The 72,089-nt window shown below is 48.7% G+C and overlaps 1 long non-coding RNA gene across 1 annotated transcript; it reads left to right on the forward strand.

Annotated features, from left to right (window-relative positions):
* Nucleotides 1-12,518: 12,518 nt before the first annotated feature.
* Nucleotides 12,519-48,647, forward strand: LOC144488469 (uncharacterized). Its single transcript, XR_013496581.1, has 3 exons — nucleotides 12,519-12,639; nucleotides 35,249-35,323; nucleotides 47,840-48,647. It is a non-coding gene; the product is annotated as an uncharacterized LOC144488469 (long non-coding RNA).
* The last annotated feature ends 23,442 nt before the right edge of the window (nucleotides 48,648-72,089 follow it).

The raw sequence follows: 72,089 nt of genomic DNA on the forward strand, positions 1-72,089 counted from the left end.
CTTCTGTCTAGAATCTGTCTTCTTTTGGAACCTTTTCTATTCAGATGAGGCTTTGAGCTCAGTTGGCAGAGAGCAGTTAGCTCTCAGCTCCAGAGAGAGAGAGACAGAGACAGTGTCTCTTATACTCCTGATGACACCCAACATCCCCATAAGCGGATTGGTTCTCAGGTTACCAAAACATCAAATTTAAATCTAATAGGCTGCTGTTATCCAAGTGCTTAGTTTAAATTGATTGGGCAAAATTCAAAAACAAATCTGTTGTCGTGGCAACACTACTGCCTGGCCCTTTGATAGAGTGTTTCGGTCTGTGTACTGTATATGCACCCGCATCTTTTAAAAAAATTTTGGTAGAAAAAATACCCCCTTTTTAACAGACAATTTTACAAACACCAACTTCACAACACTTCTCCACTATTTACTCTATGAACAGTATGTTTTGCCTGTATAGTGCGCAAGAAACAATACTTTTCACGGTGTCCCAATACGTGACAATAATAAATGAAATCATGTTTCCTTCTCCCCTATATATTCTATGAACGGTATGCTTTGTCTGTATAGCGTGCAAGAAACAATACTTTTCACTGTGTACTAATACATGTGACAAATCAAATCAAAACATGTCCTCCTCTGGAAGGGGATAACTGGAGGTCACTGGGTGTTTGTTCTCTCTTTCCCTGTCGGATTGCGGAGTACACGCACACGCACCCCACCAGAAACGCAGTGGATCCCCTCGCCCTCTGTTGCTGTTCCTAAGCCAGCTGCCGCTGAGAACGGGAGATGGGAGCTCGAGGAGGCTACTCTGAACCTGTGGCCGGCTCCCACCGCTCAGTACGATCATGTCTGAACAAAGAAAGTTACAGCACAGGAACAGGCCCTTCGGCCCACCAAGCCTGCCACCGACCATGCTGCCCAATCTGAACTAAGACCCCCTACCCTTCCGGGGACCACATCCCTCCATTCTCAGCCTATTCATGTATTTGCCAAGACGCCCCTTAAAAGTCACCATCATATCTCCTTCCACTACCTCCCCCGGCAACGAGTTCCAGGCACCCACCACCCTCTTTAAAAAAAAACTTGCCTCCTACATCTCCTTTAAACCTTGCGCCTCGCACCTTAAACCTGTGCCCCCTAGTAACTGACTCTTCCACCCTGGGAAAAAGCTTCTGACTCTCCACTCTGTCCATGCCTCAATCTTGTAGACTTCCTTTCAGCTTTTCCAAGGTTTTGACAGTAAATGAGGAAAAACTCATTCTGCTGGTGGGGGGACTGGGGTGGAGGTGTCCGTCGCCATGGTAATCGTTGGCACAGGAACCATAGGGGAGGTGAGGATTATTTTTGCATGGCGAGTTGTGGCCTGGGAACGTGCTGTCCGAAAGGGCAGTGGAGGCAGATTCAGTATCTTTCAAACAGACTTGGGCAAATCTTGAAAATCATAGAAACCCTACAGTGCAGAAGGAGGCCATTCGGCCCATCGACACCAACAACAATCCCACCCAGGCCCAATCCCTACAACCCCAAATATTTACCCTGCTAATCCCTCTAACCTACACATCCCAGGACACTAAGGGGCAATTTAGCATGGCCAACACACCTAACCCTCACATCTTTCGAACTGTGGGAGGAAACTGAACTTAAGTTTAGTTTACAGAGCTACAATTTTGCAATCATTGGCCTGGATTTTGCAGTCCACCTGGAACTATCCCTGTATATCATTTACCATGGCTAATCTACCTAAACTAAACATTTTTGGACAATAAGTGGTAATTTACAATGGCCAATCCACCTAACCCGCACACATATGGACACTAAGGGGCAATTTAGCATGGCCAATCCCCTTACCTACACATCTTTGGACTGTAGGAGAACACCAGAGCACCCAGAGGAAGCCCACGCAGACACGGGGAGAACATGCAGACTCCGCACAAACAGTGACCCGAGCCGGGAATCGAACCTGGGTCCCCGACGTTGTGAGGCAGCAGTGCTAACCACTGTGCCGGAGATTTGCGGGACTATGGGGAAGCAGCAATGGGAGTGGGACTAACTGGATCGCACTTTCAAAGAGCCAGGGCAGTAGGTGCAATGGGCCGAAGGGCCTCCTTCTGCGCTGTGCAATTTTGATTATAAAGTCAGCAGTTGAACAGAGGAGATGGTTGACCCGCGTGGATCTTGCCTAGCCTGTAACTCCGGGGAACCTACCCGTGTGGCTGGACCTAGTCCATTTTTCCCTTAGCTGGCATTTCCCTTCCTACAGACACTGACTAAGATTGGAGGAGAATGTGTCGGAGCCTTGCCCTTTCTGAAGGAATGTTAACGGGGACCATTCACTTAGGAAGATGAGAGTGGGAGATTGTATTGGAAAAAGGAGCACTTAGTAATCCCCTTAACAAGCTTATCACACCGATCCTGTCAGTGGTCGCAGAAGCCAAGTGGAAAATGTCAGCTAACACCTTGATGCGCTTTAAAGTCACGTCCCTTTTGTCCGTTAGCTTTAGCAGTCAGTAACATGAACCACGCATCCAATAAACTCTGAGCGGCGTGACTTTATGACGCGTACTTCAGGTTTCTCAGGCCAGACTCAAGGGCACCTCAGCTGCGAAAGTGAATTTTCCACAAGTTGTCCATGCTCAATGTTCACACGCAACGTGGCCAAGACCCTGGGGCAGAATCTCAAAGAAAGTTACAGCACAGGAACAGGCCCTTCGGCCCCTCCAGAACTGCACCGACCATGCTGCCCGACTGAACTAAAACCCCCTACCCTTCCGGGGACTGTATCCCTCTATTCCCATCCTATTCATGTATTGTCCAAACACCCCTTAAAAGTCACTATCGTATCTGCTCCCACTACGTCCCCCAGCAGCAAGTTCCAGGCACCCGCCACCCTCTTAAAAAAAAATCTCTCGTACCTCTCCTTTAAACTTTGCCCCTCACAGCTTAAACCTGTGCCCCCGAGTAATTGACTCTTCCACCCTGGGAAAAAGCTTCTGACTATCCACTCTGTCTATGTAGACTTCTATCAGGTCATCCCTCAACCTCTGCAGTTCCAGTAAGAACAAACCACAGCATGGTGGCACAGTGGTTAGCACTGCTGCCTCACAATGCCAGGGACCCGGGTTCAATTGGCCAATCAACCTAACCCGCACATCTTTGGACTAGGGGAGGAAACCAGAGCACCAGAAGAAACTCACACAGACATGGGGAGAATGCGCAAGCTCATTACAGACAGTGACCCAGTGATTCCAGCTTTGGGTCACTGTCTGTAATGAGCTTGCGCATTCTCCCCATGTCTGTGTGAGTTTCTTCTGGTGCTCTGGTTTCCTCCCCTAGTCCAAAGATGTGCGGGTTAGGTTGATTGGCCATGCTAAATTAACCCTAGTGTCAGATTAACAGGGTAAATATGAGGGGTTACGGGAATAGGGCCTAGGTGGGATTGTGGTTGGTGCAGACTCGATGGGCCGAATGGCCTCCTTCTGCAATGTAGGGATTCGATGACTCTTCTCCAACCTCTTCTCATAGCTAATGCCCTCCATACCAGGCAACATCCTGGTAAATCTTTTCTGTACTCTCTCCAAAGCCTCCACATCCTTCTGGTAGTGTGGCGACCAGAATTGAACACTATATTCCAAGTGCGGCCTAACTCAGGTTCTATAAAGCTGCAACACGACATTGCAGGAGACTAAAGAGAGAACCTCAGCTCTCGGATGCGATTTACAGAGCAGCATTTGAGTGAGAACTGAGACCCTCATTGTCAACAGTCAGAAGGGATGTTGTGGGGCAGGGATAGGGGGAGAAAAAAGGTACTTTTAAAATGACAAGTGCACTTCCAGTTATCGAGCAGGGGGAGCAGTCATTCTTCAACTACATGGAACTTCTGTCTGGACAACATGTGAAGGAACTGGGTCAGCCACTGGATCAGTGGTCCAAGTCCACCATGTCAACCTGTGGCATTGGCCAATGACCAAGGTGAAAGGGGATCAGTGTGGCACCTATAAAAAAGGGGAAAATGTAAGCTTTCAGGCTATCCCTCTAAACCTCTCTTGTCAACGTTTTCTTTTAATTAGTTCTCATGTCACGGGTAATTGCCCATCTCTAGTTGCCCTTGAGAAGGTGGTGGGAGGGCTGCCTTCTAAAGAGAACAGGCCCAGCTTCTTCTCTGATTGCCCCACTGAGGTCCTTCAGCCCTGAAGCCATGTAGTGAAGGTAGTTGCGCAATGCCACCGTTAGGTTGAGAATTCCGAGATGTCGGCCCAGCGACGATGTCAGAGTTGGGATGGTGTGTGCGTGACGTGGAGGCAGGGGGGGTGTTCCCAATGTATCTGCCTCCCCTTGCCCTTCTAGGTGGTCAAACCCATGGGTTTGGATGGTGCCAAACAGTAGCACTGCCCTCACAACAGGACAATGTACTCATTATTACCCAGTGTTGGATTGAAACTACTTCCAGGCAGCTCGTTTCAGATCAATACAGTTTGCAAACTCCTAATCTTCCCCCTCGGGATCTTTTGCCAAAGAGATTAAATCTAGGTAACTGACCCCTCACCCCCACTCCCTCTGTCATTAGATATTCCCTCCTTCATTGGGAAAAAATACAAAAGTCTGAGGTCACGTACCAACCGACACAAGAACAGCTTCTTCCCTGCTGCCATCAGACTTTTGAATGGACCTACCTTGCATTAAGTTGATCTTTCTCTACACCCTAGCTGTGACTGTAACACTACATTCTGCACCCTCTCCTTTCCTTCTGTGAAAGGTATGCTCTGTCTGTATAGCGCGCAAGAAACAATACTTTTCACCGTATACTAATACGTGACAAATCAAATCAAAGACCCAACTTCTGCTCATTTGCTCTCAGAACGCATTCATTAAATCCAACCTGAGCTTCTCCGATTGAATGCGGAAAGATCACCTATTGAGTTGATGGCTGTCTTCATAGAATTCCTACAGTGCAGAAGGAGGCCATTCAGCCCACCAAGCCTGTACCGACAACAATCCCACCTAGGTCCGATCCCCGTAACCCCAAGTATTTACCCTGCTAATCCCCCTGACGCTAAGGGGGCTATTTACCATGGCCAATCCACCTAACCTGCACATCTTTGCACATGTTTGAATTATGAATAGGCACTTATTGGTTAAAAAGCAACAAATCAAAATCCAAAACAGAAGCAGAGAATGCTGGGACCCTCAGCAGGTCGGGCAGCACCTGTGGAGATGAGTTGATGTATCAAGTGTAGCCAATAGTTGGAGGATAAGGGGTATGCCTTTTAGAACTGAGGTGAGGAGAAATTTCTTCACCCAGAGGGTGGTGAATGTGTGGAATTCACTACCACTAAGTATTTGAGGCCAAAACGTTGTCTGATTTCAAGAAGAAATTAGATACAGCTCTTGGGGTTAAAGTGATCAAGGGATATTGGAGGGGGGGGGGGGGGGGGGGGGGGGAGAGGGGGGGAAAATCAGGATATTGAATTTGATGATCATCCATGATCAAGATGAATGGCGGCGGAACAGGACCAAAGGCCTACTCCTGCTTCTAGTTTCTATGCTAAGTCACCATTCTATTTATTAATACTGTGTTGTCACGAAAAGGCAGACACTTGCCACCACCTGGAAGAAAACTCTGTCAGCAAGATAGGTTAAATTGGAATCAGGTGTTTGATCGTTTTTATGGACTCCCACTAGATGGTCCACTTGTCTGGTGGGACTTGCTCTGTGACACTGTGTTGCAAAGCCTCTATGTCACAGTAGCTGGCTTTGCCAGTAAAGGGTGGGGGTGGCACAGCGGCAAGCACTGCAGCCTCACAGCACCAGGAACCCAGGTTCAATTCTGGCCTCGAGTGACTGTGAGGAAGGACAAGATCTGTTGGCCACTGAGTTGCCTACAGGCTGGGAAATTGCTACCAGCTTGCCACTCGGTTGGCCTTAATTCCCCAGGGTTGGGGAGGGGGCAGAGAGAAGGTGCGGCAGTGAGAGGGACATAAATTTCCCCTTAGTGTCAGGACGATTAGCAGTGGGGTTGTGGGTGGGATTGTTATCAGTGCAGTCTCGATGGGCCAAGTGGCCTCCTTCTGCACTGTAGGGATTCTATGGATCGGCATCAGACAAGCAGTAAAACAGGATTAGTTGCGCTGTTCCTTCTAGTCAGTCTCCTGGCATTCATTGTATAGATCTCCAGATCCATGTGTGTAGAGTAACTGTCCATCTATTATTTGGGGGCATAATCCAGCATGGATCAAGATCTGAAGTCAGCTGTAAGGGAGAAGAATAATTGATACACTTACCAGGAACAGGTTTGGAAATCTCTTCTCTAGGAAAGGGAAGGCAGAGGGTGACATAAGTCAGGTTTTTAAAACTAGGAAGGGGTTTGTAGGAGAGATGTAGAGAATATGTTTCCACTTGTAGTGACCATGAATATAAATTATCCCAAAGGTGTTTAGGTAGTGGATCTGACTACCTCAGAGTGGTTATGGCAAATCACATCAATGTGTGTTTCTTTATTCATTTGTGGGACACGGGCGTCGCTGGCTGGGCCCAGCATTTATTGCCCATCCCTAGTTGCCCGAGGGCAGTTGAGAGTCAACCACATTGCTGTGACTCTGGAGTCACATGTAGGCCAGACCGGGTAAGGACGGCAGATTTCCTTCCCTAAAGGGACATCAGTGAACCAGATGGGTTTTTCCGACAATCGACAATGGTTTCAAGGTCATTCTTAATTCCAGATTTTTATTGAGTTCAAATTCCACCATCTGCCGGGGCAGGACTCATACCTGGGTCCCCAGAACATTAGCTGAGTTTCTGGATTAATGCTGGATAAAAGCAAATTATTGCGGATGCTGAAATCTGAAACCAAAAAAGAGAAAACGCTGGAAAATCTCAGCGGGTCTGGCAGCATCTGTAAGGAGAGAAAAGAGCTGACGTTTCGAGTCCAGGTGATCCTTTGTCAAAGTGGGAGGAAAGGTAAGGGAAGGGGGATGAAGTAGGGGGAAAGAAAAATGAACAGACAATTAAAGAAATAAAAGTTAGAGAACAGCAAAAAATTAAGTAAAATTAAAAAGGGGTTGAGACCCCTTGTAATGTGTCGAGCCGGAAGATGAGATGCTGCTCCTCCAGTTTGCGTTGAGCTTCACTGGAACATTGCAGCAGGCCAAGGACAAACATGTGGGCATGGGAGCAGGATCGTGTGTCAAAATGACAAGCAACCGGAAGGTCAGGGTCCTGATTGCGCACAGACCGAAGGTGCTCAGCAAAGCGATCACCCAGTCTATGTTTGGTTTCTCCAATACAGGGGAGACCACATTGGGAGCAGCGAATGCAATAGACCAGATTGAAAGAGGGGCAAGTGAAACGCTGTTCAACCTGGCTTTGACAAAGGGTCATCTGGACTCGAAACGTCAGCGCTTTTCTCTCCTTACAGATGCCTGCCAGACCCGCTGAGATTTTCCAGCATTTTCTCTTTGGGTTTCTGGATTAATAGTCTGGTGATAACACCACTCGGCCATCACTTTCCCAGTGGAGGGAAGTTTAAGGTGAAGCTGGATAAACACATGAGGGAGAAAGGACTTAGGAGGCTGTGTTGATTGGGTTGGATGAAGAGAGGCAGGAGGGGGCTCGAATGGAGCATTAATGTCAGTGTTGACAGCAGTCTGTGCTGTCATTGCTCTGTAATTCTATGTAATTATGTTTGGAGTTCTCTGTGAAATTTGTATCAGTACATTTACAATGGAACTTAGCGTGTTGTTAGCATTGGCAACAGGTGATTGACGTATGTTGCAGTCAAGAACTCATTGTCGACTGGTTCCCTACGAGCTTTGCCTGTCACAAACTATCCCCTGTTAAATCCCTGCTTTGTTAAGACGTTCCAGCCTTATGAACAGGATCACCGCAGCTTCTGTACAAATTCTGGCTGGAAGCAGCCATGGATTTAGAGGTCTATAAATAAAGCTTGTTGCAATAAACTTGTCAAAGCCTCACTCAAAGCACAAAGCAAGTTGACTCACAACCTGAGCTGTTTGTCAAAGAGCAGACCCAATTTAATTTTGTTTGATGTGTTGCTTCTCCTCATTATCTCCTGTCTGTAGCTTCTGGGAATATGTGATTCCACCTTCAGGACCACAATTACTGCTGCGAAACCCGGCCTTCTGGCAAAGGTGCGACACAACTCTGTGGCGTCCACCACTTTCAGCCCTGTCAGTTCAGGTTGCAAGGCTAGGAGGGGCGATGGGCAAAGCTGCTGATATCTGAACAATAAGCAGGAGAGCAGAACCAGCTGGGTGGCCCATCAAGAAGCCAGCACACACTCAATGGGCTGAGTGGCTTCCTTCACCGCTGTGTCATTTTATGATTCTATACTCTTAAAATTTATTTATTCGTCACAAGTCAGCTTACATTAACACCGCAATGAAGTTATTGTAACATAGAAACCCTACAGTACAGAAAGAGGCCATTCGGCCCATCGAGTCTGCACCGACCACAATCCCACCCAGGCCCTACCCCCATATCCCTACATATTCTACCCGCTAATCCACGCATCCCAGGACACTAAGGGGCAATTTTAGCATGGCCAATGGCACCTAACCGGCACGTCGTTTGGACTGTGGGAGGAAACCAGAGCACCCAGAGGAAACCAGTGTAGACATGGGGAGAACGTGCAGACTCCACACAGACAGTGACCCAAGCCGGGAATCGAACCCGGGTCTCTGGCACCATGAGGCCGCAGTGCTAATCACTGTGCCACCGTGCCGTCTACTATTTCTTACCTGTCCCTTTACCCAATTCCCTCCACCATAAGACCCCATCCACAGATACCCTTGAATGACAGCAGTGTTGAACAGAATAGGGCCTATGTTCTCCGGAGTTTACAAGAGTGAGAGTTGACGTTAAAGAACAAACAAACGAACAAAAAACAGAACAGCACAGGAACAGGCCCTTTGGCCCTCCAAGCTTGCACCAATCACATTGTCCTATTTAGACCAACCGCCTGTATCCCTCTATTCCCCATCTGTTCATGTACCTATCCAGATAAGTCCTAAATGTTGCTAACTTATTTGCCTCAACCATCTCACTTGGCAGCGCATTCCAGGCCCCACCACCCTCTTTAAAAAAAAACTTCCTCCGCACATCTCCACTGAACCTTCTCCCCCCACCTTTACCTTGAACTTGTGCCCCCTTGTAATTGTCAGAAGAGTTGATGTCATTGAAATGTGGAAAATTGTTTGAGAACATGACAGCATAGATGCTGAGAGGATGTGTCCCCCTGGCTGGGGAGTCTAGAACTAGAGGATGATGATCTCAGGTTGGGAGCAGTTGGCTATTTAAGTTAATTTATTAGCATCGCAAGTAGGCTACATTAACACTGCAAAGAAGTTACCGTGAAAATCCCTTAGTTGCCACACTCCGGCGCCTGTTCGGGTACACTGAGGGAGAATTTAGCACGGCCAATGCACCCTAACCAGCACGTCTCTCGCACTGTGGGAGGAAACCAGAGCAACTGGAAGATCCCACATAACACGGGGAGAACGTGCAAACTCTACACAGACGGTGACCCAAGTCGGGAATCGAACCCGGGTCCCTGGCACTGTGAGGCAGCAGTGCTAACCACTGTCACCGTGCCGCCTGTTTCATTGGAGTAATTGGCAAAACAACTAACTGAATTAAGAGGTAAAACGGCAAGATTTAAGAATAGCCAAGTGCCACATCTCATCCGCACAATGCGTAAACTCGGGTTTTGATTTGATTTATTATTGTCACATGTATTAGTATACAGTGAAAAGTATTGTTTCTTGCGAACTATACAGACAAACCATACCGTTCATAGAGAGGGAGCAGAATATAGTGTTACAGTCATAGCTAGGGTGTAGAGAAAGATCAACTTAATATATGGTAGGTCCATTCAAAAGTCTGATGGCAGCAGGGAAGAAGCTGTTCTTGAGTTCGTTGGTACCATTATGAAGGAGAGGTTGATCAACCACTCGAAGAGGAATACCTCTCTTCATAATCTGTTAAAGTGAGTGTGAGAAGGGGTAATATCTGAGCTTCAGCAACTTTTAGTGGTTAAATCAAAATAACTACCCAAGACTCTGTAAATTCAACAAATAGCATTTTTTTGTCACTCAAAATGCAACCAGATGTTATCTTCCGCCTTCACTATCGCGTGTTGGTACCTTTGTGATTGAGATGAGGCTCTCTTTTAAGACATAAATGTGGCTGTTACACTGGCAGAGACAGTTGCTGGCTGTGTGTCTCTCTCTCTCAAACAGTGAACTGTGGCAGAGGTGGGCTGACAGAGGCAGTTGCTGTCTAGCTCTATGGACCTGGGAGCTGTGGCTCTTATACCCCTGGTGACATCCCAAAATCCTCACAATATGGTTGGTTTACAAAACATCAAATTCAGATCGGATAGGCTGCTGCTATTCAAATGCCTGGTTTAAACTGATTGTTCTTGAATTTTAACCAGCCGGTTGTCTTGGCTGCATCACTGCCTAACCTCATGATAAAATGTTTCACTCTGTGCACTGCATTCGCACCTGCATCTCTTTTAACTCCAAGTATTGCAAAAAAACTACCTTTTTGAACAGACCATGCATTTTTACAACTCTTAGCATTTTAAAAAAGTTTGTTTTTTATCATTCACATCAGTACACATTCTCCACCTGTCTGCATGGGTTTCCTCCAGGTGCTCCGGTTTCCTCCCACAGATGTGCTGGTTAGGTGCATTGGCCCTGCTAAAAATTCTCCCTCAGTGTACCCAAACAAGCACTGAGTGTGGGATCTAGGGGATTTTCACAGTAACTTCATTGCAGTGTCTACTTGTGACACTAATCAATAAACTTTATACTTCACAACAGTACGTGACCTCAGACTTTTGTATCCTTTTCCTGATGGAAGAGAGAATGTTCGGGGTGCATGGGGTCCTTAATTATGCTGGCTGCTTTGCCAAGGCAGCAGGAAGTGTAGACAGAGTCAGTGGATGGGAGGCTGGTTTGCATGATGGACTGGTGGTGTGTTACAGTTCACTTGGAGTCCAAGTTTACTGGAGCAATGGATCGTGACATTAGAGGCTCCAACATTCTATCACACAGATGGCCAGGAAACTCACCCATTCTCACCACCTGGCATCAGGTGTGTTGGTGATCAACCTGGTTGGCATTATGAACACACCTTTCTTGGCCATCAAGTCCTGGGGTGGGACTCAAACCCAGAGGTCTGGCTCAGAGGCAGGGACACTAACCCCACTGCTTCACAAGCCCTTCTGAGGAGACTAATGAACATTAAACTTTGAACCTTGCTTGATGTAAACAGCCTAATGATCAGTACACTGTACCACTCTGTTCTTTTTATAATTTTTTGTACTTATGCTTTACTCAGAATGGTTGATTGTAAAACTCACCTCAGCCCTCGGTGCAGCAGAAGTTGACTTTTACATAAATAATTCTTTGATAATAGTTGTTTGGTAGTACAGAACTTGAGTATTGTTGAAAGGGGACAGCCATTCCCTGGTTCATTTCCCAGACCAATCAGAAGTTCCTTCAGAAGGAACTTGCCAAATGCAGACAATACAAATATAACAAAACACATAACAAAAGAAACTTCATTACTCCAAACATCGGGCCTCACCTGGGCCAATCCAAGTCCCCACAATTCCCAACAGGTTCTTATTTATAGTGAGTCAGCTGACCATCACATCATTCTGTAATTGGTTCCATGGTTTACTGGGTCAGCTGACCATTACAGCTTGTTACTATTGGTCACCTTATGTCCAATACAAATTTGTCACAGGTTACATTCTAACACCAGAGTCCAACCTGCCTGGTTTGATTTTAAACAAAGCTTGGCAGCTAGTTATCAGTTAACTGGTGAAATCACCATGGCAACACCTCTACCAATCAGAATGCACTTGCCAACCATACGCTCTCTCCTCCCATGCAGTATAAATTGTTGTTCCTTTTGCAATTTGGTATTCCTGCGAATTGTGCTGATGAGTGCAACATGAGAAGCTTTGACAGAATGCACCTTTGATAATAGTTTTGACACCGTATCAGGGAGGTATTTAAGGTCGGGTGTCTCATCGAACCAGCACTATTTTCCCTGGGGGTGGCACAGTGGTTAGCCCTGCTGCCTCACAGCGCCAGGGACCTGGGTTTGATTCCCGGCTTGGGTCGTTGTCTGTGCGGAGTCTGCATGTTCTCTACATGTCTGCGTGGGTTTCCTCCGGATGCTCCAGATTCCTCCCACAGTCCAAAGGTGTGCAGGTTAGGTGGATTGGCCATGCTAAAAATTCTCCCTCAGTGCCCACAGTCCGAAAGACGTGCTGGTTAGATGCATTGGCCATGCTAAATTCTCCCTCAGTGTACCCAAACCGACGCCAGAGTGTGGCGACTGGGGTATTTTCACAGTAATTACACTGCAGTGTTAATGTAAGCCTTACTTGTGACAATAATAAAAAAAACTCTAAACTGAATAAAGCCTGCTTTGTTCTAACACTTGTCTGATTCTGTCTTTCTGTTTTTTCCCCCTCCCGCACTCCCCTCCCTTAACAGGTAGAATGTAAGAAAGCGCAGCCTAAGGAAGTGATGTTCCCACCAGGAACCCGTGGCCGTGCTCGGGGATTACCGTACACCATGGATGCATTCATGCTGGGAATGGGAATGCTGGGTAAGGTCTTGGCTCCATTTTGTGTGAAGGTGGCGGTTGGGTGTCTCGTTGCGTGAAGCTTGTTGAAGAGATCGAGAACAGTTGCTAAGCTGTAACCTGGACGAATAAATCAGCGTGGAGTTTGAACAATATAATTTATGTCGGCAGAATGAGCAGCGTTGATTAATCCCTAGCTGAATTTGAGAACTAAATGAATCAAATTAATATTTTAGGCTAGAAATTTATTTACTGGGGACAGATGATCAATCTCAAGTTTATTAACATGAGATCTGCCTCAATTTATTTCTTTGTCGATGCTCCTGTCTACACTCCTACGGTGTTAACTCCCTTCCAGGGCATTCTTTGGTCGAGGGGTCTGGACAGAGAAGATAGGGAAGAACTAGTTTCGACTGGTGGAAGGATCTAGAAGGAGAGTATGCAGATTGAAGGTAGTTGGCTAAAGAAGCCATGCCGAGATGAGGTGAAGCATTTTCACACAGCGAGGGGTTAGAATCTGGAATGGGGAGACGGAGAGTGTGGTGGAGGCACGTTCGATTCCGTCATTCAAGAGGGAATTGGATTCTCAGCCGGAGAGGAAGCACGTGCAGGGTCACGGGAAGAAGGCAGGGGAACGGCACTCGGTAACTTCCTTGTTAGTGTAGTAGCTAGTATCCCCACCTGTCACGGGGTTAGCACTGCTGCCTCACAGGGCCAGGGACCCAGGGTTCGATTCCCGGCTTGGGTCACTATCCGTGCGGAGTTTGCTCATTCTCCCCGTATCTGCGTGGGTTTCCTCCGGGTGCTCCGGTTTCCTCCCACACTCCAAAGATGTGCGGGTTAGGTTGATTAGCCACGGTAAATTGCGCCTTAGTGTCAGGGGGATTAGTGGGGTAAATATGTGGGGTTGCGGGGCTAGAACCTAGATGGGATTGTTGTCGGTGCAGGCTCAATGGGCCGAATGGCCTCCTCCTGCACTGTAGGGATTCTATGATTCTATTTAGCCTGGTATGTTGGGTGGAACACTTGATGAAAAGTGTGTATTTTAGCCTGAGTTGTGAAAAAAGAAAACATTACATATTATTCCTACCTCTGTCTCCTTCTTCAACCACCTTCTCACCCCCTCCCACTCACAACATACACTTCCTGGAGTTTATGCCATTATTAATTACAGGACATTAATAGTAGCAATACATTAATATTAATTACAATTTCCTCCTTATTCGGAGCTTTAACGGGTTGATAAACAACTGGGCATATCTAGTATCAATAGTCTGGTTCTAAAATACGTTTTAATTGGATTGAGATGTACAATCAATTCTCCCTAATCAAATTGGGCCTGGCAGCCCACCAGGCCTTTCTGTCCAAACTCCTAACACCTCTAAAGCTCGCAAATCATCGCTGACGTTTTCTGCTGTCTGTGAATCCTGCAATCACATTTACCATCAAAACAAGTCAGGATTCCATTTCGTTGAAGCAAATTGAACAGAGTAACACCTTGGAGGCAAGAGCAGGAAGTGAACACCTTTCCTCCCACTGGTGTCTGAGCCTTGCTCGATGGCACTCTTTTGAGTCAGAGGGTTGTGGCCGTCAGGGGAGTAGGGCTGCACGGTGGCACAGTGGTGAGCACTGCTGCCTCTCGGCGCCAGGGACCCGGGTTCGATTCCAGCATCGGGTCGTTATCTGCACGTTCTCCCCATGTCTGCGTGGGTTTCCTCCGGGTGCTCCGGTTTCCTCCCACACTCCGAAAGACGTGCTGGTTAGGGTGCATTGGTCGTGCTAAATTCTCCCTCAGTGTAACCCAAACAGGCGCCGGAGTGTGGCGACTGGGAGGTTTTCACAGTAACTTCATTGCAGTGTGAATGTAAGCCTACTTGTGACACTAATAAATAAACTTTTTTAAAAAAGGTCTGTAGTCAAACTTCAGAATTGGGAACGGGATCGGGTAGACAGTTGGGGAGCGGTAACCTATCGGGTGCCAAGTCCGCAGTCTAGCAGAGCAAAGACAAGCGACTTTCAGGAGTAAAATAGGAGCAGAGCTCCGAAGGTGCGTTGACTGGTTCCAAAGCGATTTGGGCTGGGGAGGGGTGGGCGATAATGAGCTGCCTCAATACCTCTGCGTTGCAGAGGGAGTGCTGCATTGTTGGAGGCGCTCAAGGTCCTGTAAATAATCTTTAGAGCAACGAGATATATTTACAGGCGAGGAGCAGATAAAGCTGAAGTTCCAGTTTGGTCCCATTCACTTGTGCCTGTGGTGATGTTAACTAATGAACATTGAAACACATTCAAACTATATGGCCGGACGTGAGCGCCAAATCTTTTTACAAGATGGATCAACAGGGTAAATATATGGGGTTATGGCGATAGGGCCTGGGTGGGATTGTGGTCGGTGCTGACTCAATGGGCCGAATGGCCTCCTTTTGATTTGATTTATTATTGCCACATGTATTAACATAAGTGAAAAGTATTGTTTCTTGCGCGCTATACAGACAAAGCATACCATTCATAGAGAAGGAAAGGAGAGAGTGCAGTATGTAGTGTTACAGTCATAGCTAGGGTGCAGAGACAAATCAATTCAATGCGAGGTAAGTCCATTCAAAAGTCTGACAGCAGCAGGGAAGAAGCTGTTCTTGAGTCGGTTGCTACACGATCTCAGACTTTTGTATCTTTTTCCGGACGGAAGAAGGTGGAAGAGAGAATGTCCGGGGTGCGTGGGGTCCTTAATTATGCTGGCTGCATTGCCGAGGTAGCGGGAAGTGTAGACAGAGTCAATGGATGGGAGGCTGGTTTGCGTGATGGGTTGGGCTACATTCACGACCTTTTGTAGTTCCTTGCGGTCTTGGGCAGAGCAGGAGCCCAGACCAAGCTGTGATACAACCAGAAAGAATGCTTTCTATGGTGCATCTGTAAAAGTTGTCAATGCACCTAACCAGCACGTCTTTTGGAATGTGGGAGGAAACCAGAGCATCCGGAGGAAACCCACACAGACACGGGGAGGATGTGCAAACTCCTTCGGCACTGTAGGGATTCTATGACACTGTGGTGCTGGAGCAAGGTGACTTCTTGCAAGCTGTGCCTAGCACATCTTCTAATTCTATCTTTTACTCTCGTTCTGTGCTTCTAAAACTTTATTCTAACTCTTTTACACTGTCTACACTTCCCGCTGGCAAAGCAGCCAGCATAATTAAGGACCCCACACACCCCGGACATTCTCTCTTCCTCCTTCTTCCATCGGGAAAAAGATACAAAAGTCTGAGGACACGTACCAACCGACTCAAGAACAGCTTCTTCCCTGCTGCTGTCAGACTTTTGAATGGACCTGCCTTGCACTAAGTTGATCTTTCTCTACACCCTGGCTATGACTGTAGCACTACATTCTGCACTGTCTCATTTCCTTCTCTATGAACGGTATGCTTTGTCTGTATAGCACGCAAGAAACAATACCTTTCACTGTGTGTTAATACGTGTGACAATAATAAATCAAATCAAATTAAAAACAAGCTGGAACTGCAGTGCTGAGGGAGTGCTGCACTGTTGGAGGTGCTGGCTTTTGGATGAAATGTCAGACCAAGTTCTCGCCTTTCACCCTCAGTTGGATGTAAAAGATCCCATGACGCCATCTGAAAGAAGAGGGTGGTGGAGGGATCTCCTTGTTTCCCCGGCCAATATTCATCTCTCTATCAACATCAGTGAAAATACTACAGACGAGCAAAGGCTGGATCTGAGCCGAAGATGCCAGAAGTGGAAGGGCAACTCTGGCAGGGGGTAGGGAACCAGGGGATGGTTTGATGAATTAATTTGAAGAGAAAGAGTAGGCAGCCTATTTTGTCACTGAGGAAACTAATTATGAATTACGACCGCGTCAACAATGCAAATCCTTCGGAATCCTTTCCGAAGTCTAAAACAGGTCCTCGTATTGCGAAACCATTGCAAGGTCCTAGCACACGCCTTGCTGCGATAGTGAACTGCCCGCAGACCCGAGGAGGGTGGGGTCTCTTCGAGCCCCCCACCACCCACCTTGCTCTCTGTCCCCAAGGACAGACAGACAGACAGACGCAGGGAGCTCTCGGTTCCTCCCCAACTGCGGCATTGTGTCAGGCGAGATAATTACTGTGAGGTTGACTGTTCACTGGAGGTACTGGAGCAAGAATAAATCGGTGGGCTTCATGCCAAACGAGGGGCTGGAGATCAGAGAGGTGGCTAATGGAAATGGTGCGAAGGTCGTCACAAACCACGACTCGACTCATGATGCGACGTCCACGCGGGCTGCCGCTAATGTGCTGCTGACCTTTGGAGGCCGCTTTCCCCGTGCAGGTCACTCCTCAGACTCACTGGAGCGGAGCTGGGCATTATAGCAGCAAATGAACAGGAAAATTGAAGCAATGTTATGTTAGATATTCAGACCGTCACCTCCCCGACCCAAAGAAAATTGTGTAACCGAGATGAGAAATAGCACGTTTGCCGCAGGTGCTCATTTGCTGTGTGACCCTTTACCCCCCAAACGCTGCTCGGAGTTGTTGGAGCGAACTTGTGCATCAGCTTAAAGTGAGGGCACTCACAGTCTGCTGGGTCCATTCCACCATTCAATAGGTTCGCGGCTCATTTGTCCCGTATCCCCCCACCATACACTTGCATCATAAAAATCTTACTGATCCCAATCGTAACATCCTTACTTCACGCCTCCGCAGAGAGATGATTCCAGATTTCTACCCATCCTTCGACTTCGCTTCCGCCGCTTGTGACTTGACTCTGACTTTTAAGTTACGGCCGCAGGTGCGCTCCACAGAAGTGCATGTGGCTCTTTGAGAACTCATCCATGTTTTTCCCAGGGTGGAAGAGTCAATTACTAGGGGGGCATAGGTTTAAGGTGCGAGGGGCAAGGTTTAAAGGAGATGTACGAGGCAGATTTTTTACACAGAGGGTGGTGGGTGCCTGGAACTCGTTGCCGGCGGAGGTAGTGGAAGCGGATACTATAGTGACTTTTAAGGGGCATCTTGACAAGTACATGAATAGGATGGGAATAGAGGGATATGGTCCCCGGAAGGGTAGGGGGTTTTAGTTAAGTTGGGCAGCATGGTCGGTGCAGGCCCCCCTTCCCATCTGTGTGGAGTTTGCACGTTCTCCCTGTGTCTGCGTGGGTTTCCTCTGGGTGCTCCGGTTTCCTCCCACAGTCCAACAATGTGTGGATTAGGTTGATTGGCCGTGCTAAATTGACCCCAGTGTCAGGGGGATTAACAGGGTAAATATGTGGGGTTACGGGAATAGGGCCTGGGTGGGATTGTGGTCGGTGCGGATTTGATGGGCTGAATGGCCTCCTTCTGCACTGTAGGGATTCTATGATTTAACAGTTCGTGTCCATTCCCCAGACAAGATGATAAGATGTGGAGATGCCGGCATTGGATTGGCGTAGGCACAGTAAGAAGTCTCACAACACCAGGTTAAAGTCCAACAGGTTTATTTGATAGCGCGAGCTTTCGGAGCACTGCTCCTTCATCAGCTGATAAAGGAGCAGTGCTCCGAAAGCTTGTGCTGCCAAATAAACCTGTTGGACTTTAACCTGGTGCTGAGAGACTACTTACTGTGCCTTCCCCAGACAAGTCACCGAAGCCAGGAGGGTCCCAGGTTTGACAAGCCCCTTGCCCACCCCACCTCCACCTCCAGAACCCTTCTCATGCTGGTTTCAGTCCAGCAGGCAGACGGAGCTCGTACTCTTAGGTGGTCCTCAGGTGATCCCCGCCCCTCCTCCCGCTTGCTGAAACTGCCAGGTAGGCTGATGCCACAGACACTGGCCATTTCCATGGTGAGTGTGGGGCTTTGAATTCCAGCAATGGAATCTACAGCTGCGGGAAAGCAGGAGAGGCTAAGAAGTGAGAGAATCCTCAGGGCAGGTTCGTTAATAATCCCTAGAGCGTTGGAAGCCAATGGTGATTGTTTTGAGGTGTTTAAGATGATTAAAGGATTTTGAATGGGCAGATACAAAGGAGCTATTTCCTCTCATCGGTGAGGTGAAGGGTGGGTCCAGAACAAGGGGGCAGAATCTTAAAATGAGAGCCAGGCTGTTCAGTGGGTGACGCCGGGATGCTTGCTTCACTCAGAGTGGTGGAAATCTGGAACCCTCCCTCTCCTTCTCCTCCAGAAAGTTGTTGAAGTTGCTCAGGGTTTGCAGAGAGGTGGGCAATTGAACATCTCAAAACAAGGTTTTTGTTAGACAAGGGTGTTCAGGGTCTTTGAGTTACAGCAGGAGGCCATTCGGCCCATCAAATCCAGGATGGTTCTCTGGAGAACAACCCTGTTAGTCCCATTCTCCTGCTCTACCTGTGTAGCTCATTTCCTTCGAATGTCCACCCAATTTCCCTTCAGAGTCAGTTATCATCTCTTAATCTCTCCCTCCCCTCGCCTCACACCCACCCCACCGGCAGCGAGTTTCAGGGCGTCATCATTCACTGTCTAAACATGTTCTTCCTCCTCACGTCGCTCCCTGTATCTCTTGCCCAAAAACTTCAGTCAGTGTCCCGTCTACTATCAAGTTTTAAAGTTTTTTTTTTAAAGCTTATTATTAGTGTGACAAGTAGGCTTACATTAACACTGCAATGGAGTTACTGTGAAAATCCCCTAATCTTCACACTCCGGCGCCAGTTCGGGTACACTGAGGGAGAATTTAGCACGGCCAATGCGCCCTAACCAGCACATCTTTGGACTGTGGGAGGAAACCGGAGCACCCGGAGGAAACCCACGCAGACACGGGGAGAGCGTGCAAACTCCACACAGACAGTGACCCGAGCCGGGAATTGAACCCGGGTCCCTGTTGCTGTGAGGCAGCAGTGCTAACCACTGCGCCACCCTGCCGCCCGTGCTAATGCCGTCAGCTAATGGGAACAGCTTTTCTTTGGCGACTTTTCCTAATCCAATGTGTTTGGGGGTGGCAGAATCCAGGCGGGTAGATGGAGTTAAGCTGCAGAACGGCCGGGATTGAATTCGCTTGAGGAAAGGGCACAGGCTGCTGAATGCCCCATTTCCCCCCCGCTCCTATCCTCTGAACGGTGCTTGGTATGTAGCGCTGAGCCCGGTTTAGTCAGGCAGCGCTCCCTTGGAGAAAAGTCCACTTCATTAACTTCGCATTAGTTCCACAAGGTTTGGTGAGATGGAGCGAGAAAGCAATTTAAACAGGGTGCAATTTGCCAGGGCTCACTTGTCACATTTGCAGATGTATCCGGTTTGACAACCCGCGCAGAAAGGTGAAGGATTTTGAATTACAACTCCAAGCTGCGGCTTACGTCTCTGCGTAATGGACATGCAGGATCCTGAAGTGACTTGAAATTGCATTGGGAGGAGTGTTAACATCTTCATTGTGCAGGGAATGGAAAGAAGGCACGTGACGCAAATCAAGCATAAAGGATGGCACAGTGGTTAACACTGTTGCCTCACAGCGCCAGGGTCCCAGGTTCGACTCCAGGCGTGGGTCACCGTCTGTACGGAGTACGCACGTTCTCACCGTGTCTGCGTGGGTTTCCTCCGGGTGCACCAGTTTCCTCCCGCACTCCAAAGGTCTGAACAGTAAGAAGTCTCACAACACCAGGTTAAAGCCCCAACAGGTTTATTTGGAATCACAAGCTTTCGGAACGCTGCCCCTGATGAAGTGACTGAGGTGAGTCCTGATGAAGGAGCAGCGCTCCGAAAGCTCGTGATTCCAAATAAACCTGTTGGATTTTAACCTGGTGTTGTGTACTGTGCCCACCCTGGTCCAACGCCGGCATCTCCTCATCAAAGGTCTGAAGGTTAGGGGGGATTAGTTGGGTAAATACGTGGGGTTACAGGGATAGGGCGAGGGGTGATCCTGGGTCAGATGCTCGGGTTGGAGAGTCGGTGCAGACTTGATGGGCCAAATGGCCTCTTTCTGTACTGTAGGGATTCCATGATCTGCAACTACTTCCTAACCCCAGCCCACTGACTTCTTCAGTGCCATTCCTCTCGAAGCCACGCTGGGATAATGACCCACACGCAGTAGGCTGCCCCAGGTTTCTTCCCCCATTCTTCATGTGTGTCTGTTTATGGCGATGGATGTCAGGATGCTCTTTAAGTGCCTCAGTGAGGCCTCACACCCTGGTGAAATCATTTGCTGTTCTCTTGCTGGCCTGACATCGGGGGCCTGCCCTGTTGTTTGCCACGTGCAGAGACTCGAAAGGAAGAACATAAGGACTAGGAGCAGGAGGATAATCATCTGGCCCCTCGAGCCTGCTCCGCCATTCAATAAGATCCTGGCTGATCTTTTTGTGGACTCAGCTCCACTTACCCTCCCGCTCACCATAACCCTTAATTCCTTTACTGTTCAAAAATTTACCTATCCTTGCCTTAAAAACATTCAATGAGGTAGCCTCAACTGCTTCACTGGGCAGGGAATTCCACAGATTCACAACCCTTTGGGTGAAGAAGTTCCTCCTCAACTCAATCCTAAATCTGCTCCCCCTTATTTTGAGGCCATACCTCCTAGTTCTAGTTTCACCTGCCAGTGGAAACAACCTCCCAGGTTCTAATCTATTCCCTTCATAATCTTATATGTTTCTATAAGATCTCCCCTCATTCTTCTGAATTCCAATGAGTATAGTCCCAGTCTACTCAGTCTCTCCTCATAAACCGACCCTCTCAACTCTGGAATCAACCTAATGAACCTCCTCTGCACCCCCTCCAGTGCCAGTATATCCTTTCTCAAGGAGACCAAAAACTGTACACAGTACTCGAGGTGTGGCCTCACCAGCACCTTATACAAGCTGCAACATAACCCTCCTGTTTTTAAACTCCATCCCTCCAGCAATGAAGGACAAAATTCCATTTGCCGCCTTAATTATCTGCTGCACCTGCAAACCAATTCCTTGAGATTCCTGCACAAGGACACCCAGGTCCCTCTGCACAGCAGCATGCTGCAATTTTTTACCATTTAAATAATAGTCCGTTTTGCTGTTGTTCCTAGCAAAATGGATGACCTCACATTTGGATTGAGTGGTTTGGGTCCACACGCATTGGGGGTTTATTTATTTATTAGTGTCATAAACAGGATGACATTAACACTGCAATGAAGTTGCTGTGAAAATCCCCCTCGCCACCACACTCCGGCAACTGTTCGGGTACACTGAGGGAGAATTTAGCATGGATGGCATTTGTGATTCCAAATAAACCTGTTGGATTTTAATCTGGTGCTGTGAGACTTCTTACTGTTCAGACCTTTGGACTGTTGGAGCACCTGGAGGAAACCCACGCAGATACAGGGAGAACGCGCAAACTCCGCACAGACAGTGACCCAAGTCGGGAATTGAACCCAGGTCCTTGGCGCTGTGAGGCAGCAGTGCTAACAATTGTGTCACCGTGCCATCCAAGAAGAATGAGAGGTGGCCTTTTGAAACATATATGATCCGGAGAGCCTTTTGACAGGGTAGATGCTGAGAGGACCTTTCTCCTTGCTGGGGAATCTTGGACTAGGGGGCACAGTTTAACAATGGGGGGGGTCTCCCATTTAAGGCGGACATGGGGAGGAATTTCATCTCTCAGAGGGTCATTAGTCTTTGGAATTCTCTTCCCAGCAAGTAGTGGAGACGGGGTCATCAAACCAAGGCGGAATTAGACAGATTCTTGATTGACAGGAGCCGAGGGTAATGGGGGGGACGGGCAAGAAAGTGGAGTTCACTCACATTTAGATCACGCATGATAATATTGGATGATTGGATTGGATTGAGGGGCTGAATGGCCTACCCCTTCTCTTTCCTGTGGTCTTATTACTGCAGGATTACCAGATGCTTTCCTCACTTGGCAGTGGCTGAGAATTGGCAACAGCATCTTCTGCCTCTGTTGCTGTCACCCCTCACTCTGCCGTCACGGGCCACGCTTGTCGTTCCCAAACCCAACCCATTCCAGCTATAACTTGACATGAATTCACATTCATCATTCTCCCCCCGTCCCCTCCCCCCACAAACCCCGCAACTATGAGAGTAATTTCAGCCGTCCCTGCTGAATACTCACAGGTCAACCTTATAAATTTGACACATCCAATACTAATAAACAGAGGGACAATAATATTTCACTTATTAAAGTGTTGGGTGTGAATGTCCTTAAATCACTTTCTTGGCCGGGGTGGCTGAGAGATGGTCTGTTTTAGTTTCCTGCGTCCCTTAGCATCAAGAAACATGTTGAAAAGTCACCTTCCAATCTTTTATTCAATCGGGTTAGTTATAATTTTGCTCATCCCTCTCGCCCTGTCACTTTATAGAATCCCTACAGTGCAGTAGGAGGCCATTCAGCCCATCAAATCTGCACCGACCCTCCCACAGAGTATTTTACCCAGGCCTTTTCCCCTATCCCTGTAACCCCACACATTCACCATGGCTAATCCCCTGACCTATGCATTTTTGGGCACTCAGGGGCAATTTAGCATCGCTAATCCTCCTAACCTGCACATTTTTGGGCACTAAAGGTTTTTAGTCACAAGTAGTCTTACATTAACACTGCAATGAAGTTACTGTGAAAATCCCCTAATCGCCACACTCCGGCGCCTGTTTGGGTAACACTGAGGGAGAATTTGTCAAGGCAAATGCACCTAAGCTGCACATCTTTGGACTGTGGGAAGAAACCGGAGCACCTGGAGGAAACCCACGCAGACATGGGGAGAATGTGCAAACTTCACACAGACAGTGACCCAAGGCCGAGAATTGAACCCTGGGGCTGTGAGGCAGCAGTGCTAACCACTGTGCCGCCGTAATTAGCTTCATAATTTTTGTGTGTCTTGTTCCTCTCTCACTCCTATTTTTTGTCATTTTTAAAATCTCCCTCTTATCCTTTTCACTGTCTTTCCATCTCTTTGCCTTCCACTCTCCGTCTCTCACTTTCTCCATTTTCCTCTACTCTTTCCCTTATTATATCTCCTGTAATTTTTCTCTCTTCCTCCATTGTCCCTTTCTCACCTTGTCTTTTTTTCCCCCCCTTCTGTTATTTGTCTCTCCCTATCTCTTTGACCCATCTGTTTTGTCCCCTTCTATCTCTTCCCTTTTGCTTGTATTATCTCCTTTTTCACTCTTGTTTCTTGCCACTTCTCTCTCACGATTAAATTTGCCTGCGTGCTAATCTTTCAGCACTCCCCCGCCCCCTCCTGCTTAACCTATTCCCATCTCTCCACGCACTTTTAACAAGCCGTTCAAATGTCTCTTTTAATCACAGGAATTTGACAGAGATGTATTAGCCAGTGTACTAAAAATAGCTCCATTTCTCATTTGTCTGTCTTCCACGGCTAGCCCTGGCTCACTGGACTGATCCGCGCCTCTGGTTTTCTCTCTCACTCCCTTTCCATCTGCCCTTCCTCTTTTTCCGTTCATTTTCCTTCGTTCTCTGTCCGTCACTCTAAGACACAGTTTAATGCGCTTTCTCTTTATATTTTTAATTTTTTTAACAAAGAACATTGGTGAGACCGCCCCTGGAATATTGTGTGCAGTTTTGGCCTCTTTATCTGAGGAGGGACATATTTGCCACGAGGGTCGCCTGACTAATCCCGGGAATGGCGGAATTTTCTCATGAGGGAGAGATTGAGGAGACTGGGCCTGTGTTCTCTAAGAGTTTCAAAGAGTGAGAGGTGATCTCATTGGAGCTGACTAAACTCTTACAGGGTAGATGCAGATAGGATGTTCCTCTTGGCTGGTGAGCCTAGAAGCAGGGGACATCATCTCGGGATAATGGGCGGGCAGGCTATTTAAGACTGAGATGAGGGGGAATTTCTTCATTCGGAAGATGGTGGCTCTTCGGAATTCTGTGCCCCAGAGGGCTGAGCAAGCTCAGTCGTTGAGCATGCTCAAGAGGTGGAGTTGCCAGCGTTGGACTGGGGTAGGCACAGTAAGTAGTCTCGCAACACCAGGTTAATCACTCACCTGATGAAGGGGCAATGCTCCGAAAGCTCGTGCTACCAGATAAACCTGTTGGACTTTTAACCTGGTGTTGTGAGACTACTTACTATGCTCAAGAGGGACATCGATACATTTCGAGATATTCAAGGAATCTGGAGACAGTGGGGCAAAATGGCAAAGAGGTAGATGATCAACCATGATCTGTTTGAATGACAGAGCAGTCTTGATTTGATTTGATTTATTATTGTCACATGTATTAACATACAGTGAAAAGTATTGTTTCTTGCGCGCTATACAGACAAAGCACACCGTTCATAGAGAAGGAAACGAGAGAGTGCAGAATGTAGTGTTACAGTTATAGCTAGGGTGTAGAGAAAGGTCAGCTTAGTGCAAGGTAAGTCTGTTTCAAAAGTCTGATGGCAGCAGGGAAGAAGCTGTTCTTGAGTCGGTTGGTACGTGACCTCAGGCTTTTGTATCTTTTTCCTGACGGAAGAAGGTGGAAGAGAGAATGTCCGGGGTGCGTGGAGTCCTTAATTATGCTTGCTGCTTTGCCAAGGCAGCAGGAAGTGTAGACAGAGTCAATGGATGGGAGGCTGAGTTGCGTGACGGATTGGGCTACATTCACGACCTTTTGTAGTTCCTTGCGGTCTTGGGCAGAGCAGGAGCCCAGACCAAGCTGTGATACAACCAGAAAGAATGTCTTTCTATGGTGCATCTGTAAAAGTTGGTGAGAGTCGTAGCTGACATGCCAAATTTCCTTAGTCTTCAGAGAAAGTAGAGAAAGTTGATGGACTGAATGGCCTACTCGTGCATCAATGTTCCTTAAAAAGGCTGTTAAAAATAACTTGTTGACATTCTTGAATCAGTGCATAAGGAACTTTTGTGAAATACCTCTGTTTTCGTGGGGTTAACAAGTTGAAAATAAATCTCAATTGAACAAGTGGTGAGAAAGCTTAATATTAGCCTTTTAAACATCTGTGCAGTGAGATTGCCAATAGAAATTTCTGTGCCACTGTTAACAGCTTTCGTTGTGATGTGTGCTTATGGTCCTGCCTTAAACACTCGAAGACAGCTTTAGCTCACAGCACTAAAATCATTTTTCAGACACATCAGTCTGACTGCATCAGACCAGTAACCAATTTCTTTTATTGACCCAAGTTGTCTAAACAACTTGTTAAATCACAGAAAACAAGACCTTGGCAAGGGGATTTGGGCAGTGAAATATAAAGCAGGAATAAAATTGGATTGTCTAAATGACTTGGATCGTTGTTTGCTGTGAGTGCCTCACACGCACAAGCTCAAAGAGCCACTCTCTCAAATGCTCCCTCGCGCGCGCACCCTTGCGCGCACACTGTCGCGCGCTCTCCTTCATGCGCGCTCTCCCGCGTGCGCACCCTCGCGCGCTCTCTCTCATGTAGTTTGTCTTTTGCAATCTTGCACACTCTCACTCCCTTTTGCATTCACTCTCTCTCGTGCTCCCGCGCTCTCCCACTCTCAAACTCGCCTGCGCTCTCCCGCATGCTCCCTCGTGCTCACTCTAGCACCCACCCTCCCACTCTTGGGCCTGCCCGCTTGCTCTCATGCCCACCCACTCTCATGCCCATGCCCCGTTGCGCCCGCTCGCATACGTATATACAGATATATATATCTTCCAAATATTAATGTTGTACATTAATAATCCAGTTATGTATTGTTCTTATCCAGTACGGAGTTTAATATCATAGAATCCCTACAGTGCAGAAGGAGGCCATTCGGCCCATCGAGCCTGCACCAATCACAATCCCACTCAGGCTCTATCCCCATAACCCCATGTATTTACTCTGCTAAACCCCCTGACACTACGGGGCAATTTAGCATGGCCAATCCACCTAACCCGCACATCCTTGGACATATATTAGTGACAATTATTTTGTGACATGGGAATTTCTGGTTGGGCCAACATTTATTGCCCATCCCTAATTGCCCCTCGAGAAGGTTGTGATGGGCTGCCTTCTTGAACCACTGCAGTCCACGTGGTGTAGGTGCACCCACAGTGCGGTTATGGTGGGAGCTCCAGGATTTTGACCCAGCGACAGTGAAGCCACAGTGACATATTTCCAAGTCAGGATGGTGAGTGACTTGGAGGAGAATCTCTAGGTGGTGGTGTTCCCATGTATCTGCTGCCCTTGTCCTTCTAGATGTGAGTGGTTGTACCTGAGCTGATTGGAAGAAGCAGGTGGTAGGATGGAGAGAGAAGCTGAGCTCTGGAACTGTTGAAGGTTAGTACAAATGGCGGCACGGTGGCACAGTGGTTAGCACTGTTGCCTCACAGCGCCAGGGATCCAGGTTCGATTCCCGGCTTGGGTCTGTGTGGAGTTTGCATGTTCTCCCCGTGTCTGCGTGTGTTTCCTCCGGGTGCTCCAGTTCCCTCCCACGGTCCAAAGATGTGCGGGTGAGATGGATTGGCCATGCTGAAATTGCCACTTAGTGTCAGGACGACTAGCTCGTGTAAATGCATGGGATTATGGGGATGGGGCCTGGGGTGGGATTGTGGTTGGTGCAGACTTGATGGGCCGAATGGCCTCTTTCTGCACTGTAGGATTCTATGAAACCAACACAACAGGGCTCAAATAAACAGGCCGAGAGACAGAGGGCATCAGGACAAAGAAGGGCACAGAGAGGGCAGCGTATCAGGATGCGAGGAGAATGCAGAGAAAGGCAAGACATCAGCACCCAGGCTGCAGTCCACTGTGAGCTTGAGTTAGAAGGTGCCAGATATTTGCTTTGTAAACACAAACAGATTAGCATTACTCAAGCTTTAATCGTCTTAGTCTGGTGTATCAACAAGGAATAGAATGAGTTGCGATCGAACTGTGAAACTCTCCTTGCACACTGGAGAGGTAAACTATAATAAACGGCGCAGTGTCGCCAATCTGATCAACACAGCCCCATTTACTCTTATCAGTGAGCGTGGCCGTACAGCCCAGATATTACAACAGGGACCACACTTCATTGGCTGTCAAATGCTTTGATCCTGAGGTTGTGAAAGGTGCTATATAAATGCAGATTTGTTTTCTTTTATTTGTTTGTCATGAGTTTGGCAACGTCAGGTCAACCTCTGTAAGCAACACGGGGCGGCACGGGTGGCACAGAGGTTAACACTGCTGCCTCACAGCGCCAGGTACCCGGGTTTGATTCCCGGCTTGGGTCGCTGTCTGTGTGGAGTTTGCACGTTCTCCCCGTATCTGCGTGGGTTTCCTCCGGGTGCTCCGGTTTCCTCCCACAGTCCAAAGATGTGCGGGCTAGGTGGATTGGCCATGCTAGAGTGCCCCTTAGTGTCAGGGGGACTAGCAGAGTAAATACGTGGGGTTATGGGGATAGGGTCTGGGTGGGATTGTGGTCGGTGCAGACTCAATGGGCTGGATGGCCTCCTTCTGCACTGTAGGGATTCTATGATTCATACCCCGAACAGGTGCCAGAGTGTGGCGACTAGGCGATTTTCACAGTAACTTCATTGCGGTGTTAATATAAGCCTTACTTGTGACACTAATGAATAAACTTTAAAAATTAAGCTGGCAACAACTCAATGCTGTGCCAACTCAGGGGATGTTGTGACAGGTGACCAAAGAGCTTGGTCCAAGGGGACATTGTTTAGGAGCTGAAGCCGTTTGGCGAGGGAATTCCAGGGCTCAGTGCGTTGGCAGCTGAAGAAGGGGCGACTAACGGTGAAGTGGTGGAGATCGGTGCTGCGCAAAGAGGCCAGAAGTGGGGCATCCGCAACTATCTCAGAGGGTGGAGGGGCTGGAGGAGATTGCAGAGATGGGCGGTTGGGGTGAGGTTGGCGGATGGAGTGAATGAGAGAGGCCACGGGGGGGGGGGGGGGGGGGGGGTTTGAAAACAAGGATCATTGAATCAGTGAATCCCTACAGTGGAGAAGGAAGCCAGTCGGCCCATCAAGTCTGCACCGACCACAATCCCACCCAGGCCCCATCCCCGTAACCTCACATATTTACCCTGCTAATCTCACTGACACCAAGGAGCAATTTAGCCTGGCCAATTCACCTAAACCGCACATTCTTGGAGTGTGGGAGGAAACCCGGAGCACCCGGAGGAAACCCACGCAGACACGGGGAGAACGTGCAAACTCCACACAGACAGTGACCCGAGGCCGGGAATTGAACCCGGGTCCCTGGCGCTGAGAGGGAGCAGTGCTAACCCACTGTGCCACCGTGCCGTCCTCGATGAGAATTTTAAAATCTATGCATCGGTGAGCTGCAGGCCCAGTGAGCACAGGGGGGTGAAGGGAGGGCAGAGATCTCTCTGAGTGCCGCGGGGCTGGGCATCTCAAAACCAGGTTGTTGCCGGAGCAGAAGGCAATGTAGGTCAGCGAGTAATCCTCAATCTGCTGTTTTAATGAGGCGTTAGTCTCATTATGAGGCTTCGCTCCCATTAAAATACCACTCAGAGAACTGCACTCTTTAATGTGTTATATACTCATCCGTTAAATATCACCAGTGGTTATGACATATCGCCCATCTCCCCTTGGTGCAACTTCTGCGTTTGCTCTCTTGGATGCTCTCTGCTAGGGGATGTTAATGTTCTCCTCTCTTAAGGTCAGACAGACACCCTCAGAGGGAGTGTTACCTTGCGAGGGCACCATGCAGGGGTTTGATTGAGGTCGGGCCCTCCCGTGTTACTGGACGCTGTAATGTTGGTGCTTGTAGAAGAAATCCGAAACCAGCGCCCATTCACATACGGATAGCATAAACCTCTGCTGATTCGCTTTGCTTTTAGCTCTGACGAAGGGTCATCTGGACTTGAAACATTGGCTCTATTCTTTTGATTTGACTTACTATTGTCACATATGTTAGCATACATGAAAAGTATTGTTTCTTGCGCGCTATACAGATAGAGCATACCATTCACAGAGAAGGAAAGGAGCGAGTGCAGAATGTAGCGTTACAGTCACAACTAGGGTGTAGAGAAAGATCAACTAAATGCGAGGTAGGTCCATTCAAAAGTCTGATGGCAGCAGCAGGGAAGAAGCTGTTCTTGAGTCTGTCGGTACGTGACCTCAGACTTTTGCATCTTTTTCCCGACGGAAGAAGGTGGGAGAGAGAATGTCCGGGGGTGCGTGGGGTCCTTGATTATGCTGGCTGCTTTTCCAAGGCAGCGGGAAGTGTAGGATGGGAGGCTGGTTTGCGCGATGGATTGGGCTACATTCACGACCCTCTGTAGTTTCTTGCAGTCTTGGGCAGAGCAGGAGCCGTACCAAGCTGTGATACAACCAGAAAGAATACTTTCTGTGGTGCATCCGTAAAAGTTGGTGAGAATCGTAGTGGACATGCCAAATCACCACCTCCCCAGCTTCTGCTGTTTTCCATTTGATAAGTTGGGTTTCGTGCAGGACAGTGGAGAGCAGCGGCAGATTAAGTTGGAGCTTGATACAGTGACAAATCCCCACCTTGCGTTGGTAATGGAGAGTTGTTTGCCAATTAAATTATGGAACTTTGACCTCCAGGTGGGAAAACCGGGTCAGTTCTTTCCCCCTGCCCATTATCTGTGAAAATAATCAGTTGGTGGGGGACGGAATGGGCTCTGCTAAGTATGGGCGCGCAGGGCGATCCAATAACCTGGGAGCAGACTTTGCTTCTTGAGCAACCTACAAACCTCGCAGGGGATGGGTAACAGGAATGAGGCCCCATTCGTTGCCAGGTCAGGTAGGTGAAAGCTGCCCACCTCTGCCTGGTTGAGGGATCATGTATCTCTCTCTGTCCATTGTCTTCCGGTCAAGATCTTTGCAGGCCTGGCAGCTGCTCACAGAGATCACTTGCAAAGGCTGTGCTGCAGTGAGCTATGGGACCTGTTGCTCGTTGACTCATCATCATCCCCTGAACTTGCATCAGCTGCTCGCAGCTTCACATCAGCGACTAACCGCAGTGTCACAGACAACCTTCGAAAATGGCTTTAGAGCCAGACGCTACAGTTCATTTCATTTAAAAAAAAAAAAATTATTCTTTATTTATTTTATTTTTTATTTATTTATTGGTGTCACAAGTAAGGCTTAACACTGCAGTGAAGTTGCTGTGAAAATCCCCCAGTCGCCACACACTCCGGCGCCTGTTCGGGTAACACTGAGGGAGAACTTAGCACGGCCAATGCACCCTAACCAGCACGTCTTTCCGACTGTGGGAGGAAACCGGAGCACCCGGAGGAAAACCCGCACAGACACGGGGAGAACGTGCAGACTCCGCACAGACAGTGACCCAAACCGGGAATCGAAACCGGATCCCTGGCGCTGTGAGGCAGCAGTGGCTATGCTAAGTGGCCGTGGGGTGGCCTGATCGAGGTGTTTAGAATGACAGAAGTATTCGGTCAGGTGGTTCTGGAGAAACCATTCCCTTTGGCAGCGGGGCATTGTGGGCCGACCGGGTAGGCAACATCCGAATATCACAGCCACGCTGTTTAGGAGTGAAATCAGGAAGCACTTTCCACGAAGCGGGTCGCAGGAGAGGGGGACGCTCCCCCACAAAGGGGCAATTGAAATGTTAAAGACTAAAACGGATGGCTTTCTGTTTGGGATAGTTATTAAGGGATGCAGATCAAAGAATGGGTGGAAGTGGAGATGAGGTTTAGATCCAGCATTGAAAGGCCGAAGGGGCTCAAGGGGCTGATTGGCCTCCACCTGCTGTTAATGTTCATAGAATCCCTGCAGAGCAGTAGGAGGCCATTCGGCCCATTGAATCTGTACCAGCTCTCATAGAATCCCTGCAGAGCAGTAGGAGGCCATTCGGCCCATTGAATCTGTACCAGCTCTCATAGAATCCCTGCAGAGCAGTAGGAGGCCATTCGGCCCATTGAATCTGTACCGGCTCTCATAGAATCCCTGCAGAGCAGTAGGAGGCCATTCGGCCCATTGAATCTGTACCAGCTCTCATAGAATCCCTACAGAGCAGTAGGAGGCCATTCAGCCCATCGAGCCTGCACCAGCTCTCAGAATCATAAATCATAAATTTTTCATTACTTTGTGATTAAAAGAACCCACACAGCCACAGCGTAAATCCGAACCTGCATAATTGTTGGATTCTTGCTTCTGATTTTAATCCCTATGGTGCAGAAGGAGGCCACTCAGCCCATCGAGTCTGCACCAACTCTCCCAACAGAGCAACCCACCCAGGCCCTATCCTGTAACCCCAGGTACTTGCCCCGCTAATCCCCCTAACCTACACATCTTTGAAAACTTTAAGGAGCAATTTAGCATGGCCAATCAACCCAACCCGCACATCTGTGGACTGTGGGAGGAAACGGGAGCACCCGGAGGAAACCCACGCAGAGAATGTGCAAACTCCACACAGACAGTGACCCAAGCTGGGAATCGAACCCGGGTCCCTGGTGCTGTGAAGCAGCAGTGCTAGCCACTGTGCCAGCGTGCCGCCCACAGAGCAGTGAAGGGTTGCCGCCACCTTTACTCTGTCTGGTCTATTTGTGACTCCTTGCGGAATTGCCAGTACCCTCGGGGCATTGACAGTGTTGCCCAGGAACAGTTAACAACAGAAAAAGACACATCTGAGGACATTTATATTGGTTTAAGGCACATAGAACTCCTTTCTCTTCTCGCTTTGTGTCCTTCCCCCTCCGACTCGTGCTTTGTGCCAGGGGTAGTGTCGAGCGGATCTGGAAATTAAAAGTGGAGAGTACGAGAAGGTTTGAGTTAAATGTAACAAGCTTTTTTTTTTCTTATAACCATGAAAAATTAATAACCCATTAAATGAGCGTTGAATTATTAATCCACACCATCAAATGTCTGCTAAGATAGCACGTTCAGCCTGCATGCCCTCTCTTTTATTTCAGTCCCATTAAGAATTACTCTGTCAAATCACACTTAACCTTTCAAGCTCTGAATCTCCAGTTGCCCTGAGGAGTGACCCTGGGCTCATGTTAAGTGCGCTCCCTGGGCAGGGGAGGTGGCCAGCAGTGATGTTAGTGCCAATCCCGGGATTCTGTCGAACCTGGGTTCGATTCCCGGCTTGGGTCACTGTCTGTGCGGCGTCTGCACGTTCTCCCCGTGTCTGCGTGGGTTTCCTCTGGGTGCCCCGGAATCCTCCCACAGTCTGAAAGACACAGTAAGAAGTCTCACAACACCAGGTTAAAGTCCAACAGGTTTATTTGGTAGCACGAGCTTTCAGAGCGTTGCCCCTTCATCAGGTGACAAATGAAAGACATGCAGGTTAGGGGGACTGGCCATGCTAAATTGCCCCTTATGGTGTTCAAAGATGTGTAGGTTAGGGGGATTAGCGGCATAGGAACGTGGGGTTAGAAGGATTGGGCCTGGGGGGGGTTGCTCTGTCTGAGAGTTGGTGCAGACCCGATGGGCCGAATGGCCGCCTTCTGCACAGTAGGGATTTATGATTCTATGAGAGCTGCTGCAGACTCGATGGGCCAGAAGCACGGTGTTGTTGGCCATCCATCCATTTCCTCCTCCATTCTCTACCTGCCCACTCACTCATTCACTCGCTCAACTGCTCTCCTGTCACTCCTGGTTCGCCCGGGCACCCCTTATCACCAGCCGCTCACTTCCTCCGGCTGCCACACGTAAAGAGCTAGGAGAGAGCACCTGGGGCAAACCTGGGATTGGACGGTGTGAAGAGTTCTACGGTCGAGCAACCATTAGACTCCAGGGGGGGACCAAGACCAGTGTGAGTGCAGCAACAATTTGCCTTGGCTCCGTATATTCACAGATTGTCAAATCTCCCACGGCATTGCGTTATGGTTCAGAAACTCCAAAGTGTTTTACAAAGCCCGCCTGAATCATAAGTTTTGCGTTTTGAATTTGCCTAGGATAAGCACGAGATGTTTCACTTCAGGTATGATTCAAATGACCCACCAGGGAGCTTTTATCAAAAAAAGTTAATCAAGAATATAGTTAACATATACGGACCAAAAATTAACAATATCTTTTATCAATTACAAGTGAAAGCAAAACGACAATAATGTATAACCCTTAACCAATATATATCAGATGTTCCAATCAAAACCAATATCCAATAAATATAAAACCCTTTAAACAGATTTATCACTGCACAGGGTAAAGCTCACATGATTTTGGAATCCAGTTCTGCTTGCCTTATGGTCCCAATCTTGTTTCTGGAGAGTCTATTTCCCTTTCCCTTTTCCAAATGTCCTGCACCCCCTTGCTTAATCACGGATCCATCCAACTCCTTTTTAAAACTTCAGATAATTAATCTTTTCCAGCTAACAGTGTGTTCTATAAATAATCATAATCAACATCACCAGTCTTGGAGAAGATCCTCTTTTGTAGTAAAACCATTGGCGCGTTCTCCATGAATATCTTACGATTATCATAGAATCCCTACAGTCCAGAAAGAGACCATTCGGCCCATCGAGCCTGCACCAACAAGAATCCCACCCAGGCCCTATCCCCGTAACCTCATGTATTTACCCCGACAACCCCCCTGACACTAAGGGGCAACTTAGCATGGCCAATCCATCTAACCCGCTCATTTTCGGACTGTGGGAGGAGACCGGAGGGCCCGGAGGAAACCCACGCAGGCACGGGGAGAATGTGCAGACTCTGCACAGGAAGGAATTGAACCCGGGTCCCTGGCGCTGTGAGGGAACAGTGCCAACCACTGTGCTGCCGTGTCGCCCTTAACTACCTTCCCCCATTGTGTCTTCTCCTTCACCTCCACTGGGTTCTCCCAATGTATTTCTCCCACATCAATTTTGTCATTGTCTTGAGGTTACATTAAGTCACAAGGAAGTAAGCCAGAAAGATCCCACAGCCACTTCCTGGTCTGTGCTGACTTAGCGATGGTCCAATCTGCCTCAGCGGTCACTGGGTTAGGGGAGCAAAAAATTGGCCGTTGTTCTTTTTCCATCTCAGTTGCTACCTGGTTGATGTTTGCACTGGAAGGTATGCGTGCACTGAAATTCGAGTAAGCGCATGGTTAAGGGTCAGCTGTCGGGGTTCAATGCATGAGGCGTGACTATTGGTTACAGAAGGTGCAGCTGAAAGTGACCTTCTGAAATGGATCCGAGGAAAAACCTCCTTGAAATAAGTGGGAAACACCCCACCCTCCCTGTTTGACTTAAGGTGGAGATGCCGGCGTTGGACTGGGGTGGGCACAGTAAGAAGTCTCTCAACGCCAGGTTAAAGTCCAACAGGTTTGGAGGGCCGAAGGGCCTGTTCCTGTGCTGTAATTTCCTTTGTTCTTTGTTTATTTGGAATCACGAGCTTTCGGAGCACTGCTTCTTCATCAGGTGAGACTGGCCAACTCGCCTGTTTGACTTACCTGAGCTTTTAGCTTCATTACAATTTTCCCAAAGGTAGGGGAGTCTAAAACTGGAGGTTATAGGTTTGAGGGGAGAGGGATACAAAAGGGGCAATTTTTTCACACACAGGGTGGTGAGTGTCTGGAACGAGCTGCCAGAGGCAGTAGTAGAGGCGGGTTCAGTTTTGTCTTTTAAAAAGCATTTAGATAGTTACATGGGTAAGATGGGTATAGAGGGATATGGGCCAAATGTGGGCAATTGGGACTAGCTTAGGGGTTCAAAAGAAAAGGGTGGCATGGACAAGTTGGGCCGAAGGGCCTGTTTCCATGCTGTAAACCTCTATGACTCTATGACAATTGCCTTATAGTAACGGTGGTGCAGCCAATATAAAAGGATGCGACTAAGATGTATACAGCAGCCGCAGTCTGCTTCCTCTAACCTGACATCTTGCTTTTTCTCTCCCTCTCTGTAATATTCTTTTAAAGGTTACCCAAACTTTGTCGCAACGTACGGTCGTGGATACCCGGGATTCGCGCCAAGCTACAGCTACCAGTTCCCAGGTACGTGGACCCTTGATTCTATCTCGCAGCAGCCACCTGATCCTTCTATTCCCCCCACCCTGCCCCCGCCACCCCACCCCCATCACCGTGCTCAGAAAGTGCGTAACAAAACCACGCTCCCTTCCTACCACTTACCATGGGGTTTTTTCCCCCCAGTTCCTTGAGAGACCCCGGTGGTTATTTGTAAGCCGCTAGGTGGTAAAATGTAGGAGCAGAAAATATTCTTTCCATTCGAGGTTCTGAGTCATATTGCCTGCTGGGAGAATGGGGCAAATAACTTTACCCCCCCCCCCCCTCCCTCCCTCCCCCCATAACCCCAGGGTAAGTCCCTCGACGCCCTGAGAATGTGATGATGGCGAGTCAACCACAAGCAGCGGGCTTGCTCAGCCACTCCAGAGGGCCACGATGTGGAGATGCCGGCGTTGGACTGGGGTGGGCACAGTAAGAAGTCTCACAACACCAGGTTAAAGTCCCAACAGGTTTATTTGGAATCATGAGCTTTCGGAGCACTGCTCCTTCGTCAGGTGAGTGACTCACCTGATGAAGGGGCAGCGCTCCGAAAGCTCGTGCTACCAAATAAACCTGTTGGACTGGTGTTGTGAGACTTCTTACTGTGCCTACTCCAGAGGGCAGCAGTTAAGAGTTGGCCACATCTGCAATGTGGAACTGGAGTCCGAATATGGGCCGAACCAGTTGACGGCAGCAGATTTACTTTTCCACGGCGCTCCGAGGTAGATCTCCACGGAAGGCTGACACATTGCATAACCAAGACACAGATTCATTGTCAATACGTTGGCTGTCCGGTCACGTTCTCATTCAGCCTCCCCTTACTTAAGGCAAGTCCAGTCATGATCCAGTATGGTTGGAGGGGCCAAGTGGCCATCTCCAGCTCTTCTGTCTCTTAAATTACTAACCCAAATTTGGGACCAGTTTAGAATCATAGAATCCTACAGTGCAGAAGGAGGCCATTTGGCCCATCGAGTCTGCACCGACCACAATCCCAGCCAGACCCTATCCCCATGCATTTACCCTAGCTAGTCCCCCTGACACTAAGGGGCAATTTAGCATGGCCAATCCACCTAACCCGCACATCTTTGGACTGTGGGGAGGAAACCGGAGCACCCGGAGGAAACCCACGCGGACATGGAGAGAATGTGCAGACTCCACGCAGACGGTGACCCAAGCTGGGAATCGAACCCGGGTCCCTGGCGCTGTGGGGGAATGCAGTGCTAACCACCGCGCCGCCCAGCTTGTTTCCAGTTCGCTTCCATCGTGTCGAATTCCGACGTTTCCACTCATTCACATTCTGCAGAATTCCTAATGGACAGCAGAGAACTCATCTACAAAATGCTCTGATGTCTCTTCCATCAGTGCTCCCCACAATCAGTACAGTCACTCCGCAACCACTGTCGCCTCGAGGCAGCCGGATACATTAGGCTTTTAATCACATTGTGTATGTTTTCTGATAGCGTGTTAGAATCGGAGTGAGTGATTAAGTGACCATGTCGCTCAGAGAGACATGCAGTCTACTTATTTTTATCTGCACTTTACGGACATCAGAATCTAACCAGGGCCACTTCTCGGCGTGATGCATTTATTAGGATTCGGCAGGGCAGCACAGCTGAATTAATTTTGTAATAAGCATTCCAACATTTTTTAAGACTACATAACGGGGTCGGAGTGGCAGAGTCAAAGCAAAGGAGGGACCTCTGTCTGAAAGCCAAATTCGACGTCGCCACGGTTCACGGTTCAGTGTTGTGTTTTTGGAGGATGATTATTCTGTCCCTGGTGACATGAGGAGCAGATGCCAAATTGAGGAAAATTATTCATGAGAAAAAAATGTTGTTCTGCCAACTCACACATCGAAGGTCCAGTTAGTTAGGCCAGCAATGAGGTCACTCAAGACCATCCAATCAGTTTGGCAATACTACAATGGACACAGAAAGCGCTAGCAGTGCTGGCTACATCTGTGGAGAGAGGGACCGAGTTAACGTTTCGAGTCCAATGTGACTCTTCTTCAGCGCACTGATGCAGTTTGGTGAGGCTATCCAGCTGTAATTAAATGTAAAACCCATTAACTGCTGACTCCCAGAATATTCTACGATTTACATCAATTGCTCAGCTCTTAAGCTTAATAGTCACCACCCACCTCTTTGCAAATTTCTGTTTGAATTGGTTAGATTTGATTTATTATTGTCACATGTATTGGGATACAGTGAAAAGTATTGTTTCTTGCGCGCTACACAGACAAAGCATACCGTTCATACAGATGGAAAGGAGAGGGTGCAGAATGTAGTTTATTAAAGTTTATTTATTAGTCACAAGTAAGTCTAACATTAACACTGCAATTAAGTTACTGTGAAATTCCCCTAGTCTCCACAATTCGGCGCCTGTTCGGGTCAATACACCGAACCAGCACGTCTTTCAGAATGTGGGAGGAAACCGGAGCATCCAGAGGAAACCCACGGAGAACGTGCAAACTCCACACATTCAGTGACCCAAGCCGGGAATCGAACCCGGGTCCCTGGTGTTGTGAAGCAACAGTGCTAACCAGTCATAGCCAGGGTGTAGAGAAAGATCAGCTTAATGCGAGGTAGGTCCATTCAAAAGTCTTGACAGCAGCAGGGAAGAAGCTGTTCTTGAGTCGGTTGGTACGTGTCCCCAGACTTTTGTATCTTTTTCCCGACGGAAGAAGGTGGGAGAGAATATGTCCAGGGTCCTTGATTATGCTGGCTGCTTTTCCAAGGCAGCGGGAAGTGTAGACAGAGTCAATGGATGGGAGGCTGGTTTGACTGATGGACTGGGCTACGTTCTCGACCCTTTGTAGTTTCTTGCAATCTTGGGCAGAGCAGGAGCCATACCAAGCTGTGATACAACAAGAAAGAATGCTTTCTATGGTGCATCTGTAAAAGTTGGTAAAAGTCGTAATGGACATACCAAATTTCCTTAGTCTTCTGAGAAAGTAGAGGCATTGGTGGGCTTTCTTAACTATAGTGTCGGCATTGCAGGACCAGGACAGGTTGTTGGTGATCTGGACACCTAGAAACCTGAATCTCTCGACCCTTTTTATTTCGTCCCCATTGGAGTGGTTCCAATTAGCCTGTAACCGGAATGATGGACCAGACTTGGGAAGGATCAAGTGAAATGTGTGTCAACGGGAGTTGATTGGAGGACCAACCTTCTGTGTGCCCTCTCTGGGTAAAGGTGCTGCAGCTAACCAGTGGCTTGACACTCACAGGTAGTTAGCTGAGCTCTGTGTAGAGTCCTGTGATGGAAGATTTGAGCCCAGAGGTCAGATTATGTCAGTGCCGTCAGCTGAATGACCAAATGTAGAGTCATCGAGGTTTACAGCATGGAAACAGGCCCTTCTGCCCAACTTGTCCATGCCGCCCTTTATTTTTAAAACCCCTAAACTAGTCCCAATTGCCTGCATTTGGCCCATATCCCTCTATACCCATTGTACCCATGTAACTATCTAAATGCTTTTTAAAAGATAAAATTGTACCTGCCTCTACTACTACCTCTGGCAGCTTGTTCCAGACACTCACCACCCTCTGTGTGAAAAAATTGCCCCTCTGGACACTTTTGTATCTCTTCCCTCTCACCTTAAACCTATGCCCTCTAGTTTTAGACTCCCCTACCTTTGGGAAAAGATATTGACTATCTACCTTGTCTATGCACCTCATTATTTTATAGACCTCTATAAGGTCACCCCTGAGCCTCCTAAGCTCCAGAGAAAAAAGTCCCAGTCTATCCAGCCTCTCCTTATAACTCAATCCATCAATTCCCGGTAGCATCCTGGTAAATCTTTTCTGCACTCTTTCTAGTTTAATAATATCCTTTCTATAATAGGATGGCCAGAATTGCACACAGTATTCCAAGTGTGGCCTTACCAATGTCTTGTACAACTTCAACAAGACGTCCCAACTCCTGTATTCAATGTTCTGACTGATGAAACCAAGCATGCCGAATGCCTTCTTCACCACTCTGTCCACCTGTGGCTCCACTTTCAAGGAGCTATGAACATGTACCCCTAGATCTTTTTGTTCTGTAACTCTCCCCAACGCCCTACCATTAACTGAGTAAGTCCTGCCCTGGTTCAATCTACCAAAATGCATCACCTCGCATTTGTCTAAATTAAACTCCATCTGTCATTCGTCAGCCCACTGGCCCAATTGATCAAGATCCTGTTGCAATTGGAGATAACTTTCTTCACTGTCCACTATGCCACCAATCTTGGTGTCACCTGCAAACTTACTAACCATGCCTCCTATATTCTCATCCAAATCATTAATATAAATGACAAATAACAGCGGGCCCAGCACTGATCCCTGAGGCACACCGCTGGTCACAGGCCTCCAGTTTGAACAACAACTCTCTACAACCACCCTCTGGCTTCTGTCAAGAAGCCAATTTTGTATCTGGGTACCGGTGAAATCCGTAACGTTGAGTATAGCGGATGCTTCCTCTTGTGGGACATTCTAGGACGAGAGGTCACAGTCTTAGGATAAGGGATAGCAAATTTAAAGCAGAGTTGAGGAGAAACTACTTCTCCCAAAGGGTTGTGAATCTGTGGAATTCGCTGCCCCAAAGTGCGGTGGATGCTGGGACAGTGAGTAAATTTAAGGAGGAGTTAGACAGATTTTTAATCGGGAATGGGGTTGAAGGGTTATGGGGAGAAGGCAGGAAAATGGGGATGAGGAGCATATCAGCCATGATCGAATGGCAGAGCAGACTCGATGGGCCGAATGGCCTAATTCTGCTCCTATATCTTATAAACTTATAAGGTGGTCTAGGTCGAGATCGCTGGCCACTGCAGCAGGTCAGTGGGCTTGGGATGGACCAGGACCGGAATGTTCCGACCCCTCCCACTGGTGGTGTCCTCCGATCCTGCCAAAGGCAATGAATGAGTGAAAGGCTTGCTGCACCCGCTCGCCGCAGGGGGGGAGCCCCCAGAATTTTCCAGCCCAAATGAGGCTGTGAAGATCACTCGCTTCCAGTGATTGGCTTGTCCCTTTCCGCAGTGGGTGGCAGGTTTCATTTTGCCATTTGCCATACACACATTGGATTTTTGTTTGTCATGAGTTTGGCAACGTCAGATCAACAACCTCTATAAGCAACATGGGGGTGGAAAGGTGGCACAGTGGTTAGCACTGCGGCCTCACAGCGCCAGGGACTCGGGTTCAATTCCTGGCTTGGGTCACTGTCTGTGCAGAGTCTGCACGTTCTCCCCGTGTCTGTGTGGGTTTCCTCCGGGTGCTCCACTTTCCTCCCACAGTCCAGAGATATGCCGGATAGGTGGATTGGCCACGCTAAATTGCCCCTTAGCGTCAGGGGACTAGCTAGGGTAATTGTATGCGGATAGGGCCTGGGCGGGATTGTGGCCCGTGCGGGCTCGATGGGCCGAATGGCCTCCTTTTGTACTGTAGAGATTCTATGATATATTCAATGTTGACATACTTTTGATTGACAAGGGAGTCAGAAGTTAGCAGGGGGACGGGTGGACAGACAAGAAAGTGGAGTTAAGGCCACAGTCAGATCAGCCACGATCTTATTGAATGGTGGGTGGAACAGGCTGGAGGGGCCGAATGGCCTGCCCTTGCTATTTCTTGTGTTCCCATTGGTGCATCCATCAAGGTTGAGGCTTAGTTCATTCAGCCATAAATGATGGAGTAATAACAATAATACCAGATATTATTCCATATATATAAAACTCCGTATATGGAGTTTAAAGGTGAAATCTGAATGAAATCACTTCCAATCGGTCAGCTGGTACTTGGCAATGGGCTGTCCTGCTGGAACTGTTCCTATGGAGACAGGAAACCCAGCAGGAATCAAACACACTCCCAGGGCGGGGAGCTGGAGTTTGTTCCGTCAACCCAGAGCTCAGTATTTGTGGGAATGTGCATAGACTTGGAACAAGCAATCCCGTGACTCTGGAACTTAGGACTGAGCTAACCCTCCGAAGTGGAATTCTTTCGATTTGATTTATTATTGTCACATGTATTAGTATACAGTAAAAAGTATTGTTTCTTGCGCACTATACAGACAAAGCATACCGTTCCTAGAGAAGGAAAGGAGAGAGTGCAGAATGCAGTGTTACAGTCATAGCTAAGGTGTAGAGAAAGATCAGCTTAATGCGAGGTAGGTCCATTCAAAAGTCTGACAGCAGCAGGGAAGAAGCTGTTCTTGAGTCGGTTGGGGTTCGTGACCTCAGACTTTGATCTCTTTTTCTCGATGGAAGAAGGTGGAAGAGAGAATGTCCGGGGTGCGTGGGATCCTTGATTATGCTGGCTGCTTTTCCCGAGGCAGCGGGAAGTGTAGACGGAGTCAATGGATGGGAGGCTGGTTTGCGTGATGGGACTGGGCTTCGTTCACGACCTTGTGTAGTTTCAGGACACTGCTCCTCGTGTGATGCTGTGGCTGACTCTTTGATGCAAAAATACACTTGCCTCTGTAAACTCGAGCAAGGAGATGCAATCTCCTCAAGTTTTTCACTCCTGCGTTTAGTTACGTGTGCTCCAACCTGAAATACAATGTGATAACATCTTCCTGGAGTTGAGAGGCGCAGCATGTGCCCACTGAGCGCTGTATGCCAGGGATGGTTAACCTGTACTGACGTATTGCAAAATGGTGAGGAAACACTCGGGGAGATCTGAAACACAAACCAGGTAATGCTGAATGAACTCAGCAGGTCTGGCAGCATCTGTGGAGAGAGAAACAGAGTTAAAGGGCAGGACTTTACAACCTCGTTCGTCTTGAAACCGTAACGTCCCGCCCAAGGTCAACGGACCTTCCCATTTGACAAAGAGCTTTGACAAAGGGTCACCTGGACTCGAAACCTCAGTTCTTTTCTCTCCTTACTGAGAGAATGCTGAGATTTTTTTTCCAGCATTTTCTCTTTTGGACCTTCCCATTGTTCTAAGCCCCTCGCCCGCTCCGATTCCCGTGGCGGACTTGGGCGTTAAAATTCCGGCCAAGGTTTCGATTCCATGTGACTCTTCTTCAGAGTTAAAGAGAGGGAGGAATGTGATGGATTTTATATTATGCCAGAGGGGGTGGAGTCCTTACAAGGATGTGGGTGTGAGGTGCTGGAGTCAAGGTAGCCCTGGGAGTCGGTGGATTTGCACTGAATATTGGTGGTTAGTCTATCACTGGAAATGGAGACAGAGAGGTCAGGGAGGGGAAGGGAAGTGTCAGAGATGGACCATGTGAAGGTGAGAGAGGGGTGGAAATTGGAAACAAAATCAGTAAATTTTTCCGGGCCCAGACAAGAGGATGAGGCGACACTGATACAGTCATCAATGTAATGGATAAAGAATTGCAGGAGAGGGCCTGCATAGGACTGGAACAAGGAGTGTTCCACATACTCACAAAGAGACAGGCATAACTGGGACCCAAGCGGATACTCCTGGCCGCACATTTCACTTGCAAGGAGTGAGACAAGTTAAAGGAGAAATTGTTGAGTGAGAGAGCAGGTTCGGCCAGACGGAGGAGAGTGGTGGTGGATGGGGATTGTTCAGGCCTCTGTTCAAGGGAGAATCGGAGAGCCCTCAGACCGTCCTGGTGGGGGATGGAGGTGTAGAGGGATTGGGCATCCATAATGAAGAGGGGGTGGTTTGGGCCAGGGAACTGGAAGTTGTTGATATGACATGGGGCATCAAAGGAGTCATGGATGTAGGTGGGAAGAGACTGGACAAGGGGATAGAAGATGGAGTCAAGATAGGAAAAATTGAGCTCTGTGAGACAGGAACAGGTTGACATGATGGGCCTACCGGGATAGTCCAGTTTGTGGATTTTGGGAAGGAGATAGAAGCGGGCTGTCCGGAGTTGGGAGACTAGGAGGTTGGAAGCTGTGGAGTGAAGATATCCAGAAGCGATGAGGTCTGTGACAGTCCTGGAAACAGTGGCATGATGTTTGGTGATGGGGTCGCAGTCAAGGGTGAGGTAGGAGGAAGTGTCTGAGAGTTGGAGCTCAGCCTCTGCGAGGTAGATGTCAGTACGCCAGACAACAACAGCACTGCCCTTGGTGGCGGGTTTGATAACAAAGTCAGGTTTAGACCCGAGAGAGCGGAGTGCAGTAAGTTCAGAGGGAGACAGGTTGGAGTGGCTAAGTGGAGCAGAGTAATTGAGACGGTCGATGTTGCGCCGACAGCTCTCGCTGAAATCAAGAGCAGGTAGGAGGCCGGAGGGAGGGGTCCAGGTAGAGGGCGAATGCTGGAGGGGGCAGGGGTGAAAGGATCCGCTGCTGAACGGGGCAGGGGGGAGGACTCCTGCCCAAAGATGTGAGCGCGAGGGCGGAGACGACGGGAGAAGAGTTCAGAATCCTGCCTAGCCCGAAATTCATTGAGGTGAGGGTGCAAGGGGGTGAATCGGAGTCCTCTCCTGAGGAGATACGGGGAAACTGAGAGATCCACTTGCCCACAGTGATAACCATTCCAGCAACAATGGAATGAGTTAAACTCAAATGACATTGCTAGGGCTATCTTAATGCTATCCCATAGGTAAACAGTATTAACCCATTCCGCGGTACAGAGCCTGTAACAGTTTTAACATTCTGTTTGTGCCTGGCGGTAACCATGAGACAGTTGTGAGATGTAATTCTGGATTCGACAGGGCACCTTGTGACAGTACTTGTTATAATCCCTGATTCTTAAACCTCTCTCTCAATTTGTCTTCTGTAGACTCTTGTGGCATACTTTAAAAGAATCATAGGATGGTTATATGATGCGTGGAGGGCATTTGGCCCATCAAGCCCATGTCAACCCTCTGCCAGAGCAATTCAGCCACTCCCCTCTCCTCCCTTTCCCTGTAGCCCTGCTGATTTTTTTTTTTCCCCCACTTGGTGCTGATCCAATTCCCATTTTTACAGTCAGGTACTCCAGATCGTGACCACTCCTGGATCCTCATGTCACCGTTGGTTCTTTAAGTCTATGCCCTCTGGTTCTCAACCATTCGGTCAGTGGGAACAGTTTCGCTCTATCCACTCTGACCAGAACCCTCAGGATTTTGGACACCTTCAGTTGTACAGGGCATTGGTGAGACCACATCTGGAGTATTGTGTACAGTTTGGGCTCCTTATTTAAATACCTTAGCAGTTCGGAGAAGGTCTACTGGATTATTACCAGGAGTGGACGGGTTAGAAACATACATAGAAACATAGAAAACTACAGCACAAAACAGGCCCTTCGGCCCCACAAGTTGTGCCGAACATATCCCTACCTTTTAGGCCTACCTATAACTCTCCATCCTATTAGGTCCCATGTACTCATCCAGGAGTCTCTTAAAAGACCCTATTGAGTTTGCCTCCACCACCACTGACGGCAGCCGATTCCACTCGCCCACCACCCTCTGTGTGAAAAACTTCCCCCTAACCTTTCCCCTGTACCTACCCCCCAGCACTTTAAACCTGTGTCCTCTCGTAGCAGCCATTTCCACCCTGGGAAAAAGCCTCTGAGAGTCCACCCGATCTATGCCTCTCAACATCTTATACACCTCTATTAGGTCCCCTCTCATCCGACGTCTCTCCAAGGAGAAAAGACCGAGCTCCCTCAGCCTATCTTATGAGAACAGATTGGCGAGGTTAGGTTTAATTCCACCAGAGTTTAGAAGAGGATGAGGTGACCTTTAAGATCCTGAGGGGTATTGACAGGGTGGATGTGGAGAGGGTGTTTCCTCTTGTCAGAGAATCTAGAACTCGGGGTCACTGTTTAAAAATAAAGGGTCACCCATTTAAAACAGAGATGAGGAGATTTTTTTCTGAGGGTTTTTGATTTGATTTATTATTGTCACATGTATTAGTATACAGTGAAAAGTATTGTTTCTTGCGCGCTATACAGGCAAAGCATGCCGTTCATAGAGAAAAAAGCGAGAGAGTGCAGAATGTAGTGTTACAGTCATAGCTAGGGTGTAGAGAAAGATCAACTTAATACGAGGTAGGTCCATTCAAAGTCTGACAGCAGCAGGGAAGAAGCTGTTCTTGAGTCGGTTGGTACGTGACCTCAGACTTTTGTATCTTTTTCCCGATGGAAGAAGGTGGAAGAGAGAATGTCCGGGGTGCGGTCGTGAATCTTTGGAATTCTCTTCCTTGAATGGCAGTGGAAGCAGTCTTTGAATATTTTTACGGCAGAGCTGGATAGATTCTTGATTAGCATGGGGGGGCGGGGTGAAAGGTCATTGGGGGGTAGTCAGGGATGTGGGGTCGAGGTTACAATGAGATCAGCCATGACCTTATTGAATGATGGACCAGGCTCAAGGGGCTGGGTGGCCTACTCCTGCTCCTAATTTGTGTGTTTGTATAATCCTCTGTTCCTCTCTCTCTCTCCCTCTCATCTGTTTAATTAGCCTCCCCTTCAGTGCACTTATTCCGATCTTCTCATCCACTCTTTGCGGTGGTGCCTTCCACATTCTCACCACGCTCGTAGTTTTAAACTTCCCCTTAATTCTTGACTGGAATTGTTAGCGATTACTCGTACTTGTAAACTAAAGTAAAGTTTATTTATTAGTCACAAGTAAGGCTTACATTAACACTGTGTCTGGTCACCCTATTGAAGAAAGGATATTATTAAACTAGAAAGAGTGCAGAAAAGATTTACTAGGATGTTATCAGGACTTGATGGTTTGAGTTATAAGGAGAGGCTGGAGAGACTGAGGCTTTTTTCTCTGGAGTGTAGGAGGCTGAGGGGTGATCTTATAGAGGTCTATAAAATAATGAGGGGCACAGATCAGCTAGATAGTCAATATCTTTTCCCAAAAGTAGGGGAGTCTAAAACTAGAGGGCATAGGTTTAAGGTGAGAGGGGAGAGATACAAAAGTGTCCAGAGAGGAATTTTTTCACACAGAGGGTGGTGAGTGTCTGGAACAAGCTGCCAGAGGTAGTAGTAGAGGCCGGTACAATTTTATCTTTTAAAAAGCATTTAGACAGTTACATGGGTACGATGGGTATAGAGGGATATGGGCCAAATGCGGGCAATTGGGATTAGTTTAGGGGTTTTAAAAAAAAAGGGCGGCATGGACAAGTTGGGCCGAAGGGCCTGTTTCCGTGCTGTAAACCTCTATGACTGCAATGAAGTTACTGTGAAATTCTCCTAGTCGCCACAGTCCAGCGCCTGTTCGGGTCAGTTCTGAAGCAGAGTTTTGGACTATGGGGAAAGAGGTGACAGAATCCAGAGAGGAAGGCGACTCCCGAGGTAGGGCAGACTCATGGTTGAGTGTTTAACTTTTGTTTCCGGGGCCGAGGCTGACTGGGGAAACGCGGGGTCTGGCGCGGGTGCATTATATTTCCGACCTTGGTGTGCCTCTGAAGGCTGTCAATCAACCATGTGGGCAGGCTGGAATCCACAAAGCCCCTGCGAGCTTGTGATCCAGGCAACACCCACGGAGATAGCTGACATCATTGAAGAGCAGATGAATGCAGTGAGGCTTTCCGTCGCTATTTATAGCTCAGTAACAGGCGGAGGCAGATTCTAAAAAAAAATCTGCACGTACGATTTTATTGTCTCGAGTGTGGGTTATTTTTGGATGTGCTTCCGAATTTGAATCAGAGAAAATTATAGGTTCTTGAAGCCTCAGACGGGAGAGAGAAGTGGATAATGTGCAACGGAAGGAATGACTTCACTGCCAGGGTTTAAATCCCCTTTAATTACTGCCCTATCATGTCATGACATGCACATTCTGATGAATGGCTGTGTGCGTAAGCCGTGCTGTCTCTGAGATTGTTCGCTATATTAGCTCCAACCTGCTGTCAGGTTAAAGAAAGAATCACTGTGAGCGCCTGTGCTTTGATGTTGTGCTGATGACATATCACACACAGACACACACACACAGTCTCACACACACACACACACAGTCTCACACACACACACACAGTCACACACACACAGTCATGCACGCACACACACATAGACACACAAACACACATAGACACACCCACGCGCGCACACACAGTCACACACATACACACATAGACACACACACATACAGTCATACATACACACAGTCACACACAGTCACACACATACGCGCACACACACAGTCACACACATACGCACACAGACATGCACAGACACACATGCGCCCACGTGCACATGCCCGCACGTGCACAGGTGCATGCACACAGACACGCTCACATACGCTCACAGACACACATGCTCACACACACACACGCGCGTGTGGCTGTATGCTTTGCTGACAGCACAGTGGCAGGAACCCTGTACTTGCCCTTGCTCCCAATAGCCCAGTGTCTGCAACACCCATTACGCATGTGTGAGCCCAACCAGGAAACATCTCTTCATCCTCTCCTCGCTCTTTATTGGCTGTTTTTGATTTTGTGCTGTACAACTGAATGAGCCTCATTTATATTTGGCTACTTATATTTAATTTTTAATTATATTATGAATAATCATCCACCTTTGATTTACTTTTTATGGTTTCTTTTTTAATTGCAATTTCTTTGGGTTCTTTTTTATCCTTTTGGGGTGTCACATCATTAATTTCTTTTCTTATTTCACTTTTCAGACTGTTTCCAGATTTCACAAGATATTATTTTTATCAACTAATTTTTTTTTCCCTTTTGCAAATTAGCACGGTTTCCTGCAGTGTTAATAAGAGCCTGGGTATCTGGCTGTGATTAATTGTTTTTTTTTTGCTATAATTATCACTAATAACTGCCTGAGCCCATCACCTCATTTATATTTATATATATATATTTTTAATTATTTTTTAAAACACATTCCATCAGCTGTCCACCATTCTGCTTCCTGCATGATTTAGTTGCTTTGTCTAATTTAAATGCTTGCTTTATATTTTGTTTCCCTTGTATTGTACAAACAGTTGCTTACATGTCACTCTCTCAGTCCCGTGAGCTGTGGACAGGACAGCGCTATCTATTTTTAGCCTTTGTTGAATGATTCTCTCCCCCCAACCATTCCCTTCTCACAAGATTTTCAGTTTTTTAAAAAAAAAGAACAATTTTTATTTTTCACGGTCCCTGAAGTTAAATAAAATGGCAGCTGTACATTAACTGCACCACAGTCTTCTGAGATTTGTTTCTACTAGGTCAGTAGTCAGCACTCCGCCACAGGGTGGGGTGGCGCAGTGGTTAGCACTGCTGCCTCACAGCGCCAGGGACCCCGGTTCGATTCCGGCCTCGGGGTGACTGTCTGTGTGGAGTTTGCATATTCTCCCCATGTTTGCGTGGGTTTCCTCCGGGTGCTCTGGTTTCCTCCCACAGTCCAAAGATGTGTGGGTTAGGTTGATTGGCCATGCTAAAATTGCCCCTTAGTGTCCTGGGATGCGTAGATTAGAGGGATTAGCGGGTAAAATATGTAGGGCTATGGGGGTAGGGCTTGGGTGGGATTGTGGTCGGTGCAGACTCGATGGGCCGAATGGCCTCTTTCTGTACTGTAGGGTTTCTATTATAGTCCAAAGATGTGCAGGTTAGGCAGATTGGCCATATTAAATTGCCCCTTAGTGTCCAAAGATGTGCGGGTTTGGTGGATTGGCCATGCTAAATTGCCCCCTGGTGTCCAAAGATGTGCGGGTTAGGCAGACTGGCCATGGTAAATTGGCACTTAGTGTCAGGGGGCTTAGCAGGGTAAATATGTGGGGCAACAGGGATAGAGCCTGCGTGGGATTGTTGTCAGTGCAGGCTCAGTGGGGCCGAATGGCCTCCTTCTGCACTGTAGAGATTCTGTGAACAACTTGTAGTTATATAGCGCCTGTAACATCCCAACGATGCCTCACAGGAGTGTTGTCAGGCAAGTTTTGACACCAAGACACTTTGGGCGGTTTAAGGTCAGGCGATCGAGGAGCACAGTCAAAGAGGGAGGGTTTAAGGACCACCCACCAGTTCTTGCACCCAGTTTGGGACAGCGTCTTTCCACACCTGGAATGCTGCTGGTTTGTCACCAAATCTGAATCAACTGATAATCGGCTAGTTAGAGCCAGCCAGGGTGGGGTGGGGTGGTCTGGATTCGACCAGTCATCCTTCATTGCCATAACAACTGCACAACAATGGTCTCTTGGCAACCCCAGACCAGGGAAGGGGATCATTCCTTCCCCTAAAGAGTGTGAGTGTGGGTTTCGATGGTGAGGCCCTCCGTTGTCGAGCAGCTTCCCGCCGCCCACTGCCTGGGCGCAAGTGACTAATGGCCACCGGGGCAAAATGCCCAAAGAGTGGTTGGACCTGTGGGACTGCCAACCTGACATGAGCACAGTAAGAAGTCTCACAAAACCAGGTTAAAGTCCAACAGGTTTATTTGGAATCACGAGCTTTCGGAGCGCCGCTCCTTCATCAGGTGAGATGAGGCCCAGAGAAACCTCAAGAAGGAAGGTGGGCAGGTGAGGTGGGGGGGAGGAAGGGAGGGAGCAGGTTAAACATCCGTGGTGGGAAACTCAGACCCCGTGTAACCAGGAATTGTGCCACAATCTTCAGGGACTTTTTAAAGAGTGAAAACAAAAAAAAAGGCACTACATGAAAATCTGTGAGAAGTGTGACGTGAGCTTTTTTTTAAAAAAAGAGAGGTCTCCCTTTTCTTGGCTTCACCTAGGCTGTGCGTTCAATCGCTATGGAAGTTGTTAACCAGACTGTAAAACAAGATGGCTGCTTTGCTAACCATGATCCTCTTACAGTGACACTGCCTCCTTTGACAATGCATAGGTGATTAAACATTGTCACAAGCAGAAGAACTTGTGACAGTATTTTTTTTTAAAGTCTAGGGCAAGTGAGCAAATAAAATAAATTGGACTAAAGCCACCCATATCCTGAGCAAAATCTGTTTTTGTTTTGGGTTGGCAAAATCTTTTGTCGCCTAAAGTAAAGGCCCTTGGGCCTAGTACTTGCAAGGCCTCTCTCGCTTCTTAAGCAGGAGTCCAGTGTTGTAAAGCTGATCAAAGTCATGTCAGATTCTTTAACCTTCACTTTGAGTCCAGTCTACGTAAGCCAGTGAAAAGGAAAACTTCCTTCGGTTTTTTTTTTGTGTGTGTGAAGGGCCACTTAATTAATAAGTCGCAGAAGCCAAACGAGCTTAAATTATCACGTCACTCTGTTCCTGTTAATTAAACATGCTTGATGTAATTAATTGTATAGCTTGAAATAGTGTTGAAGTCACTGGCTTTTCTACTGTGTATTTTTTTTTGTTTTTGTGATGTGAAGACGCTGGTCTCCTTGTCGTTCCTCATTTTGTGATAGCAGAACTGTGAATACCGATTGTTCTGAGTTTTATTTTTCTGTTGTGGATTAGAACGGTCCCTTTTTTCCCACTTATCTGTAACCATAGCTCCTTTTTGTTCTGTTTTGAAATTTCATTTTTTTTTCCTTTTTTTTTTAAAAAAAGAAAAGTATTTTGCTGTACCTAATTTAGACAGATGAATAAAGAGAATTTCCTTCAACAAATCTCATGCGGTGTGCGTGTGTGTGTGTGCTCTTTTTACCTGCAATTTATTTATTTTGGGTTTTTTTTTTGACCATTTAACAGGCAGTAGTAGCCCTCCCCTATCTCCCCCTCACCCTCCGGGTCCTCAGTGGGGACAGACCAAGGCACGATGCGGGATGATCTGACCTGCAGGACTTGACCTGGTGCTGATCTCAAGCTGGTGAAGTTCATCTGAATATCTGAAGATTAGAGAAAGTGGGGGAAGAGAGGGTGGGGGGTGAGCTGGGAAGAGGAGGGGAAGGGGGGGGCGCCATAAGAGAAGTAAGCCAAGAGTTCATGGAATCCCTACAATGCAGAAGGAGGCCATTCGGCCCATCGGGTCTGTACCGACCACAATCCCACCCAGGTCCTATTCCCTGTAACCCCACATATTTATCCTGCTAATCCCCCTGACGCTAGGGTCAATTTAGCACGACCAGTCAACCTAACCCGCACATCTTTCAATGGGTTCACGTTCTCGATTGCGGTCTCCTCCCTCACCCCCTCTCCCTCCCCATTTGTCCCGCTATCCCCATTTTTCCCACCGGAAAGGAAAATGCAAGTGTGGGCTCACTGTGATGCCCAGTGGGGTTGAGTAGCTCGCTAAATGCCTGCTGGCTAGGCTCGTGGGAGGGGGGGGAAATAACCACTGGCACAAGACACCAGCATGGTACCTGCTTGCTGCAAAGTTATACCCCAGCCATCAAGAAGGACAAGGTCATGACGAGATATTCTCTTGTGCACAGGGGAGGTGTTGGCATAGTGGTATCATCACTGGACTAGTAATCCAGAGACCCAGTGTTCAAATCCTGCCACGGCAGATGGTGAAATTTGAAATTTTAAATCTGTTGTTGGGAAAAAAAAACCCATCTGGTTCACTTCACTCACGTCCCTTTTAGGATGGCGCAGTGGTTAGCACTGCTGCTCGCAGCGCCAGAGACCTGGGTTCGATTCCCGGCTCGGGTCACTGTCTGTGTGGAGTTTGCATGTTCTCCCCGTGTCTGCGTGGGTTTCCTCCGGGTGCTCCGGTTTCCTCCCACAGTCCAAAGATGTGCGGGTTAGGTTGATCGGCCGTGCTACATTGCCCCTTACTGCCCCAGGATGTGTAGGTTAGAAGGATTAGCAGGGTAAATATGTGGGGCTGTGGGGATGGGGCCTGGGTGGGATTGTGGTCGGTGCAGACTTGATGGGCCGAATGGCCTCCTCCTGCACTGTGGGGATTCTATGATTCTTTTAGGGAACGGAATCTACCATCCTTGCCTGGCCTGCATGTGACTCCAGACCCGCAACACTGTGGTTGGTAGTTAACTGTGTAGTTGGCTCGGAAATGGCCTAACAAGCCACTCAGTTCACGGGCAATGGGTGCCTAGCCAGGGACGCCCACCTCCATCGTAGTTCCAGATGGGAGTCCCACAGTTCTGGCCAGTGGTGGGTGGATGAATGCTATGGTTGGCACCCACTCTGAGCTGTTCTATCCCATGATATACAGAGGAGAGGTACATCCAGTGCAATCACCTCCCAATGTTGACCTAAATAATGTTGGTGAGCCCCAGTAAGATGGTGGTCAGCGATTTAAAGATTCTGGCTGTTTGGAGAGCTTCTGACCTGCCGAAGGGGGGGTGGGGACTTGAACCAAATTCTGCCCGGCATCATTCCTTAATACCAAGAGGAAAACCAGCTCTTTCCTTGGTCAATTGAAAAACAGTTGTAGCACAGCAAGCCCTCTATTTCCGAAAGCGAGTATCCCACAGTGCGTCACTCAGTTGGCTCCTTTTGGGGAATTATATGGCTGTTAAATGGTTAAATCTGAACAAATAATCAATGTGCATCATTTTCACGCTAAATCTGACCAAATTCACGCTGAATTTAAGCTTCATTTGAAGTTGAAAATTTCATAGTTTAATCACTAAACCAACACCCTCATCCAATCTTGCATGAATTTTACTTGCATGAAATGACAATGGCTTTGTTTGGAAAAGGACACTGCTTATGCGTGTGTGTGTGTGCGTGTTTCTGTGTTTATTCCTGTTGTTTCTGACCCCCACAGCCCCCCCCCCCCCCCCCCCCCCCCCCCCCCCCCCCCAATGTTTTGATTTCCACACAAGCGACAGTCACACACTTCACACACCTAACAGGTCCCGTGTGTCTCTCTCTCTCTCTCCCGGTTTAAAATGATGCCTTGCTTCTTCCACCCGTCCAACGTCCCGTCACCCTGGTTACGGGGAGTTTTTCGTTTTGCAGGTGAGCACCCCCAGGTTCATACTGCAAAGCTATTTGCCTTCTGCCGATTCCAAATTCTCCTCTATCCTGCACCCCTGCACGCAGAAATGAAAGTCGCACGGTTCAAAACATTTCCACAGAGCCTCTTAAGCGGGCAAGCATCAACTCTGGCCCTTAACCCGCACGTTAGAACCATAGAAAATTACAGCTCAGAAACAGGCCTTTTGGCCCTTCTTGTCTGTGCCGAACCATTTTTTGCCTAGTCCCACTGACCTGCACTTGGACCATATCCCTCCGCACCCCTCTCATCCATCAACCCGTCCAAGTTTTTCTTAAATGTTAAAAGTGACCCCCGCATTGACCACTTTATCCGGCAGCTCATTCCACACTCCCGCCACTCTCTGCGTGAAGAAGCCCCCCCCCCCCCCCCCTAATATTCCCTTTAAACTTTTCTCCTTTCACCCTTAACCCATGCCCTCTGGCTTTTTTTCTCCCCTAGCCTCAGCGGAAAAAGCCTGCTTGCACAGCGGCAAACAATGAGGATAGTAACGGATTATTGAAACACTGCCAAGCAGTCACATGGCAAATACGAAGTGATGCATTTTGGTAGGAAGAGGGGGAAGGGACAATAAGGACCATGTTTGTAATGGGGATTGGGGCTGGAGCAGAAAGGTCTGGGACGCCTACGTACACACGTCTTTGAGCTAGGGTGGCAGGACAAAACTGGGAAGGCTTTTACAAAAGCATTCAGGACCTGCGGCTGTACACATAGAAGAGTAGAGCGCAACGGCAAAGGAAGTTGCGATGGACCTTTATCCATTAGACCCCAGCTGGAGCCAGCTCTTGGACACTTCATCTGAGGTGGGACACCGCGGCCTCAGGGGAGGCTGCTGGGCTGATCCACCCAAACGGCTGCCAAGAGATGCGGGACTGCAGGTGATGCGGAGAGACTGGAGAAGCTGGGGTTGCGCTCCTCCGAGCAGAGAAGGTTAAGGATGGAGGCGCAGGGTCACGTTGAGGGCTTTTGATGAGAGCAAAGCACGAGACTCTTGTTTCCTGCAGCAGGGAGAGCAGGATCTGGGATTTCAGAGAATAACCTGAGGTGAGAGAGGACAGTGAGTTGTTTTTGATTTGATTTATTATTGTCACATGTATTAGCATACAGTGAAAAGTATTGTTTCTTGCGTGCTATACAGACAAAGCATACCGTTCATAGAGAAGGAAAGGAGAGAGTGCAGATTGTAGTGTTACAGTCATAGATAGGGTGTAGAGAAAGATCAACTTAGTGCGAGGTAGGTCCATTCAAAAGTCTGACAGCAGCAGGGAAGAAGCTGTTCTTGAGTCGGTTGGTACGTGACCTCAGACTTTTGTATTTTTTTCCCGACGGAAGAAGGTGGAAGAGAGAATCTCCGGGGTGCGTGGGGTCCTTAATTATGCTGGCTGCTTTTCCCGAGGCAGCAGGAAGTGTAGATAGAGTCAATGGATGGGAGGCTGGTTTGCGTGATGAACTGGGCTACATTCACGACCTTTTGTAGTTTCTTGTGGTCTTGGGCAGAGCAGGAGCCATACCAAGCTGTGAAACAACCAGAAAGAATGCTTTCTATGGTGCATCTGTAGAAGTTCGTGAGAGTCGTAGCGGACATGCCAAATTCCCTCCTGAGGAAGTAGAGATCTGAGAACGTTGTGGTCTGGAAAATGCTACCTGAAGGAGCGGTGGAAGCAGATTCAGTAATAACTCCCAAAGGGAGTTGAATGAGGGGGGAGAATTTGCAGAGTTCTGGGATGAGTGGACAGCTCTTTCAAAGGGCTAGCATAGGCACGGTGGGTCAAATGGCCTCCTTTGTCTCTTTCTGTGATTGGTTTTAATCCTGCTGAATAAATAGCAAATCGCACACAATTTCACCTCTTTACCCTGCTGAACTCCTAGAATCATAGAATACCTACAGTGCAGAAGGAGGCCATTCGGCCCATCAAACCTGCACCGACAACAATCCCACCCAGACCCTATCCCCATAACCCCATGTATTTCCCCTGCTAATCCCCCTGACACTAAGGGTCAATTTATCATGGCCAGTTAACCTAATCTGCACATCTTTGGAGTGTGGGAGTGAACCGGAGTACCCGGAGGAAACCCACGCAGACACGGGGAGAACGTGCAAACTCTACACAGACAATCATCAAAGTACTTTCGAATTCTGAAAGCGCCGAAAAGGCCATTCGGCCCATTGAGCCTGCAACGACTCTCCAAAAGAGCATCCACCTGATCCCTATAACCCCGCATATTTACCCTGGTCAATCCACCTAACCTGCACATCCTTGGAGTGTGGGAGGAAACCGGAGCACCCAGAGGAAACCCATGCAGATACGGGGAGAACGTGCAAATGCCACACAGTCACCCAAGGCCAGAATTGAACCTGGGTCCCTGGTGTTGTGAGGCAGCAGCGGTAACCACTGTGCTGCCATCCTGGACAGTCCCATCTGGTTCAATTCAGGGAAGGAAATCTGCCGTTCTTACCCAGTCTGGCCTACAAGTGACTTCAGACACAGTATGGCTCCCCCCTCCCTCCCCAGTGGCCTGGCAAAGCAGCCCCCCTTGGTTCGAATCCCACCCATCAACCCAAACATCCACTTCACCAGTGGCAGCAGTGTGTACCATCTACAAGATGGGAACTCAACAAGGTTCCATAGGCAGCACTTTCCAAACCCACTACCATCTAGAAGGACAAGAGTAACAGATACCTAGGAACAGCACCATCTAGAGGTTCCCCTCCAAGTCACTCACCATCCTGACTTGGAAATATATCGGCTGTTCCTTCACTGTCGCTGGGTCAAAATCTTGGAACTCCCTCCCTACCAGCACCGTGGGTGTACCTACACCACATGGACTGTAGCGCTTCAAGAAGGCAGCTCACCACCACCTTCTCGAGGGGCAATTAGGGATGGGCAATAAATGCTGACCTAGCCAGTGGCACCCATGCATGGTTTAAAAAAAACCTCAGTGAGTAGATGAGGAGATGTTCTTTTAAACAGTGAGTGTTGTGATCCGGAATGTACTCTGGAGTGGTGGGCACAGTAAGAAGTCTCAGAACACCAGGTGAGTGGAGATGAAGGGGCAGCGCTCCGAAAGCTCGTGATTCCAAATAAACCTGTTGGACTTTAACCTGGTGTTGTGAGATTTCTTAACGTGCCCAGTTCAATGCTGGCATTTCCACTCTATGGAATGGTGGTGGAAGCAGATTCAGTAGTAACTTGCAAATAAGAATCAGATGCATAACTGAAGAAGGCTGCCGGGGGTGGGCGGGGTTGGGGGGGGGGGGGGGGGGGTGTGGAATGGTTAAAGTAATGGGTAAATAACAAAGATTGGGATTAATTTGATAGCTCTTTCAAAGGGCTAGAACAGGTGTGATGGACCAAATTGCCTCTATCTGTGCTGAATGATTCAAGGGCCACAGTATCTGTTAAGGTGCAACAAATGTCAGCTTTCTCCAAGAATCATGACTTCCTCTCTAGTCTTTCACGGGGTTAATCTGGTCCATACCAAAAAAACATACAGCTTTTAAGAATAATTTACTGATTTCTGGTTAACAAATCCTGAAATAAATAGTCCTCAATTTGGACTGTGGTGGGTAGGGGAACACTTTCATGGAGGCAATAAGGGATCTTGGCCACCTCCTAGTGAGCCAACGAGAGACCTGTGTTGCCTCCTTTGAGAAAGGCCCACTAGATTACAAGCCAAACAACGAACAGGGCCGTGGGGGTGCCCTCCATAGGACCAGGAACCCACCTGCCTAGAAACACCGCCCAATCAGAGGTCAGGGCTCTTTTGCTCAATAGCGCCACCTGAGAGTCGATGGCTGCTGTGGGAAGTACACGCACTGCAGAATGGGATCACACGGAGCAACGCGGGCCAGAGGTAAGTGGCTGGGGAGGGGGTCGGCAGGAAGGGTAGGGGGGCCGGGGGCTGGCTCTCAGCGCTCCCAACCCTAATTCCCGAAGACAGGTCTCTCCAGTTGAATAAGGGACCTCCCCCTACAACAGAGAAACCCAGACAAGTTTGCCCGTCGGGCTCTCCCAGGTAGTGACAGGTGGCTTGCCTCTGGTTAATACCAGTGGAGGAAGGATTGGCTCTTAGTTGGGCATCATTTGCCTACTTAAGGGCCTCAATTAACGGAGGGCTCTGGAATGCCGTCTATGGGCCTTCCAGTCACGGACTTAATCGCGAAGGTGGCAGCGTTCCTACCCACCTGATCAGATGTACTCGCTGCCCCCAAACTTGCCACAGGGGACGGCATAAAATACCGTCTTTGGACCTCAAGATGCTGATGGCCAGGAACTTGCTGTCGGTGAGTGAAGGGCTTCCTTCTTCCCTTCAGCCCCTCTGTTGCCTCCCCAGGAGTTGACTATGGGTTACATCCGAGTATGATGCATGGCTAGCTCAGGGCTATCCAAGCAATGGCCATTCCAGGTTTGAAGGGGCTGTCGTATGAGGGACGGTTGAGTACCTTGGGCTTGTACTCACTGGAGTACAGACGAATGAGGGGGCATTTGATTGAGGTAGATAAATTACTCAACGGGATTGATAAAGTAAATGTCAACCAAATGTTCCCTCTCCTAGAACAGTCTTGGACAAGAAAAAAATGTAAAGTTTTAAAGTTTATTTATTCGTCACAATTAAGTCTTACATTAACACTGCAATGAAGTTACTGTGAAAGTCCCCTCGTCGCCACAGTCCGGCACCTGTTCAGGTCAATGCACCTAACCAGCACGTCTTTCAGAATGTGGGAGCACCCGGAGGAAACCCATGCAGACACGGGGAGAATGTGCAAACTCCACACAGACAGTGACCCAAACCAGAAATTGAACCTGGGTCCCTGACGCTATGAAGCAGCAGTGCTAACCACTGTGCTACCGTGCCACCCCTAAAAAGTTTACTTATTAGTCACAAGTAGGCTTACATTAACACTGCAATGAAGTTACTGTGAAAATCCCCTGGTCGTCACACGCCAGCGCCTGTTTGGGTTAACGTACCTAACCAGCACGTCTTTCAGAATGTGGGAGGAAACCAGAGCATCCGGAGGAAACTCACGCAGACACCGGGAGAATGTGCAAACTCCACACAGACAGTGACCTAAGCTGGGAATCGAACCCGGGTCCCTGCCGCTGTGAGGCAGAAGTACTAACCACTGTGCTACCCAGTTGTAGAATAAGAGGGGGGAGGTTCAAGACAGAGATAAGGAGCAGCTACTTCTCTCAGAGGGTTGTGAATCTCTGGAACTCACTGCCCCAGAGTGCAGTGGATTCAGAATCAATCCATGGATTCAAAAAAGAGATAGGTAGATACTCATAAGCGGGATAAAGGGTTACGGGGAAGAGGCAGGGAAGTGGAATTAGGATGAGATGGGGATCAGCCATGATCATATAGAATGGTGGAGAGGGCTTGAAGGGCTGAATTGCCCATTCTCGCTCCTAATTCCTATGTCGTCCCCCCCCCAACCCTGAGCTATGTTTGAAGCTATTCCTGACGGTCTAGATTGGCAACTGGCCAAACTTTGTGCCACGCCAAATGGTCATTGATGTCATGCCCTTGTACATGCAGGCACAGAACTGCTGGTGAGATTTCCTATTCACCGAATCCCCAATCTTGCCCAGACTGTTGGTGGGACATTTCGAGTACGCACCGGGGAGGTGGGGGCGGTGGTGGTGGTGGTGGGAATGGAAAGCTCATTGCAGAATCTTGCATGTAACAAGCATACAGTAGCACGCATGAACACCTACTCCACACTGATTCAGGCTTTTTATCAATACCAATTCTGACCAAACAACTGTATAATAAATAATATAAACTCATATAAGACGTTAGTTTCAGCTCCAGTTGGAATCATAGAGGTTTACAGCATGGAAACAGGTCCTTCAGCCCAACTTGTCCATGCCACCCTTTTTTTAAAACCACTAAGCTAGTCCCAATTGCCGGCGTCTGGCCCATATCCCTCTATACCCATCATGTAACTGCCTAAATGCTTTTTAAAAGACAAAATTGTACCCGCCTCGACTACTACCTCTGGCAGCTTGTTCCAGGCACTCACCACCCTCTGTGTGAAAAAATTGCCCCTCTGGACCCTTTTGTATCTCTCCCCTCTCACCTTAAACCTATGCCCTCTAGTTTTAGACTCCCCTACCTTTGGGAAAAGATGTTGACTATCTAGCTGATCTCTGCCCCTCATTATTTTATAGACCTGTCCCCGATTCAGGATGCCACACTTTAGGAAGGACATGAGAAGGCTTTGGGGAGGGTTGAGAGGAGATTAACTAGGATGGGAGATGTCTCAGATAGTCTGGGGAAGATGTTGCTGTTCTCTTTAGGCCAGACAAAGTTTGGCAAAGGTTTATCTAGAGTAAATAAGGATGAACTGTGGGCTGAGATCAAGCCTTGGAGGAGGTGCAATGCCTACTCCAATCAGCTTGGAGCATACAGATCAAGCCCAAGACAAGAGGTGAGATGCCTGTCTTGTCAGCTTGGATCGGGAATGTCTCACTTGATGAGACTCTGAATTGGACTTGATTGGACTAAATTGGATAAATAAAGAAAAAAAATATAAAATTGAACTGTTTCCAATGACTGAATGATCAATAACTAGATTTAAGGTGATAGACAAATAAACCAAAGGCAACAAGAGGAGAAACGACTTACACAACAAAAGTGGTTGGATTTGGATTGATCTGTCTGACCGGGCTGAGGAGGGATGGAGAGGGGTGGGGGAGAACGCGGGTGGCAGATACAGATTTAATAGTCATCTTCAAAAGGGAATTGGATAAATACTTGGAAGGAGGAAAAATATGGGGAAAGAGTGGGAGTGGGAACTATTATCAGGAATGGAGGGGTTGTCTTAAGAGGAAAAGGTTGGCGAGATTAGGTTTGTATCCACTAGAGTTTAGAGGTGTAAGGGGCGACTTGATCAGCATGGTGGCACAGTGGTTAGCTGCCTCATAGTGCCAGGGACCCGGGTTCGATTCCCGGCTTGGGTCACTGTCGGTGCGGAGTCTGCACGTTCTCCCCGTGTCTGCATAGATTTCCTCCCACAATCTGAAAGACGTGCTGGTTAGGTGCATTGGCCATGTTAAATTCACCCTCAGTGTACCCAAATAGGCACCGGAGTGTGGGGACTCAGGGATTTTCACAGTAACTTCATTACAGTGTTAATGTAAGCCTACTTGTGACACTAATACATATAAACTTAAAACTTTAAGATCCTGAGGGGTATTGACAGGGTGGATGTGGAGAGGATGTTTCCTCTCGTCGGAGAATCTAGAACTAGGCGCCAATGTATAAAAATAAGGGGTTGCTCATTTAAGATGGAGGTCAGGAGATGTTTTTTCTCTGTGGGTGATGCTACCGGGACTTGATGGTTTGAGTTATAAGGAGAGGCTGGATAGATGGGACTTTTTCCCTGGAGAGTAGAAGGCTGAGGGTGATCTTATAGAGGTCTATAAAATAATGAGGGGCATAGATCAGCTAGATAGTCAATATCTTTTCCCAAAGGTAGGGGAGTCTAAAACTAGAGGGCATAAGTTTAAGGGGAAAGATACAAAAAGGTCCAGGAGGCAATTTTTTCACACAAAGGGTGGTGAGTGTCTGGAACAAGCTGCCAGAGGTAGTAGTAGAGGCGGGTACAATTTTGTGTTTTTAAAAAGCATTTAGATAGTTACATGGGTAAGACGGGTATAGAGGGATATGGGCCAAATGCGGGCAATTGGGACTAGCTTAGGGGTTTAAAAAAAAAGGGCAGCATGGACAAGTTGGGCCAAAGGGCCTGTTTCCATTCTGTAAACCTCTATAACTCTATGACTCTGTGAGGGTGGTGTGTCTCTGGAACTCTCTTCCTCAAAAGGCAGTGGACGCAGAACCTTTAAATATTTTCAAGGCAGAGCCAGATAGACCCTTGATTAACAAGGGGCTGAAAGGTTATTGGGAGCAGGCAGAAGTGTGGGGTTGGGGTTACAATCAGATCAGCCATGATCTTATTGAATGATGGAGCAGGTCTGGACTACTCGTGGCTTATGTGGAGAGACTGAGTTGACTGGGACTATACTCGTTGGAATTTAGAAGAATGAGGGGGGGAATCTTATAGGAACATATAAGATTATGAAGGATTAGTTAAGATAGAATCAGGGAGGTTGTTTCCACTGGCGGGTGAAACCAGGGGGGGCATGGCCTCAAAATAAAGGGGAGCAGATTTAGGACCGAGTTGAGCAGGAACTTCTTCACACAAAGGGTTGTGAATCTGTGGGATTCCCTGCCCAGTCAAGCAGTTGAGGCTACCTCATTGAATGTTTTTAAGCCAAGGATAGATAAATTTTTGAACAGTAAAGGAATTAAGGGTTATGGTGAGCGGGCGGGTAAGTGGAGCTGAGACCACGAAAAGATCAGCCACGATCCTATTGAATGGCGGAGCAGGCTCGAGGGGCCAGATGGCCTACTCCTGCTCCTAATTCTGATCTTTTGTTCTTATGTACTCCTGCTCCTAATTGCTACGTTAGCATGCAGTGTGAACAAACTGGATGCCTGTTTGCTCGAGCTACCATAGACCTGGTGGGCCAAATGGCCTGCTTTTGTGCTGTACTAATCTATGAAGAGGCTGCACTATTTGCAGTGGTCAGTGTGAAAATCGCTTTCTGTTCTAGCCTGGAGCGCTTGATAAATCGGGTGTTATTGCTGCTCTGGGCTAACCATGCAGATCCTAGCTGCAGGTTCAGGAATGCAGGCTTCTCGGAGGGGGGTCCGCTTCACATCCATTTGTCCTGCCAATTAAATGGGGGAGCCAAGGAGGGAAGGGGGGATGTGTTAAGAAGTTTGGCAGGGTACACAAAAGCTCGCTGAGCAATCGTTAATTGTATCTAGCGCTGCGGACTGGAATGGGAACACTGAGGTTGTGTAATAAATGTGTTACTCGGATGTCGTGGGTATTCGAAATATCACATTAGCATTTTTAAAACCTCTCCCAACTTTGCATCCATTTCGCCCTCTGCAGTGAGTTCTGTAAAAGCTGTCGGGGAGCTATGCAGGAGTTTGAGTTGATATCTTGGCGTTCGGGCAAGGGGGGGGTGGGAAGGACACCATCACTTCTGCCTGTCTCTCTCCTGCAGTCTCTCTTTTGGGTGCTGTGACCTATTTTAGATTAGCTGCTGATCCTTCTCGGAGGCCTCGTGTAGACCTTCCGCAAATTAATGCGGCAGAAAAAGCTCTCAGTTCAGCGGTGACAGGGGCAACTGCAAATGTGAAATTCCTTTTTTTAGAAGTTTTGCATCTGTGGCACTCTTTGCAAACACTGGACATCTTGTCGTGCTTTGCAGCCAGTGAAGTACGTCTGGAAGAGTAGCCACTGTTTTGTAACGTAGAAAATATGGCAATGGCAATGGTGTAGTGGTATTGTCACTGGACTAGCAATCCAGAGACCCAGAATAATGCCCCGAGGACCCGGTTCGAATCCCGCCACGGCAGATGGTAAAATTTGAATTCCCTAAAAATCTGGAATTAAGAATCTACTGATGACCATAAAACCATTGTGGATTGTCAGAAAAACCCCATCTTGTTTACTCGTGACCTTTAGGGAAGGAAATCTCCCATCCTTACCTGGTCTGGCCTACATGGGACTCCAAAGCCACAACAAGGTGGTTGACTCTTAACTGCCTCTCTGAAATGGCCGAGCCACTCGGTTCAAGGTAATTAGGGATGGGCAATAAATGCTGGCCCAGATCTCATGAGCGAATAAAAGTTTTCACACCGCAAGCTCCAGCAATTGGCAATGTGATAATGACTAGATTATCTGCTTTTTTGATGGCAATGCGTCTCACAACTTTTCTTTGGATATACCAGCAGCTTGTTGTTCTTCTACGCCAGAGATTTTCTAGACACGGACAGTTAAGAGTCAACCACCTTGTTGTGGCTTCTATCTTATCTAATCCTTCATAATCTTATATGTCCCTGTAAGATTCCCCCCTCATTCTTCTAAATTCCAACGAGTATAGTCCCAGTCAACTCAGTCTCTCCACAGTAAAGTAGGGGGTCTGGTTGTTTAGTGCTTATGTTACTGGAGGACTAATGATCTGGAGACAGTGCTGGATTTTCCATTTGGGTTTGAGATTCCCAACTTCAGGATCAATTCTGGCACGATGGCACAGTGGTTAGCACTGCTGCCCCACAGCGCCAGGGACCCGTGTTCAATTCCAGCCTTGGGTGACTGTGCGGAGTCTGCACATTCTTCCCATGCCCGGCTGCTCAGGTTTCCTCCCCCAGTCCAAAGGTGTGCGGGCTAGGTGGATTGGCCATGCGAAATTGTCCCTTAGTGTCAGACGGATTAGCTAGGGTAAATGCATGGGGTTGCAACCCGCACATCTTTGGACTGTGGGAGGAAACCGGAGCACCCGGAGGAAACCCACGCAGACACGGGGAGAACGTGCAGACTCCACACAGACAGTGACCCAAGCCAGGAATTGAACCCAGGTCCCTGGCGCTGTGAGGCAGCAGTGCTAACCACCGTGCCACTCAAAATCGTTTGTGGTTGTGAAGGCACCTGCCTCAGTCATCAAGTGTCAGGGTGAGACCCTGACCTGAAGCCTCTGGGGGGGGGGGGGGGGGGGGAATGCTAACCTACTGAGCAACATAACCTCCTTAGCGTTTTTCCAAAAGGACCAGCAGCATTATACCTGAATCGCACTGTGTGTTGTCTTGCTGCAGCCTTAAAGCTGTTCCCCGCCCCCCCCCCCCCGCGCCTCCTCCCCCCCCCCCCCCCCCCGCCTCCCTCCCCCCCTTTAAGGCCACAATACTGCATTCATCGTTAAGCAAGCACCACCTGGTGGATAATGAGAGTTAACTTGTTCTTCTGACAAGCGATCGGAATCCCCGATGAAATGTCTGACATTTTTTCCCCAACCCGTGGCTGCCAAAGTGACCCGGAGATTTCAAATATTCCAACACTCCCGTCAGTGAGGATTTTAGTTTAACATTCTAAATGGATCTTCATATCAACTTTGCAAAAATTGCGATTGGGGGAATTTAAAGCGTTTGGAGCTAAATGGGTCTGACGCAGGAAAAGCACCATTTCCAAATTGCCGGGGCATTTTTTGTTCCTGTTAGTCGGAGGATAGGCTGTGGTAATAGGACACGAAGGTTACATTACGTCACGGATTATTTTGCCAAGGGTAGAGTGGTGGTCCTTCAAGGCCAGAGAGTCTGAATGTCTGGGCGGCACGGTGGTTAGCACTGCTGCCTCACAGTGCCAGGGATCCAGGTTCGATTCCCGGCTTGGGTCACTGGCTGTGTAGAGTTTGCACGTTCTCCCCGTGTGTCTGTGTGTGTGTGTCTGTCTGTGTGTCTGTGTGTCTGTCTGTCTGTCTGTGTGTCTGTCTGTGTCTGTCTGTCTGTGTGTCTGTCTGTCTGTGTGTCTGTCTGTCTGTGTGTCTGTCTGTCTGTGTGTCTGTCTGTGTGTGTTTCCTCCGGGTGCCCCGGTTTCCTCCCACAGTCCAAAGATGTGCGGGTTAGGTTGATTGGCCATGCTAAACTGCCCCTTAGTGCCAGGGGGATTGGCTAGGGTAAATATGTGGCGTTACGGGGATAGGGGCTGGGTGGGATTGTGGTCAGTGCAGACGCGATGGGCTGAATGGCCTCCTGTAGGGATTCTTTGAAAGTAGGAGACGCTGGGCTCAGCCAGAGTTGCTTGGTGGTCCAGGGAGTTTTATTGATTGAAACCATTTTGGCGGCTTCAGGTCAGCTGCCAATCATCTTGTAGTTGTTTCATGTTCTAAGAAAGTGCAATGCCAGCTTGCTGTAGTTACTGTTTAGTTTATTCTTCCAGGGAATGTGGGCATCGCAGCCTCGGCCAACATTTGTTGCCAATCCCTAATTGCCCTTAAGACAGAGGGGGGTCCACTGCAGTCTGGCGTGTAGGTGCACCCACAGTGCATTTTATCTAATACTACATGTTATGATCTGACCGTGTGTGCATATACATATAGAATCTTACGGCAAGGAAAAAAGGCCCTTTGGCCCATTGTGTTCACGCCAGCCATCGAGCACCTCTCTATTCTAATTCCATTTTCCAGCAATTGGCCTTGTCTGCTATGGTGTTTCAAATGCTCATCTAAATGCTTCTTAAATGTTGTGAGGGTTCCCCCCCCCCCTACCACCCTGTCAGGCAGTGAGTTTCAGGTTCCCACCCACACTCTGCTTTCCCTCATATCCCCGCTAAACCTCCTGCCCCTTACCGTAAATCTATTCCCCCTTGTTATTGACCCCTCTGCGAAGGGGAAAATTCCACTCATAATTCTGTACACCACTAACAGGTACCCCCTCGCCTTCTCTGCTCCAGGGAAAGCATAGGTGGCACAGTGGGTCAGCACTGCTGCTTCACAGCGCCAGGGATCCCGGTTCGATTCCTGGTTCGGGTCACTGTCTGTGTGGAGTCTGCACGTTCTCCCCGTGTCTGCGTGGGTTTCCTCCGGGTGCTCCGGTTTCCTCCCACAGTCTGAAAGACGTGCTGGTTAGGTGCATTGCCCATGCTAAATTCTCCCTCAGTGTTACCCGAACAGGCGCTGGAGTGTGGTGACTTGGGGATTTTAACAGTAACTTCATTGCAGTGTTAATGTAAGCCTACTTGTGACAATAAATAAACTTTAAAAGTAACCCCAGTCTAACCAGCCTTTCCCCATAGCTGAAACGCTCCAGCCCAGGCAACATTCTGGTGAATCTCCTCTGCACCCTCTCCCGTGCTATCACATCCTTCTTATGGTGTGGTGATCGGAACTGCACACAGTGCTCTAGCTGTGGCCTAACGAGCGTTTTGTACAGCCCAGCCCAACCTCCTGCTCTTACATTCAATGTTTCGGTTGATAAAGGCAAGTATCCCCATGTGTCGTCTTAACCAGTTTATCTCCCTGTCCTTCAGAGATCTATGGATGTGCACAGCAAGGTCCTTCTGAAACTCTGTACTTTTTATTTTGATTTATTATTGTCACACGTATTAGCATGCAGTGAAAAGCATTGTTTCTTGCGCGCCATACAGACAAAGCATACCGTTCATAGAGAAGGAAAGGAGAGAGTGCAGAATGTAGTGTTACAGTCATAGCTAGGGTGTAGAGAAAGATCAACTTAGTGCGAGGTAGGCCCATTCAAAAGTCTGACAGCAGCAGGGAAGAAGCTGTTCTTGAGTCGGTTGGTATGTGACCTTAGACTTTTGTCCCGACGGAAGAAGGTGGGAGAGAGAATGTCCGGGGTGTGTGGGGTCCTTAGTTATGCTGGCTGCTTTTCCGAGGCAACGGGAAGTGTAGACAGAGTCAATGGGCTGGTTTGCGTGATGGACTTCCCAGGTATCTATATCTAGAGAAAGCGATGTATGTATATGTGTGCAGAGAGGTATACACCGATGTGTTTAAGTAACAGAAAGTTTCTAACTTTAGAAATGTTTTTTTGTTACAACGTGCTAAGACTCCAGCCAGTTGGCCTGACCGTGGTCTGGCTTGCTGACCTGTGAGCCGGCCAGTATACGTGGCTTTCCAGCTGCCCTGCACTGAGCCATTTGAGGGCAGATCGTGAGGGGTTTGCGGAGACGCGGGGGAAAGGTTCAGCTTCGCCGACTGTGACTGACTGCGCAAACAGTGACCAGCGAGGTGCGAGCCTCTTTGCTGTTTAACCTGCTTCACTTCTCAGCCCTGACCTTCAGACTGGAAGGTTCTCCGAGCCTGCTTTGTTTTGGTTGCCGGGGCGACGGCAGCAACACCGCTGTCTGGGCTGAGCGGATGAATCCAGATTAACAAGAGTTGGCCCGGCGATGTCCTGCTGGATAAGGATCTCTTATAGATTGGATAGTGAGGCACGGCTAAATGAGTAATGATTGGTTTCCAGTCACATTAGTCTCGGTGTGTCTGCTGTAAACAGCAGGGGGTTTTTTCTCCCCCCCCCCTCTCTTTCAAATGATATCATTCTCATTCTGAAATAATCTCTGGAAGCTTATGTGTCTTTTGGGGGAGGGGGGGGGTTAATTAACTTTTTAATACCCGGTTATGATTGTAAAACAGCTGGACAATTGGCTGAGCTCAGCGCGGGTGCGGCGACTGTCAGAGCAGGTTCCACCGGGCTGACGGAGGCTTGGGTTCGCTCACATGCTCACTTCACCGTGCGTTTTCAGTCACGCTGCGGCGTCTGGATGTGCTGGAACCTTGTGGTGGACACTGGGTGATACCCCACCCAGCAATTCACCAAAGATCCTGAGGCAGCACTTTTCCAAACCCGCGGCCACTTCCGCCCAGAAGGGCGAGGGCAGCAGATACATGGGAACACCGCCACCTGCAAGTTCTCCTCCGAGCCACACGCCATCCTGCTTTGGTAAGAAGTCTCACAACACCAGGTTATAAAGTCCCAACAGGTTTATTTGGTACCACGGGCTTTCGGAGCGCTGCCCCTTCATCAGTTCACCACCACTTCTCAAGGGGCAACTAGGGATGGGCAATAAATGCTGGCCTAGCCAGCGACGCCCATGTCCCACGAATGAATTAAAAAAAAGAATTTTTTTAAAAAGTCAAATGGCCGTGGTCACTCACTATTTCAGCTCCAGCAGCAGAAGAACGGGCACCTCGGCACATTTCTGGACTCCATTTTCAGGTTTGGGCAATGGCAGGGGTCAGTTTGCTCAGTTGGCTTGAGTGTGATACAGAATGAAGCACAGACTCAATCCCTGTGGGGGTTCATGAACTCCTGCCTCCTTGCCCGACCCCCACATTTGTGGAGTGGTGCCCCTCAAGCTATACATAACAAGGTTTCCCTCTCGTAATGGAGACGTCTGTGATTCTTCATGGACAATGGCTAATTAAAGTTTATTTATTAGTGTCACAAGTAGGCTTACGTTAACACTGCAATGAAGTTACTGTGAAGATCCCCTAGTCGCCACACTCCAGCGCCTGTTCAGGTTACACTGAGGGAGAATTTAGCACGGCCAATGCACCCTAACCAGCACGTCTTTCGGGCTGTGGGAGGAAACCGGAGCACCCGGAGGAAACCCACGCAGAGACGGGGAGAACGTGCAGACTCCGGACAGACAGTGGCCCAAGCCGGGAATCGAACCCGGGTCCCTGGCACAGTGAGGCAGCAGTGCTGACCATTGTACCACCATGCCACCCCAATTTGCCAGGTTCAAGAGCCTTATTCCCATGTGCATAGGGTGGGGAGGGATGCATTGGGGTGGGGGGGGGGGCGGGCGGCAGGATGTGGGGGAGGACAGTGTAGCACACCATAGTTCCACACTCCTCAACAACTAGGATAACTCCCAAATAGGCTCTGTGAAAGGAGGGGATACACTCAGGGTGCTCGAGCCCAGCACACCATGACAATGGGATGATAATGACCAAGACCTAACGTTAGACGGCCTCACAGGCCTTGTCCAGGTTTAGGTCGCTATGTATGCCTGAACTCCTGGCATTAAATGTCGGACACCTCATCTGCTGCAGTTCATCTGGTGTAAGTACACCCACCATGCTGTTAGGGAGGTTAGAGACTGAGCAGGAGAGTGGAGTTAGTCCCACGATCGACCATGATCGTATAGAGTGACAGATGGTGAAATTTGAATTCAGTAAAAAATTCTGGAATTAAGAATCTACTGATGACCATGAAACCATTGTCGGGAAAACCCATCTGGTTCACTAACGTCCTTTAGGGAAGGAAATCTGCCCGTCCTTACCTGGTCTGGCCCACATGCGACTCCAGAGCCACAGCAATGTGCTTGACTCCACCTGACGCTAAAATGCCGCCCCTACTACCTTTGTTCCTGATCCTATTTCTTGTGTTTTTGACCCAGCGACAGTGAAGGAACGGCGATATATTTCCAAGTCAGGATGGTGAGTGACTTGGAGCGGACCTTGTAGGTGGTGGTGTTCGCACACATGCGCTACCCTTGGTAGGAGGAGGAGAGGGGGGAGGGCGGGGGAGGAGAGGGGGGAGGGCGGAGGAGAGGGGAGAGGGGGGAGGGCGGAGGGGAGGGGGGAGGGCGGAGGAGAGGGGGAGGGCGGAGGAGAGGGGGGAGGGCGGAGGAGAGGGGGGAGGGCGGAGGAGAGGGGGGAGGGCGGAGGGCGGCGGAGAGGGGGGAGGGTGGAGGAGAGGGGGAGGAGAGGGGGGAGGGCGGAGGGGAGGGCGGCGGAGAAGGGGGGAGGGCGGCGGAGAAGGGGGGAGGGCGGCGGAGAGGGGGGAGGGCGGCGGCGGAGAGGGGGGGAGGGCGGCAGAGAGAGGGGGAGGGCGGCGGAGAAGGGGGGAGGGCGGCCGAGAGGGGGGGAGTGCGGCGGGGAGGGCGGCGGAGAGGGGGGGGGGGGAGGGCGGAGGAGAGGGTGGAGGGCAGAGGAGAGGGAGGACTGGGGGAGGGCAGAGAGGTGGAGGGGGAAGAGAGGGGAGACGGGGAGGGTGGGGGAGAGGGGGAAGGCGGAGGGTGGGGGGAGGGCAGAGAAGATGGGGGAGGGTGGAGGCGGGGGGTGCTGACGGGGAGGTTGTTGGCATACTGGTGGAGTGGTGGTTGAGGGGGAGGACGATGGGAGAAAGGGGGGGTTGATGCAGGGTGGGTGGTGGCAGGGGGAGATAGTGTCGGGGGGAGAAGATGAAAAGGAGGAGGAATAGCGGCGGTGGCGGGGGGGGGGCGTTGGATCCTTGGGGGCACAGCATTATTGAGATATTTAATGAAAGACGTGTCATCCGTAACTACAAAAAGGATGAGGATCAGCTGCTCACTGACCCTTGTTAAGAACAAGCAAAGAGTTGACGTAATTAGAGAGAGAGAGAGGCGGGGGCTGGGGGGGTACACAAGGGGATTATCGGCTGGGTGACTGCATCGCAAAGATCTTTCGGTGCAGTTACGCCACTTAATGGTGTTCGAGCCCAATTTCCTGGCCCTTTTGTGAGGCAGTAATGAAAGCTGCAGTCAGCTGTAAAGGGATATTGTCCCTATGTTGTCACGGTTACGCCTGCGTGCAGCTGATTCCGAATAGGCCTCAAGGTCACACTGACCATTTGAGCCGCCCGCCAGCTGTTACGTCCCCTAGTCGATTGCCCCCCCCCCCCCCCCCACCCCCTTCCTCCTCGCCATGTCTCACTAAGTGAGTGCCCCCCCCCGGCTGCCGGCTTCAGTCCTGGCCTGCGGTGCCTGAGGTTTAGCTGGACTCGGTCAACCTTCACCGGAGGGGAAGAGTCGTTTGGAAATCAACTCATCTCCATTACTAGCTAATAGACGCACCCCGTACCAGCCCGCCCACCCCCCTTCCCCAACTGGAACAGCCTGTCGTAACAGGGTGGACCCTCTGTCTGAGTTACTCCAGAGTTAAATAGACCATCCGCCAGCAAGGACAAGCTACTTTGATGAGGCGTCAAACAACAATATATTTATACGTTTATGGCCGGAATTCTCTGGCCATTCACGCCCCGTTGCCGCTGCCTGGGTGGGTGTGTGTGTGTCTGTGTGTACGCACACACATAATGTGTGTATAAATATAGATAGACGGAGGTCGGTTAGCTCAGTTGGCCTGAGCAACGGCAACAACATGGGTTCAATTCCCGTACCGGCTGAAGTTATTCACCAAGGTCCCGCCTTGTCCCTCGCCTGAGGGGTGGTGACCCTCAGGTTAAATCACCACCAGCCACGGCTTCTTGTCATCTGGGACTGTGGCGACTTTACCATCACCGATAAATCGATCCATCAGCTTGCGACCTGAAACCTGTTAGCTGGGGCATAGACTTGAAGGATTTGGGTTTACGGTTGAAATGATGCACATACACGTACACGCGTGCATACACGGACGCACGCACACACACACAAGAACACATAGACACACAAGAACACATAGACACCCCAATGCACGCAAACACAACTGCACACTGACACAAACAAGCATCCATGCGCACGCACAGAGAATCTCACACGCAGACATGCATATACATACGCGCATAAACACGTGCACCACATATGCGTACATCCGTGCGCACACATACATGCGTACATTCATGTATAAGTATGCATATACAAACACTCACACAGACTGACGTGTGTGCAGCTTTCCATTCTCACTTGGGCTGTTAGGATTGTGGAGGAGGCAGTGGTCAGTATGTGGAATTGCCACTAGACTAGCAATCCAGAGACCGGGGAAATGTCCTGAGGCCCCGGATTCGAATCCCACCATGGCAGATGGTGAAATTTGAATTCAATAAAAACATTCTGGAATTAAAAGTCTCATGATGACCATTAAACCATTGCCGTAAAATCCCATCTGGATCACTAATGTCCTTCAGGGAAGGAAATCTGCTGTCCTCACCTGGCCTGGCCTACATGTGACTCCAGAGCCACAGCAATTGAATAGCATAGAACCCCTAAAGTACAGAAGGGGGCCATTTGGCCCATCGAGTCTGCGCCGACCACAATCCCACCCTATTCCTGAAACCCCACACATTTACCCTGCTAATCCCCCTGACACGAGGGTCAATTTTAGCATGGCCAATCACCCTAACCCAATAATCATAGCAATCCTACAGTACAGAAAGAGGCCATTCGGCCCATCGAGTCCGCACCGACCACAATCCCACCCAGGCCCTACCCCCACATCTACCCACTAATCCCTCCAACCTACGCATCTCAGGACACTAAGGGCAATTTTTAGCATGGCCAATCAACCTAACCCGCACATCTTTGGATTGCGGGAGGAAAACCGGAGCACCCGGAGGAAACCCACGCAGACGTGGGGAAAACGTGCAAACTCCACACAATGTGGTTGACTCTCAAATGCCCTCTGGAACAGAGGGCAGTTAGTTAGGGAAGGGCAATAAATGCTGGCCCAGCCAGCGATGCCCACATCCCATAAAAATGAATGAAGTGAAGGGGGGAGGGTGTGCTCTACTCCAGAAGGTACCCCCAGAACGCTGCTCATGGGTGCAGCTCCAAAGGCACAAAACCAGGGGAAGAGTAGCCAGGAAAGAACACTTCAGAGCTGCTTAAAGTATGAGGCATTGTCAAAGTCTGATTTCTGTCTTGAGGGTAATCATTTTAGTCCGAGATCATTTAATATCGATTTTCTCAGTCTTGCTCTGCGTGCAATCATTTCTTATGTAATTACCGTGTGAA

This window comes from Mustelus asterias, unplaced genomic scaffold (genome assembly GCF_964213995.1).
Source record: "Mustelus asterias unplaced genomic scaffold, sMusAst1.hap1.1 HAP1_SCAFFOLD_1598, whole genome shotgun sequence".
Lineage (NCBI taxonomy): Eukaryota > Metazoa > Chordata > Chondrichthyes > Carcharhiniformes > Triakidae > Mustelus > Mustelus asterias.